Source organism: Apodemus sylvaticus, chromosome 18 (assembly GCF_947179515.1).
Source record: "Apodemus sylvaticus chromosome 18, mApoSyl1.1, whole genome shotgun sequence".
NCBI classification, from domain to species: domain Eukaryota; kingdom Metazoa; phylum Chordata; class Mammalia; order Rodentia; family Muridae; genus Apodemus; species Apodemus sylvaticus.
The window spans coordinates 66,441,668-66,513,756 of NC_067489.1; the positions used below are offsets into that span (position 1 = coordinate 66,441,668).

General features: G+C 42.4%; 1 protein-coding gene and 1 pseudogene across 5 annotated transcripts; both read left to right on the forward strand.

Moving 5' to 3' along the window:
* Positions 1-17,434: 17,434 nt before the first annotated feature.
* Positions 17,435-51,790, forward strand: Ints10 (integrator complex subunit 10). 5 transcript variants are annotated; one of them, XM_052162080.1, is made up of 19 exons: positions 17,435-17,639; positions 18,107-18,174; positions 20,009-20,112; positions 21,066-21,205; positions 27,317-27,398; positions 28,616-28,756; positions 30,415-30,586; positions 33,110-33,279; positions 34,046-34,179; positions 36,285-36,438; positions 37,642-37,724; positions 39,330-39,482; positions 40,010-40,118; positions 43,638-43,717; positions 45,012-45,174; positions 46,332-46,425; positions 48,337-48,414; positions 49,193-49,270; positions 51,420-51,790. In XM_052162080.1, exons 1-19 carry the CDS (start codon positions 17,442-17,444, stop codon positions 51,574-51,576), a joined length of 2,358 nt encoding a protein of 785 aa, XP_052018040.1. In that variant the 5' UTR covers positions 17,435-17,441; the 3' UTR covers positions 51,577-51,790. The 5 variants fall into 5 exon arrangements, with proteins under 5 accessions (XP_052018040.1, XP_052018042.1, XP_052018039.1 ...); XM_052162082.1 differs by lacking the exon at positions 48,337-48,414 and having other exon boundaries at positions 36,282-36,438; XM_052162079.1 differs by lacking the exon at positions 49,193-49,270.
* Positions 22,310-25,156, forward strand: LOC127668443 (60S ribosomal protein L10-like; annotated as a pseudogene).
* Positions 51,791-72,089: the final 20,299 nt, after the last annotated feature.

Here is a 72,089-nt window from a genome sequence, read left to right on the forward strand (position 1 = left end):
CCTATCAGAATCACACCAGACTTCTCACCAGAGACCATGAAAGCTAGAAGATCTCAAGCATACTCTAAGAGAACACAAACGTCAGCCAGGAATACTATACCCAGCAAAACTCTCAATCACCATAGGTGGAGAAACCAAGATATTCCATGATAAAACCAAATTTATGCAATATCTTTCCACAAACCCAGCCCTACAAAGGATAATAGGTGGAAAACTCCAATACAAGGAGGGAAACTACACCCTGGAAAAAGCAAGATAGTAACCTTCTTTCATCATACCCAAAAGAAGATAACCACTCAAACATAAAAATAACATCAAAAATGACAGGAAGTAATAATCACTATTCCTTAATATCTCTTAACATCATTGGATTCAATTCCCCAATAAAAAGACATAGACTAATAGACTGGATATGTAAACAGGACTCTACGTTTTGCTGCATACAGGAAACATACCTCAATGTCAAAGACAAACACTACCTCAGAGTAAAAGACTAGAAAACAATTTTACAAGCAAATGGTCTCAGGAAACGAGCCGAGTAGCCATTCTAATATCAGATAAAATTGACGTTCAACCTAAAGTCATCAAAAGAGACATGGAAGGACACTTCTTACTGGTCAAAGGAAAAAATCTACCAAGAAGAACTCTCAATTCTGAACATCTATGCTCCAAATGCAAGGGCACCCTCATTCATAAAGGAAACTTTACTAAAGCTCAAAGCACACATTGCACCTAACACAATAATTGTGGGTGACTTCAACACTCCACTCTCCTCAATGGACTGATCAGGAAAACAGAAACTAAACAGGGACACAGTGAAACTAATTGAAGCTTTGGGATATATACAACATTTCATCCTAAAGCAAAATAACATACCTTTTTTTTCAACACCTCATGGTGCCTTCTCCAAAATCAACCAAATAATTGGTCACAAGACAGACCTCAACAGATATAAGAAAATTGAACTAATCCCATGCCTCCTATCAGATCACTATAGAGTAAGAGTGGCCTTCAATAGCAACAAAAACAACAGAAAGTCCACATACACATGGAGGCTGAACAATAATCTATTCAATGATACCTTGATCAAGGAAGAAAGAAAGAAAGAAAGAAAGAAAGAAAGAAAGAAAGAAAGAAAGAAAGAAAGAAAGAAAGAAAGAAAGAAAGAAAGAAATCAAAGACTTTTTAGAATTTAATGAAAATGAAGACACAACATATCCAAATCTATGGGACACAATGAAAGCAGTGCTAAGAGGAAAACTCATAGCCCTGAGTACCTCCAAAAAGAAAATGGAGAGAGCATACACTAGCAGCTTAATGACACACCTGAAAGCCCTGGAACAAAAAAAAGCTAATTCACCCAAGAGGAGTAGAAAGCAGGAAATCATCAAACTCAGGGCTGAAATCAATCAAGTAGAAACAAAGAGAACCATACAAAGAATCAACAAAACCAGGAGCTGGTTCTTTGAGAAAATCAACAAGATAGATAAACCCTTAGCCAGACTAATCAGAGGGCCCAGGGACAGTATCCAAATTAACAAAATTAGAAATGAAAAGGGAGATATAACAACAGAAACTGAGGAAATTAAAAAAAAATCATCATATCTTACTACAAAAACCTATACTCAACACAAATGGAAAATCTGGAGGAATTGGACAATTTCCTAGACAGATACAAAATACCAAAATTAAATCAGGATAAAAAAAAAAAAAAAAAAGGACCAGATGGTTTTAGTGCAGAATTCTATCAGACCTTCAAAGAAGACCTAACACCAATACTCTTTAAACTATTCCACAAAATAGAAGCAGAAGGAACACTACCCAGCTTGTTCTATGAAGCCACAATTATGCTGATAGCAAAATCAGCCAAAGATCCAACAAAGAAAGAGAACTTCAGACCAATTTCCCTAATGAATATCGATGCAAAAATACTCAATAAAATTCTTGCCAACCAAATCCAAGAACACTTCAAAATGATCATTCATCATGATCAAGTAGACTTCATCCCAGGGATGCAGGGATGGTTCAATATATGGAAATCCATCAATGCGATCCAGTACATAAACAAACTGAAAGAAAAGACCACATGATCATTTCATTATGTAGCCGCCCGCGGCCACATATGAACTGGAGACCTGGAAGAGAATTCTGGGGAATAAACGGGAAGGCGACGAAAGTGAAATGAGTCAGGACAACATTTGCCGATCAAGACTGATTTTTACTAATATTTAGTCAATATATATAGCCTCTAGAGAACAACCCTGCCCCCCCCCCATCAAGGAGAAGGCCGAGAACTCACTCGTTGGCTCCTCCTCTCAGCTGGTCTCCTAATGGGATAAAGGACTTCATGTCTCACAGGTCTCTGCTGGTCTCCAGGTGAGACTGCCCTGAGGCAGCCTTGGTTGTCAAGGTGAAAAGAGCTGTATTGTTCTCAGCAGAATAAAGGCCAGAGATAACACCAACAGAAGGCTGGGGGCTGACAGCCAAGAATGTCGCAGCTGATGAGATGGGCTGAGAAGTCCAGCTCAATGCTGTGGGGGGAAGGGACACATTAGACGCAAAGCAAAAAAAAAAAAAAAAAAAAAAAAAACTTTTGACTAAATGGAGAGAAATTTGAAGCAATCCCACTAAAATCAGGGACTAGACAAGGCTGCTGCCTCTTTCCATATCTTTTCAATATAATACTTTAAGTTCTAGTTAGAGCAATTAGACAACATAAAGAGGTCAAAGGGATACAAATTGGAAAGGAAGAAGTCAAACTATCACTATTTGCAGATTATATGATAGTCTACCAAAGTGACCAAAAAAACTCCACCAGAGAACTCCTACAGCTGATAAACAACTTCAGCAAAGTGGCTGGTTATAAAATCACCTCAAGCAAATCAGTAGCCTTCCTATACTCAAAGGATAAGCAGGCTGAGAAAGAAATTAGAGAAATGACACCCTTCACAATAGCCACAAACAACATAAAGTATCTTGGTATGACTCTAACCAAACAAGTGAAAGATCTGTATGACAGGAACTTCTGGTCTCTGAAGAAGGAAATAGAAGAAGACCTCAGAAAATGGAAAAATCTTCCATGCTCATGGTTTGGCAGGATTAATATAGTAAAAATGGCCTTCTTGCCAAAAGCAATATACAGATTCATTTCAATCCCCATCAAAACCCCAACTCAGATCTTTATAGAGTTAGAAAGAGCAATTCTCAAACTCATCTGGAATAACAAAAAACCCAGGATAGCTAAAACTATTTTCAACAGTAAAAGAACTTCTGAGGGAATCAGTATCCTGGACCTCAAGCAGTACTACAGAACAATAGTGTTAAAAACTGTATGGTATTGGCACAGTGACAGGCAGGTAGATCAATGGAATAGAATTGAAGACCCAGAAATGAACCCATACACCTATGGTCACTTGATCTTCGACAAAGAAGCTAAAACCATCCAGTGGAAAAAAGATTCCCTTTTCAACAAATGGTGCTGGTTCAACTGGAGGTCAGCATGCAGAAGAATGCTAATCAATCCATTCTTATCTCCTTGTACTAAGCTCAACTCCAAGTGGATCAAGGACCTCCACATAAAACCTGACACACTGAAACTAATAGAAAAGAAACTGGGGAAGACCCTTGAGGACATGGGCACAGGGGAAAAGTTCCTGAACAGAACACCAATAGCTTATGCTAAGATCAAGAATTGACAAATGGGACCTCACAAAACTACAAAGTTTCTGTAAGGCAAAGGACACTGTCAAAAGGACAAAACGTCAACCAACAGATTGGGAAAGGATCTTCACCAACCCTAAATCCAACAGAGGGCTAATATCTAATATATACAAAGAACTCAAGAAGGTAGAACCCAGAGAACCAAATAACCCTATTAAAAAGTGGGATACAGAGCTAAACAAAGAATTTTCACATGAAGAACTTCAGATGGCTGAGAAGCACCTTAAGAAATGTTCAACTTCATTAGTCATTAGGCAAATGCAGATCAAAACAACCCTGAGATTTCACCTCACACCAGTCAGAATGGCTAAGGTCAAAAACTCAGGAGACAGCAGGTGTTGGCGAGGATGTGGAGAAACAGGAACACTCCTCTACTGATGGTGGGATTGCAAGATGGTGCAACCACTTTGGAATTCAGTCTGGCAGTTCCTCAGAAATCTGAGCATGACACTTCTGGAGGACCCTGCTGTACCACTCCTGGGCATATACCCAGAGGATTCCCCCGGCATGCAATAAGGACACAGGCTCCACTATGTTCATAGCGGCCCTATTTGTAATAGCCAGAAGCTGGAAAGAACCCAGGTGTCCCTCAATGGAGGAATGGATACAAAAAATTTGTTATATTTACTCAATGGAGTACTATTCAGTCATTAGAAACAATGAATTCATGACATTCTTAGACAAATGGATGGAGCTGGAGAACATCACACTAAGTGAAGTAACCCAGTCTCAAAAGATCAGTTATGGTATGCACTCACTGATAAGCGGATATTAGCCTAGAAACTTTGAATACCCAAGACATAATCCACTTAAATGTTGTCCAAGAAGAATGGAGGAGTGGCCCCTGGTTCTGGAAAGACTCAGTGCAGCAGTATAGGGGAATACCAGAACAGGGAAGTGGGAAGGTGTAGATGGGGGAACAGGGGGGGAAGAGGGCTTATGGGACTTTCGGGAGTGGGGAACTCAATTGAAATGCAAATAAAGAATATATCGAATAAAAAAAGAAAAAAATTTTCACCTGAAGAATTTCGAATGGTTGAGAAGCACCTTAAGAAATGTTCAACATCGCTGAGCAGTGGTGGTACACGTCTTTAATCCCAGCACTCTGGGAGGCAGAGGCAGGCAGATTTCTGAGTTTGAGGTCAGCCTGGTCTACAGAATGAGTTCCAGGACAGCCAGGGCTATATAGAAAAACCCTGTCTCAAAAAAACCAAATCCAAAAAACAAGAAAGAAAGAAAGAAAGAAAGAAAGAAAGAAAGAAAGAAAGAAAGAAAGAAAGAAAGAAAGAAAGAAAGAAAGAAAAAAAGAAAAGAAAAGAAAAGAAAAGAAAAGAAAAGAAAAGAAAAGAAAAGAAAAGAAAAGAAAAGAAAAGAAAAGAAAAGAAACATCATTAGTCATTAGGGAAATGCAAATTAAAACAACCCTGAGATTTCACCTCACACCAGTCAGAATGGCTAAGATTTTTTTTTATTCTATATAATTTATTTACATTTCAAATGATTTCCACTTTTCTAGCCCCCCACTCCCCAAAAGTCCTGTAAGCCCCCTTCTCTTCCCCTGTCCTCCCACCCACCCCTTCCCACTTCCCCGTTCTGGTTTTGCCAAATACTGTTTCACTGAGTCTTTCCAGAACAAGGGGCCACTCCTCTGTTCTTCTTGTACCTCATTTGATGTGTGGATTATGCTTTGGGTATTCCAGTTTTCTAGGTTAATAACCACTTATTAGTGAGTGCATACCATGATTCACCTTTTGAGTCTGGGTTACCTCACTTAGTATGATGTTCTCTAGCTCCATCCATTTGCCTAAGAATTTCATGAATTCATTGTTTCTAATGGCTGAATAGTACTCCATTGTGTAGATATACCACATTTTTTGCATCCACTCTTCTGTTGAGGGATACCTGGGTTCTTTCCAGCATCTGGCAATTATAAATAGGGCTGCTATGAACATAGTAGAGCATGTATCTTTATTACATGGTGGGGAATCCTCTGGGTATATGCCTAGGAGTGATATAGCAGGATCTTCTAGAAGTGAGGTGCCAAGTTTTCGGAGGAACCGCCAGACTAATTTCCAGAGTGGTTGTACCAATTTGCAACCCCACCAGCAGTGGAGGAGTGTTCCTCTTTCTCCACACCCTCTCCAACACCTGCTGTCTCCTGAATTTTTAATCTTAGCCATTCTGACTGGTGTAAGATGAAATCTTAGGGTTGTTTTGATTTGCATTTCCCTAATGATTAATGAAGTTGAGCATTTTTTAAGATGCTTCTCCGCCATCCGAATTTCTTCAGGTGAGAATTCCTTGTTTAACTCTGTACCCCATTTTTTTAATAGGGTTGTTTGGTTTTCTGGAGTCTAATTTCTTGAGTTCTTTATATATATTGGATATTAGCCCTCTATCTGATGTAGGATTGGTGAAGATCTTTTCCCAATTTGTTGGTTGCCGATTTGTCCTCTTGATGGTGTCCTTTGCCTTACAGAAACTTTGTAATTTTATGAGGTCCCATTTGTCAATTCTTGCTCTTAGAGCATACACTATTGGTGTTCTGTTCAGAAACTTTCTCCCTGTACCGATGTCCTCAAGGGTCTTCCCCAGTTTCTTTACTATTAGCTTCAGAGTGTCTGGCTTTATGTGGAGGTCCTTGATCCATTTGGATTTGAGCTTAGTACAAGGAGACAAGGATGGATCAATTCGCATTCTTCTGCATGCTGACCTCCAGTTGAACCAGCACCATTTGTTGAAAAGGCTATCTTTTTTCCATTGGATGTTTTCAGATCTTTGTCGAGGATCAAGTGGCCATAGGTGTGTGGGTTCATTTCTGGATCTTCAATCCTGTTTCATTGATCATCCTGCCTGTCACTGTACCAATACCATGCAGTTTTTAACACTATTGCTCTGTAGTATTGCTTGAGGTCAGGGATACTGATTCCCCCAGATTTTCTTTTGTTGCTGAGAATAGTTTTAGCTATCCTGGGTTTTTTGTTGTTCCAGATGAATTTGATAATTGCTCTTTCTAACTCTGTGAAGAATTGAGTTGGGATTTTGATGGGTATTGCATTGAATCTGTATATTGCTTTTGGCAAAATGGCCATTTTAACTATATTGATTCTACCGATCCATGAGCATGGGAGGTTTTCCCAGTTTTTGAGGTCTTCTTCCATTTCCTTCTTCAGAGTCTTGAAGTTCTTGTCATAAAGATCTTTCACATATTTGGTAAGAGTCACCCCAAGATACTTTATACTGTTTGTGGCTATTGTGAAGGGGGTCATTTCCCTAATTTCTTTCTCAGCCTGCTTATCCTTTGAGTATAGGAAGGCCACTGATTTGCTTGAGTTGATTTTATAACCTGCCACTTTGCTGAAGTTGCTTATCAGCTGTAGGAGCTCTCTAGTGGAGTTTTTTGGGTCACTTAGGTAGACTATCATGTCGTCTGCAAATAATGATAGTGAGTAGAAACAAAGAGAACCATACAAAAAATCAACAAAACCAGGAGCTGGTTCTTTGAGAAAATCAACAAGATAGATAAACCCTTAGCCAGGCTGACCAAAGGGCACAGAGAAAGTATCCAAATTAACAAACTTAGAAATGAAAAGGGAGATATAACAACGGAAACTGAGGAAATCCAAAAAATCATCAGATCCTACTACAAGAGCCTGTACTCAACACAACTGGAGAATCTGGAGGAAATGGACAATTTCCTTGACAGATACCAAATACCAAAATTAAATCAGGACCAACTAGACCATCTAAACAGTCCCATAATGCCTAAAGAAATAGAAGGAGTCATAGAAAGTCTTCCAACCAAAAAAAGCACAGGACCAGATGGTTTCAGTGCAGAATTCTACCAGACCTTCAAAGAAGAGTTAACACCAATACTCTTCAAACTATTCCACAAAATAGAAACAGAAGGAACACTACCCAATTCCTTCTACGAAGCCACAATTACGCTGATACCAAAGCCACACAAAGATCCAACAAAGAAAGAGAACTTCAGACCAATTTCCCTTACGAACATCGATGCAAAAATACTCAATAAAATTCTTGCCAACCGAATCCAAGAACACATCAAAACGATCATCCACCATGATCAAGTAGGCTTCATCCCAGGGATGCAGGGATGGTTCAATATACGGAAATCCATCAATACAATCCACTACATAAACAAGCTCAAAGAACAAAACCACATGGTCATTTCATTGGATGCTGAAAAAGCATTTGACAAAATTCAGCATCCTTTCATGCTTGAAGTCTTGGAGAGAACAGGAATTCAAGGCCCATACCTAAACATAGTAAAAGCAATATACAGCAAACCGGTAGCCAGCATCAAACTAAATGGAGAGAAACTTGAAGCAATCCCACTGAAATCAAGGACCAGACAAGGCTGCCCCCTTTCTCCTTATCTTTTCAATATTGTACTTGAGGTACTAGCTTGGGCAATTGGACAATATAAGGAGGTCAAAGGGATACAAATTGGAAAGGCAGAATGGCTAAGATTAAAAACTCAGAATGCAGCAGGTGTTCGCGAGGATGTGGAGAAAGAGGAACACTCCTCCTCTGCTGGTGGGATTGCAAGCTGGTACAACCACTCTGGAAATCAGTCTGGTGGTTCCTCAGAAAACTGGGCATGACACTTCCGGAGGACCCCGTTATACCACTCCTGGGCATATACCCAGAGGATTCCCTAGCATGCAATAAGGATAATGCTCAACTATGTTTATATCAGCCTTATTTATAATATCCAGCAGCTGCAAAGGATCCAGATGTCCCTCACTGGAGGAATGGATACAGAAAATGTGGTATATTTACACAATGGAATACTACTCAGCAATTGAAAACAATGAATTCATGAAATTCTTAGGCAAATGGTTGGAACTGGAAAATATCATCCTGAGTGAGGTAACCCAATTACAAAAGAACACACATGGAATGCAGTCACTGATAAGTGGATAGTAGCCCAGAATTTCTGAATACGCAAGACACAATTAACTTATCAAATGATTCCCAAGAAGGAAGGAAGGAGAGGGCTTTGGTACTGGAAAGGCTTGATGCAGCAATGTAGGGGATTACCAGGACAGAGAAGTGGGAGGGGGTTGATCAGGGAATGGGCAGATGGAAGAGGGCTTGGTGATCATTTGGAATGTAAACAAAGAATGTAGAAAAAAAAATACCAGAAATAAAATTAAATGTAAGGCTAGGGAAAGTTTAATGTATATATGAATATGACATTAAGATACTATATTTTTGTTTTCTAATTATCTTTTTAAAATAAATAGAAAATATTTAAGTGTAAATTAAGTCTCAAATTTGAGAGTAGGACATGCCTGTTCTCCTAGTACAGGTGCATCAAGGGTTCAAGGTCATCCCCTGCTCTGTCATGATTTCAAAGCCAGCTTGAAGTTTGAGCACTGTGTCTCAGAAAACAAGGGAGTGGTCCTTGGAAAACGGTTCTACAGATGAAGTGGTTGTTTATAAGTATGAAGGTCAAATCTGGATATCAAGCACATGGGTAAAATGCCTGGCAAGATGGCATGGGTCTGTCACTGTAGGGCAGGGCGGTAAAAGCGGGCAGATCGCTGGGACTTCCTAGCCAGCCAAACTTAGTGAAAGACTCTCAAAACCTAAGACAACAAGTAAAGGTACCAGACATCAACCTCTGGCCTTCACACATGCCCAAATACATTACACACATGCACACAGACACACAGACACACACACTGACTGGTAGTCTAAAATGGTAAAAATATTTATTTCTAAATGACTGTGTTATGATTTATCGTTTTCTTTCGTGTGCTTTTCTGCACTTTTCTAATTTACCAGAATAATTATTAGTTATTTTTGAAAAGTTAAGCATCGCTTGACTCTGATGAAGAAAAGCAATGGCTTTTGCAATGGCCTGGGGAATAAAATTTGAATGGTGAACTGTTAGATTTATGGGATATGTGGATGATTTATAATACTGACTCACAAACTATTACAAGGTGCTCTACAGTTAAAATTGAGTAATAGTGGCCTTTTCCTAGTTGAAAGTTTCATTTATTTTGTTTAATGACTTATAACCAAATGTAAAACTTCCAAGTTATCAGCCAATACACATGCCAATGAATTATTAACATGCCAAACAGAGCCTGGCAGCAATAAAAGTTATGGGAGAAATTTAAGCCATAATTTGGGCAAGAACATCAAGAAAAATCTCTGCTTTCAGTCTCATCAGAATTCTGACTAATGTAACATTTTCTAAAATAAAACTTTTCTCCTTATATCCATATGTTACAAATAAAAAGGCATAGGTTTTTCGTATCTTTAATAAATAATAAATATTAGTCAAATAGCAACTGTACTCAATAGTGTAAACCATTAAGAAAATAATTTGAAATGTAAATAAAGAATATATCGAAGAAAAAAGAAAAAAGAAAAAACAACTTTTAATCAAGATGTTTGACTTCAAAGAGTTTGGAGCTGTAAGGACTGCTATAGTTTGGGTAGGGAGTGTCTCCAAACTTGTTCTCGAATGGAAGTGTTGGAAAAGTGATGGGACCTTAAAGGCAGAAAGCCTGGGGTCTTAATCCTCCCTCCCAGGGGTGAGGCACACATCCCGAGACTGTGATAGCTCCCTTAAAAATGTTGAAGTGAGTTTGTGTGAACACTCATAGCTGTACACAGTTCATCTTACTCAAGGTTCTGAGAAGGTGTGCTTTGAGTTTCACTAGTTTCTAGGAAATTTTAAATTTCCTCCCTGTTTTTTTTCCAAGGATGTTCTGATCACTCCATGGTGTGTGGTTCCATGAGTCTATACAGCTTCTGAGTTCTGCTATTGATCAAGCCTCATCCCATTTTTACCTGGTAGGGCACAAGAAGTTATTTTGATTTTCATGTTTTTACTGAGACTTGGTGAACACTGTAAAGTGTGAACTAGTTAGAGGAAGTTCACAAGTTGCTGAGAGAAATGCATATTCCCCAGATGTCAGGCAGAATATTCTATAGCTGTCTGTTAAGCCCTTTGCTCTGTGTGTCAGGTAACTCTAACGTCCTTTGTTGAATTCTTAAGTTGTCTTCATAAATTGTTACTTTTATTCCTAAGATGTGTCTTCACTATCTCCAACAGCTAACTTTGCCTTGAGGTCCACTCTATTAGATGTGTACAGCTACCCCTTGTCTTTCAATTCTATACACTTTCAGTATTGAGTTCATTCATTCACCCATGAAGAAGAACGGAATTATGTCATTCACAGGAAAATGGATATAACTGAAGGTCATGAACTGAAAAAAAAAAAAAGCCAGACAATGAAAAACAAATATCTTATGATTGGTCATGTATCTAGATTTAAAAGTAGGTGTGTTGGGAGAGAGTGTGTGAATGTGAGCATGTGTGAGTGTGCTGTGAGTATATGTATGTGTGTGTTTGTATGAGTGGGTGTTTCTATGTGAGTGTGAGTGTATGTGTGATTGATTTCACTACATATGACAACAATGTAGACAATTTAAGGGGCGGAAGGAACCTGCAGTAGGTAGAGTGACTACAGAGGATTGTGAGGAGGTAACCTGTGAAAACTACACTGACACACGTTTGGAATGCCCTAGCCAAGCCTGGCCTGGTAGTTTGCAAACTATTTAAACAAATTAATATTTAAATGACTTCAACTTTCCCAGCTTGTGCTCTTCTGATTCCTTATAATGCAGTTTCTTCTGCACACTCTCATGGTTTTCACTGTGTAGTATCAGAGTGGTACCGCTATATATTTATACCATACGCACTGTGGGGCAGAACCAGGCCTGGACCAGACACCAGCATCATGCTGTCTGCACTTCATCAGGTATTTTGTTACACCAACACAAAATGGTCCAAGACAAAAGGCTTTATGAAAACAACAAAATGTATCCATGATTCAGAGAATATAACAGACTTAATTATAAATAGAATAAGACAGATTTAATTAAAAGTATAGCTAAAGGGCCCTTTCAGCTGGGACCATAGAAGTTGTCCCAGATAAGAAAAAGGTCACTTCTGTGCCAGAAACTCTTATGAAAAAGTGACAGATTTTTGCAGAGCTTAAGATATACCTCAAAAGAGATCTGTAGGTGTATTTTTTATATATTTTTTATTGGGTTCTATACCTCTACCTCCCTTCCATCTCTTATTCCATCCTAATCCCTTCCAACGCCTCAACATTAGGTAGGAGAGAAAGAAGGTTTGAAGGGGAAGGAGGCAAAGATCTCTGTGGGCTACTTCCTGCTGATTAGGGACATTGAGTTCCTTGGGGCAAGTCCAGTCTTCACTATCAGGCTGCCTCCAACTTCTTTTCATCTGTTTGCTCGTGACCACTTGACAAAGCTCAACAACGGAGTGAGCAGCAGCCTTCTTAGAGCACCCTCCACCCTCTCCAGGCCCTGTCGTTTACCCCCTATCACCTACAGCCTCATCTGCATGGGAGGAGCTGATTTTTTCTTTGAGATCTGGGCTGCTGGTAAAAAAAAAAGGGGGGGGGGGTCCTCTGGCCCCTCAAATAACCTTCTTATGAGGTAGAATGAAGAGACAGAACACACTTCATGGAAGGCTGGCATGCTCTTGATAAGTAAGGGAGATCGGGTCAGCAAAGCTGACTAAAAGATAAACTAAGGCATTGGCTACAGTTGGCTGTAATCTGAAACATTAACTAACGATGGCTGCTGGTAATAAACAAACAGACAGATACAAGTTAACATAATCAGATAAAGCCTTTAAAAAAGAGAAGTCTGGTACAAGAACATAAACTTTGGGTATTTTCCCTCATTATCAAGACTTTTCTTGAGCACTTAGTACGGCAACAACTGCATGGAAAAGCCATGGTATGGTCTCATGTGGAACAGGGTAGCCTCAAATGTGCCGTGTAGCTCAATATGGTCCTGAATTCCTTATCCTCTTGCTTCAGTCTCTGGCATGCTGAGATCACAGGTGTGTCCTACTCAAACCTGGTTTCATATGGTGCTGGGCCTGGACCCAGGCCTTTGTGTTCTCTAAGTAATACTCTTTATCAACTGAGCTGCATTCCTAGACCAAGGCTTTTTTGACTCTAAATAATACTATACCTTTTCACTTTTAGCATGATACCTGATTACTAGCTGTAAGGAAATCTCAAAGCTGTAATACTCCAGGAATCCAAACTTTTTTCTGGTGTGATTCTAAAGCTAGGTTTTATTTATGTACAAAACTGCACCCTCTCATGTCCTTGAATGGCCCAGAAAATACCTTGATGTCCTTGAATTATCATTAGAAATTCATTTCCTGCTGACTCTTGATGGTCCTAAATTCCACATGGCATTGCTGTCAGTTTTCATAAATGTTAAATTAATTTTGACACCAAATATCTAGAACAAACTTTAGCAGAATTGCAGGGCTGAATACCTTAGGGTGTCAAGGAAGTGTCAGTTCAGTGTGGCGCTGACCAGCAGGATTCATCTGTTAAGTATTGGGAAATTCTGCAGTTGCTTCAAAGTCTTGTAGGTTCCAGGAAAGTGGCCAGTAAAGTGCAGTTAACTTTGACAAATTTCATTCTAGTGCTGTAGAGAAATTATGAAGAGCCCCACTCCAGTCCTATGGCAAGCTGCCACAGTGTCCCTAAGGCAGCTTACAGGAGTCAGAGTGGGCAACATAGACTCAATGGATGCTCTCTCTCTGATCTCTGTTGGGTGCTCGACAGAAGGGCAAATAGAGGTTGGAAGTCATTGTCAGGCCTTTCACCACCAGGACTTCTTTGTTAATGCCTTTCTACCATCATCTGGGGTTTTAAGATACTTGAAAAGCACAATGCCTACAGTGCATGTAGATCAAGGCTCTGACGTTTATATTATGAGATTCCAAAAGTGGGTAACATTTGTTTTATTGTACAGGATAGAATGAGTGTTCCCATTAGCTTAGCAGAGGGAGCGGACGTCATGGCTTCATAGGCAGAAAGGATCCAAAGAAGGAAGAAATGAGGAATGGAAAGCAGATGACTCCTTTCAGACATTCATCTCATAGAACAGAGGAACTTCCCTACATCACTGTCTTAGTCAGGGTTTCTATTCCTGCACAAACATCATGAACAAGAAGCAAGTTGAGGAGGAAAGGGTTTATTGAGCTTACACTTCCATGTTGCAGTTCATCACTAAAGGAAGTCAGGACTGGAACTCAAGCAGGTCAGGAAGCAGGAGCTGATGCAGAGGCCATGGAGGGATGTTTCTTACTGGCTTGCTTCCCCTGGCTTGCTCAGCCTGCTCTCTTATAGAACCCAAGAGCACCAGCCCAGGGATGGTACCACCCACAAGGGGCCCTCACCTTGATCACTAATTGAGAAAATGCCCCACAGCTGGATCTCATGGAGGCACTTCCCCAACTGAAGCTCCTTTTCCTGTGATAACTCCAGCCTGTGTCAAGTTGACACATGAAACTAGCCAGTACAATCACTTTTATGGAAATTGACACTCTTACTGGCTGCTAGTTCTCTTCTCTGGGTTGTTTTTTTTTTTTTTTTTATTAAGAGAGAGTTTAAATTTTTTTCATTAAAATATATTACATCATTTTCCCCTTTCCAGTTTCTTCTTCCAGCCCTCTTGCCCTCTGCTGTCTTGAAGTCATGACCTTTCTTTGTTATTCTCTCTCGCTCTCTACTCTAAGTATATAAACATGACCTACTTAGACTATATAGTATTGCTTGTATGATTTCAGGGCCAACCACTTGATATTGAGTAAACAATTAGGGGGTTAATCCATAGGGTAGACTATTTCTCTTTTTATTGTTCCCTTGTTGCCTGTCGTTCTCTGTGTAGGGAGGGGAACCATTCTACGTTAGCATGTCCATTGGTGTTGTACTTGTTTGGGTCATGTTTAGGCATCTATATCATTGACATGTCATAGTGGAAGCTTCCCTGTTATTTCTAGGAGACAATCTCACAGCAGATTTCCTGGTTCCTTAGCTCTTACAATCTTTCTGCCACCCCCCACCCTCCCCCCGACCCCCATTCCTCCCTGCTTCCTGGGCTCTAGGTGCAGGAGTTGTGTTGTAGATATATTAGTTATGGCTGGGCAACCCCTCCATTCTCTGCATTTTGATCAGCTGTAGTAATCTGTAATGACCTCCTTCTGTTGCCAAAGTTGCAAAAGGATGTTTCCTTGATGAAGAGGGAGAGCTACACATATCTGTGGGTATAAGGACAAGCATTTAGAATGTAGCTAAGAAATTATGGTAACTTAGTAAAGTGGCTGTAGTGGGTTCTTCTCCCTGAGTAGTTGGCTCTATTTCCATTACCAGGCATAAGTTCCCTCCCATTGAGAAAGCCATAAGTCCAATCACACAACCCTTGGCATCTACTCAGATATGAGTGCCCCTCTTGTACCCTTTGTGCCATGCTGGCCACTGTTGTGGTTCATGGGTGTCACAGTTGGGTAGGACTCTCAGTTGCTTCCTTCCCTTGAAGGTTTGTATTGCACCTTCCTGTTCTATGAAAGCTATTCCATAGGAAGGAAGATTTCAGATCAGATCCAGCTCAGGTCCTCCAGGTCCTGTGTCTGATATGCATGGTGTGTTCAGCAGTAGAGACTTACTTTGAACCTCCAGGAGGCAAGCAAGAGCAGGTCCAATGAGAGATCAGGTCTCAAAAAGTAAGGTGGAGAATAAATGAGAAAGACACTTGAAATTGACCTTTGGCTTGTATACACACACATGCACAAGGTATGTATAATGCATGTGTGCACACATACACACACACTATATTAAAAAGCTTTCTTTGTTAGGAATGGTGGCATGCTCCTATAATCCCAGTATTGAGGAGGTAGAGGCAAGCAGACCAGTTCAAAGCCTGATAAATTTATTAGCCATAGGCATCTCCTGGAGAAGTGGGGGGGGGGGGATAGATATTTCTGAAGGTAAAATTAGCAGAAGAATAGTCAGAAAATTCATCAAAAAGACCAAAGAAAGACAAAGGCAGGCAAGGTTTGAGGACTATGAGAGGAAGAGAAGAGCAACATGGAGGCAAACACAAGTCTCTTAAGTGAGTTCCAGGAATGCTCAACCAGACATGTTCTAGTTTAAAGGTTGAGGAGAAGACTATGAGTAATATTCCTGGACTTATGCGAAGGCTCATGAAAGCAACAAGGAAGCCAAAGAAGCATGAAGGTTCATAGTGTGGTACCTCCGGTCTGTGCTCTGAGATACTAGCGTGACATCCTGGCTAATGTCTGATTACAGATTTAATCAGCGTCAAAAAGCTTACTAAAAAATAACCACGCGGTACACGCCTTTAATCCCAGCACTTGGGAGGCAGAAGCAGGCGGAATTCTGAGTTCAAGGCCAGCCTAGTATACAAAGTGAGTTCCAGGACAGCCAGGGCTACACAGAGAAATCCTGTCTCGGAAAAACAAAACAAAACAAAACAAAACAAACAAACAAACCACTAACTTTTTCATATATCCTGGCAAAAGGTCAGAGGTTCCTTACCTAACTGAATCTCAAAAGCATCCACATCTTCCTTAGTTAGTCCCTACATTTAAAATATAACTATGATTCAACAGAACACTACCCACCTAAAGATTAGGGTACTGTATGAGGGGTGTTTTTAATTCTTGTTGTTTTGCAAATTGAACCTAGCCTGCTAGGCAGGCAGTGTTCTTAACTAAAGAAAAATTTTAATCAGGACAGGCACATGTCCTTAATTCTAGCACTTTGGAGATGAAAGTCAGGGATCAGAAGTTCAAGATCATCCTCATATACTTGCCAAGTTTAGGGTCAGCTTGGGCTATAAAGGAATGTCTCAAAGGAAAAGAAAAGAAAAGGAAAGGAAAGGAAAAGAAAGGAAAAGAACAGGAAAGGAAAGAAGCTCTGAATTCTTTGATGTCCTGGTTTTAAGTGGCAAATGATAGCTACAGTTGATAGGAACTATATACATATAACTATAATAACTATATATATGCTTATACACTTAGATTATACACGTTATATATAAGTATGCTTATATACCTAGATTATACAAGTTATATATAAGATACACACACACACACACACACACACACAGAGGCTCGCACGCACATACACACTTAGATTGAAAACTAAAGCTGACAATTCACTTTCCGGACGGACACTCTTCCAATTCAACAAATGAATATTGCCTTGTCAACAGAACAAGGAGACTAGTTTGTTGTTGTTGTCGTTGTTCAAGTGCAAAACAAAGCCAGAATTTCGGTACCGATTTATACTGCAGCTATTTTCTATTGGTCAAATGATCAAAGATTTTTTTTTTTTTTATTTTAACTCTTGCAGGGCAGGTGGTTCGGACATCCAGCTGAGCTTCTTCTAATTGCTAATTTTTATGTATAGGAGAAAAATAATAGATCCAGGCGAAACTTTGCCTGGTGATGGGGGCAAAGCTCAAAAGCAACAGATGATCCAGGGTCTTTCCGCATGCGATGGAGGGGCCCAGCCCTCCGGGACACTTTCTAACTATACATCCCAGCCCTGGGAACCAGGTTTGTTTACACTCAAGGAACAATGTTCCGTGTCTGCGTGTGTCCAGCACGTTTAGAACCCGGCTTGGAGTCCAAGAAGAACCCAAGATCCTGGTGCACAGGGTAGCTGGCTCTGGCGCATACTCCCAGGCGGTCAGCGGCGCCCTACCATCGAGGATGGCAATCCGAGAGATGAAAATCCAGTATTCCGTAGTTTCCCGAGAACTCTGCAGAGCCTCTGCGGCCTGTGGTTGGCTGGCCTCTGGGCATGCGCAGTGGCCACCTAGGGTTGGTGGCGCCCTGGAGTCCTCTCCCGGAAAGGCTAAAAGCCGGGACCATGTCGGCCCAGGGCGACTGTGAGTTTCTGGTGCAGCGAGCCCGGGAGTTAGTGCCCCAGGATCTGTGGGCAGCCAAGGCGTGGCTGATCACGGCCCGCAGCCTCTACCCGGCCGACTTCAACATCCAGGTGAGTCAGGCCGGGCGCGTCCGCAGAGAGCACCTGGCACAGCCCAGTGGCCCTGGGCGCTTTGCACGGCCACTGCCCCTCTCCCCAGGTCGCTCCTACCCTTCTCCACAGGACAGTTGACCAACCTCTCCAGCGCCTGCAAAGGTGGAGACCACACAGTAGGTCCAGGCATGGTTGATCCTGCACAGTGCATCTTTGGCACTAGGGCCCAGGTTCATTGATCAATGGCAGTAGCCATCTATCTGTTCAGTTCCTGCTTCTTTCGGGACGTTACTACTCCACTTGATCCTAGAAGCCCTGCGGATGGAGTGAACCGAGAGTCCCTGTACCGAATTCTGGGCCACCAGGCTCTCATTTCCCTTGTGGGCGTTCTGGGTGAAGGCCCCCCTCTGGGCAGTGCCTCGGGTGGGCTGGAGCTGGACCAGCTACCGCCGTGGGAGCTGTTGACCCTGTCTGCCTTGTTTCAGTATGAGATGTACACCATCGAACGGAATGCAGAGAGGACTGCCACCGCAGGGAGGTTGCTGTATGACATGTGAGTTAACTGGGATTGTTCTGGGAACTGTTGTCGATATCTGAAGGGGCCCTCTTCAGATATTAACCGTTGATAGTGGTAGTTGGGGGCACTGCAAGATCATCCACTTACCTGGTACCCGGAATTCAGGCCTTAATTGCTAACAGGCCTTCTGCAGAGACAGTTATTTTATTCTTGTATTTTAATTCCAAAATTTCTAGCCAGTGATTTATCATAGGTTCATTTCAAAATTCAGACAGTAATTGATAGAATGAAATGTGAAATCCCTTCTAAACCAGAGTTAAGTTTTGTGTGTCTCCATACACATATATGGAAACATACATACACTGGGGAGCTTACAGAAGTAAGGCCATTCTGCCCTAACTCTGAAGTGTACTTTCATAACCCACTGTTGTAGACCCTCTATGTCTAGTTTGTAGGCACAGACGATGTTCTTCATGACCATGTACCACTTTCTGGGTGCATGTTTAATTTCCAAATTTTTTTAAAATTATGTTTGGAATGTCGGTAGTTCTGCACATGTACTTTATTGTTTTGTAGCTCAGGGATATGTACATTTCATCATCTATCAAATTACTCTTTAAAAAGGATAACCTAAGCCGGGCGGTGGTGGCGCAGGCCTTTAATCCCAGCACTTGGGAGGCAGAGGCTGGCAGGTTTCTGAGTTCGAGGCCAGCCTGGTCTACAGAGTGAGTTCCAGGACAGCCAGGGCTACACAGAGAAACCCTGTCTCGAAAGACCAAAAAAATAAAAAATAAAAAAGGATAGCCTAAATAATATCTGTTTCCACAAATTATATATATATATATATATGCACATATATTATATGCATATATATAATATGTATATTATATATATATGACTTGTCAGTTTTCCACATTCTTGCCAACCTGTATATGTTCATCTCCACCGCCACCTTTTTTTTTCCTTTTCTGTCTCATGAGACAGAGGAATCTCACTTTTTTTGGCAGGATGGTTTTGAACTCAAACTCACATGTTCCTATTGCCTTAGCCTCCACTGTATTTGGGACACAGTAGGCCTGTGTCATGGGGAAAATGTTATCTTACTATTTTGTTTCTTAAGTTGGTGCCCTCACACTACCAACACTGTAGAGTATCGCTGCGACTGTTCTCTTTGGTTATTTGTGGCCTGTGGTTTCCTTTTGTGGGGTTTTTGTTGTTGTTGTTGTTTAATAGAGTATTACTTATTCTGTTGCTGTGACTGGTAGAAAGCAACTCAGAAAGGCAGGGTGTGTCCTGACTCAGGGTTTAAGGATGGAATCCATCCTGGTGGGGAAGACGCAGCCACAGGAGCTGGAGCTGACTGGTCAAGGTGTGAGTGTAAGCGGTGAATGAATGATGGCTCTTGGCTTGCTTTTGTTTTCTTTCTTTCTAAGACCAGGTCTCTCGTGTCCCAGTTTGCTGTGGGTTCAGATTCATTAAAGTAGCTGAGGATGACCTTAAACTTCTTTCTGATCTCTTTCCTTTATGTCACAAACATTGTGACTACAGGCATTCACAACCACATCTGTTCTGTACAGATGTAGAATACAGGGATGTAGAGTACAGGGATGGACCCCAGGGCTCTGTGCATGATAAGCAATCAGTCTAACGATTGAGTTGCATCTGCAGCCCCTCATTCATAAAAACGTCTAGAGACTTTTATGAGTATTCTCAATTTTTTTCAAGCTAATCGATTATTTTTGTGTATTTATATGCTTGGTTCAGAAAGGTATAATCATTCACCTATAGAAAAAATGGGTTTCTCTAAATGCTATTATTCTTCCTTGTTTGAATTTCACATCTTACTTTAATGCCTTCATTTTAAAAACAGGTTTGTGAATTTCCCAGACCAGCCAGTGGTGTGGAGAGAAATCAGTATCATAACGTCAGCATTGAGGAATGACTCACAAGATAAGCAAACCCAATTTTTAAGGAGTGAGTACAGTTTCAGTCTAATAATTTATAAATGGCCACTTCTGGAATCTTATGTCTATTGCAGACATCTCAGGCACACCTGTCATAGTGAGACATACATTATCTTTTATTCTAGGCAATGAAAATCCACAGTGATATATCAGTTGGTCCTTTTAGCATTTACTTAGAAGACTTTACGTGTCCCTGTGTGATGGTCATCTGTCAGTAAGATCAGAAGATTGAGTGTATTTTGAACGTATTTTACAATAACCAGAAAACATCTATAGATAATGTCTTAGTTGGGTTTTACTGCTATGAACAGACACCATGACCAAGGCAACTCTCATAAGGATAACATTTAATTGGGGCTGGCTTACAGGTTCAGAGCTTCAGTCCATTATCATCAAGGCAGAAACATGACAACATCCAGGCAGGCATAGTGCAGGAGGAGCTAAGAGTTCTACATCTTCATCTGAAGGCTGCTAGCAGAATACTGACTTCCAGACAGCTAGGATGAGGGTATTAAAGCCCACAACCACAGTGGCACACCTATCTCAACAAGGCTACACCTCCTAATAGTGCCCCTCTCTGGGCCAAACATATCCAAACCATCACAGATAAGCCAGCTAGATCTTCCCAAGAGAGGAGAAAAGCATCAAACTTCTGTGTTGATTGCTATAGCCAGTCAAAGACTCCCAATTCCATATAATTAGTAAACGGATGGTGTTGACTATTTCAACTTAAAGCAAGTTCTTAGTGTAGTTAGTGTGGTTAGCGGTGATGAATCCTGCCCCCTGCATCATCAGCCTTCAAATGTTTCATGATTATTCAGCAAACAGCTTGTGCCAAACACTCTGGGTTTCAGAAGTCTGTTAGTTTGCAGATGAATTCTGAGTATTTTATGAATCGAAAAAAATGCCTATTTTCTTTGTGGAAAACAAGAACAAACTTTACAGGTGAAATGTTGTTGACAGGTTTATTTGAAACCCTTCCGGGTCGGGTCCAGTGTGAAATGTTACTGAAGGTGACGGAGCAGTGCTTCAACACGCTGGAAAGATCAGAGATGTTGCTGCTGCTGCTGAGGCGTTTCCCTGAGACGGTGGTGCAGCACGGGGTAGGCTTACTCTTTCCTGTTCTTCAAGAAAAGACCACAGTTGCTTAGCAGTCATGTCCCCAGCTCAGACTAGAGCTCATTTCTAGAAGGCACAGTTGCCACAGGCCCGCCCAGCCTTACTTGCTAAAATGGGACACAGCATTGGACGCAGGCCATAGGCTGATGATCTCTGGTGTTGTAGAAAACGTAACTCTTATTGTTCTGTGCTACAAACTTAACTTTCCTACTGTTCTGTGATTCCCTGAAGAAACTTAAATCTTTATCTCTCTTATAATTTACTTTATAATTCTCTGCTTAAATAAGTACTGGAAATCTTAACTTTTTATAAACTTACTTTATAATTCTCTATGTGTGAATAAGTGCTGGAAAACTTAAGTCTTACTTTATACAGTTACTTTATAATCCCATGGTCACTAACATATGCTGTGTAGCAGTAGGGAATTCAGTAGAGGATTCATTTCTAAGGCTCCTTCCTTGCCCAGAAGCCGCCCCTCTTGCTGACCAGGTGAGAGGGAGGCTTAGAGCAGTTAACCATTAGTGAACCAGGAAAAGAAAGTCATGCTCGCAGAAGGGAAAACTTTCACACAGGCATATTGCACAGAAACACACTTATTTACACACGCACACAGACATGTTCACATATTTTGCCAGACCTGGCCGCCTGTCTCATCCACTCCACAAATATTCATGGAGTCTTACATACATCCACCTATACTTACTTACAGACAGACAAACAGACAGACATGGTGGATGAAGCGAATGCCCCCACAAGCAGGCTTCATTGAGGAAGCACCAGCGTGGAGAGAACTCACTCATTCTGGATGAAATATAAGCTCCCACCTTTATTGCTAGAGAAAGAAAAACTTCTGCCTTTTTATTGAGTATGAAAAAGGCCCGTGCTTGTCAGTTTAAAAAAAAAAAAGCTTCTGTTAAGAAAAAAATTCTCCCACTCCCCACCCCCACCCCCCCCACCACCCCCCACCTCCCTCCCATCCCCGCACCCCCTTCCCCCCTCCCACCCCACCACCCCCCCAACCAGCTTACACCCCGCCAATAAGGCGTTACTGGTATTGTAAGAACAAGCCATACGCAGTCTCATTTCTACTGTGGTGTGCCTGGTACTAAGATCTGGATCTTTGACTTGGGATAGTAGAAAGCAAAAGTTGATGAATTCCCACTTTATTACCGCATGGTGTCAGATAAATACGAACTGCTCTCTTGGGAAGCACTGGAGGCTGCCAGTATTTGTGCCACAGATACATGGTAGAGTTATGGCCAGGGCGGCTTTCCTATCCAACTGAGGCCCCGCCCTTTTCATGTCTTCCCTATCAGCATATGCTGTCCTGCGCTGGGGCTGACAGGCTCCTGACAGGTGTGCCTATGGGAAGCCCCAGGGCACTGCGGCCTGGGTTCACACTGCCAGGTCATCGTGTCCATCCGCACCAAGCTGCAGAATGAGGAACATGAGGCTCTGTGCAAAGCCAAGTTCAAGTTCTCCAGCCACCAGAAGACCAGCATCTCAAAGAAGTGGGGCTTCACCAAGTTCAACGCAGATGAATTTGAAGACACGGTTCTGAGAAGCAGCTCATTCCCGATGTCTGCGGTATCAGATATATCCCCCCAATCATGGTCCTCTGGACAAGTGGAGAGCCCCGCATCCCTGGAGGATTCCACAGTGTTCTACCCTGGTTCTCCCCTACCAGATCGTGTTCAATAATAAATCTCCATTCACAGCTGCTGCTGACCATTGTTGGGGAGTTGGACTAAAGACTGTAAGTCATCCACAAATTCCCTTATTATATAGAGACTGCCCATATGTTCTGTGACTCTAGAGAACCCTGACTAATACAGACGTTGATACCAGGGACTGGGATATTGCTGTGATAAGTCTGACCTTGCTTTTGTTTGTAAGAATGTGGATTTTGGGACTTTGGATTTGGAAAGTCATGGGACTGTGTTTTAAGTGGGGCTTAATGAGCCATCCTAGTAGGAATATGGAAGACTTTGTTTGCTGTGAGTGATTTCAACTGTGCAGACCTGGCCCAAGAGGTTTCAGTGGAGAAGAACTTCAGTATGTGGCCTAGTGACTGTTTTTATAGTATTTTGGTTAATGTGGCTACTTTTTGTCCTTGTGTGAAGAGTCTGCCTGAGGCTAAGGTGAAGACAGATTAATTCTACTGACAAAGGAAGTCTCAGAAACGCCCATCGTAGACTTTGTTCTCTGGTTAAGTTTCATGGAGAGCATTTTAAACCAGCACAGCTAGCTGAGAAAGGGAAAATATAAAAATATGGTTGGAGTATTAAAGGGGTTCCAGGAAGTGAAATGGAGCTGAATCCTGTGTTTAAGGATATTAAATTGAATTAAGGGAGTAGTGACCTTGGGGCAAGATCCCACCCAGCTAAATTAGGTCCTGGCTTGGTAGTATAAGCCTTTAATCCCAGGAGGCAAAGACTAGCAGATCTCTGAGTTCAAGGCCAGCCTACTGCATGTTCTAGGAGAAGAAAAAATTAAATCCAGGCTTGATGAACCACACCTTTAATCCCATGGTTTAGGAAACAGACATGCAGTTTTCTAAGTTTAAGGTCAATCTACAGAGCAAGTTTCAGGACAGCCAAGTTTAGGCAGAGAGGGAGTTGGAAAACAGAAAGCTGGTAATAGAATTGGGGGTGTGGGGGAGGGGCATGTTCTAGTCTCAGCAAGCAACAGAACATGTCAGCTTTGGCTGCGTCTCTGGCTTTAGAGTGAAAAATAGAAGGGACTCCTGTGACAATTGATGCTGGTTAGCTGGAGCTAAGAAATTAGTGATTATTAAGAGACCAGCATCACTGAGGTGAAATCTTCTGGGAAGTGTTTTCTGAGGGCACACAGAAGCTGTGTTCCAGAAATAGCCAAGGTTGTACCTCATGCTGCAGCTGTACTTGGAAATGTGTAAGAACCACCCAGGTAGTATTGGTTTTGAAGGCATAAAGGCATCATGAAGAACAGCTGAGGCTTGGCACTGTGAGAGGCCATGGAAGGCCATTGGTAAAAGTGCAGCCTCAGTTGTAATTGAGAGCCCAGGACTAAAGGGGTCATGTGAAGGAGTTGAGGCTTGATACCATGAAGAGAGCCTCTGAGAGGCTGTTGGTGAAGCCTAGTTGCAGAGGAAGACCCCAGCATATTGGAGATGCCAGTACCAAGAACAGCAGCAGCAGTGGAGTGGATCAGCCTTAGAGTGCTACAGAGAGCAGAGCTGGAGAAGTGACGCCAGCCCTTTGGAGGAACAAAGAAAATCATGTGCGGATCCCAGACAATGAAACAAGAAGCTATGAAACTGAAGTTGACTTGGGGACCCCAAGATGTTAAAGATGCCAGAGCCACAGGATGCCTGCCAAGGAAAGCTGCTAACAGGGAGTGGAACAAGTCCAGGAGAAAAAAGTTTGTTGTAGTCAACAAAGATGAAAAAGGAGTTGAAGATCTAAAGACTGCTTTGTATTCAGACATGGAGATGCAGAGTTTGGAGTTTGCCCAGATGGTTTCCTGTCTTGCTTTGAGGATTATAGTTAAGTGATTGGATGAATCTCAGAAGAGATCTTGAACTTTGGACTTTTAACACTGTTGAGACTGCTATAGACTACGGGGACTTTTGGAGTTGGGCTAAATGTATTTTACATTATTCTATGTTTAGGTATGGCCCCATAGACACATGTTTGAACAAGCCTACTGGGGGCCAGGGAGTGGAATGTGTTGTTTTGCATATGCTCATCCCAGAGAGTGGCACTATTAGAAGGTGTGTCCTTATTAGAGGAAGTGTGTCACTGTGCGGGTGGGCTTAGAGATTAGAAATCTTCCTCCTAGCTGCCTGAGGATGCCCAGTCTGTACCTGGCTTCCTTCAGATGAAGATGTAGAACTCTCAGCTCCTCCTGCACCATGCCTATAGGGACGCTGCCTGCTTCCGCCTTGATGGCAATGGACTCTGAACCTGTAAGCCAGCCCCATTTAAATGTTGTCATTTATAAGACTTGTTTTGGTCATAGTGTCTGTTCACAGCAGTAAAATCCTAACTAAGACAGGAATTATGAAATCATCAATTTGTCTACTTAGCATTGCCACAAGAGTACATCTTTGTTGATCTGCAGAAAATCTGCCCAGTAGGGTGCACTAGTGCCCAGGAATTATTAGACTAATTTTATGATGACTAGGAAAGGCATATCAGCAATAAGAATAAACCCAGAGATGGGATTTCTGAAGGCCTTGCAATTCAGAATTTACCCGTCGCAGACCATGCAGAAATGGTGGGCCATCTGCAGAAAAGTCATCTGCTAGCTTTTGCCTCTCCTAGATGGCTCCTGGCACAGTCTTATCAGCCTAAGGAACAGTCCCCCAAATGCCAACAGTAGTGTGTATGCACTGGCAATCTGAATAGTAGAAAGTCACCTATTTCCATTGGGTTTGACAATGTGTTTGTGTTTAAGTGAGAGTCAGAGTGCTGGCCAGATGGGTTAGTGGGTAGAAATGCTTGCTGCCGCGCTTGACAGCCTGAGTTCCACCCCTAGGTCCCTCATGGTGGATGAAGGAAACCGATTATAGCAAGGTGTCTTGTGATCTCTACCTGCCTTGATGGCACATTCACCACCCCAGACCCATAAATAAGTGAAGTTGAAGTAAATAGGGGTCATAGTTTATAGTTTTAACAGATACGTTTTCACATGTTCCTGCACTGCGAACCCCATTGGCTCATCTAGTGTGGCACTTCACTAAGTCTAGGATGAGTAGTGAGTGCCATTGGTAAACAGTGTTGTGTACCCCAAGAGAAACTGAGTTCTAAATGCGTAGTAACTTCCTGTATCCAATGGGTTGTCACGGTTCAAAACATTCATTCCTTTTATTCAAAATCTGTTCTTACCTTTGCCCATGTCATTTTCTGGTGCCTGGCCTAGTTAACTTTTTCCTTGATTAGCTTTCTACATCTGCCATTACAGAACACCAGAAGTGGGGGATTTCCTCACCAGTCTGAAAGTGGCAATCCTAAAGGAAGGTGTTGGTATTCCCCCTAAAAGCTCCAGGACTATTCCTTCCAGCGGTGTCAGTTATTAGCTGGTTCACTCCAGTTCTTGGCTCTGTTGGTATCTGGTCCTTGCCTCTGTGTCTCTGTCTCTCCTTGACATTCTTTAGGATACCAGTCACTACATTTTGGCTATTCCAAAATGACCTCATTTTAGCTAACTTTATGTGCATAGAATTTTTTTTCTGGAGGTAAGCTATGCAGTCATGCAGCCTGTAATGCGATTTTGGTCAATGATGGTTTATGTACATGACTGTGGTCCTGTGAAATTGTACCGTCCAGTGACAGTGTGGTTTGTGATACATTCTCTGTGATGGAATTGCCTAATAATGCATTTCCTAAGCCATGCCCCTATTGTAAGCCACACATGGCTATATACAGACACACACACACACACACACACACACACACACACACACACACACAGAATATATGTATTCTTAGGTCCTCAGTGGATATGAGTTTGGAGGACACAACTCGGACCATACAGTCTTGATCATTGCAATGGCTTTATCATGTGATCTTTTGCACTGTTCTGCTCTCCCATCAGAGATCTGTACAGTATTGCAAAGAGAATGACTTGGCTGTGTTTTGATAAGAGACTTTCTGCTGTGCTAGGGTGCCTGTGAGAGGAAGGTGGTCTTGAAACCCAAGACATTTTGTCCAGTGCTTCACAAACTGTGTGGTTGTTTTCTGCGGTCTCCGAGAGTAAGCTTTATTAGTCTTTCCTGTCTTGACAGAGTGTAAAGTTGTTTTCCAGTTTCTTAGAAAATCTCTCCAGCTCTCATTATCTATTCTCCCTCCAGTGTTGTGCTGGAGTTTCTGTGGACATTTTGTTACCCCTTTACCTTTGCTAGCTCAGAGCAGAATGAGACCAGAATGGACAGAGTCAGTGAACTTGATCTTCCCAGCAGTGTCACTGATGCACTCTGATGTTTCTAGTCCTTAAAGTACAACTGCTTGTTTCTTTAAAAAAAATCTACGTGCTAAATCAGCGAATACTGCTTCTTCCTGTAATTCTGACATCGTACACTGCACATTTAAGTGATTTTTATTCTGAAACAGGTTGGCCTCGGAGAAGCACTGCTGGAAGCCGAGACCATTGAAGAACAAGAATCTCCTGTTAACTGCTTTAGAAAGCTATTTGGTAAGAAATGTTGTATATTTTGTATATTTTGTATATTTCTTTGGAGTAAGTGGAATACCTGGAATTGTCATTTCAGGGGTTAAGTCCCATACACAGCAAATGAGCTCCTTGTCATAACATTTAATCCTGCTCTTATTTTCTCAAGCTGCAAAGCATTTTAAACAAGTCTTAGTTGAATGTTATTTAAAATGCCAAATCTCTGATAGCATGTATATGGCATATGTGTGCATCTGAAGCCTGGCCATTAGCATGAGTATAGCATATGTGTGCATCTGAAGCCTGGCCATTAGCATGAGTATAGCATATGTGTGCATCTGAAGCCTGGCCATTAGCATGAGTATTGCATATGTGTGCATATGAAGCCTGGCCATTAGCATGAGTATAGCATATGTGTGCATCTGAAGCCTGGCCATTAGCATGAGTATTGCATATGTGTGCATATGAAGCATGGCCATTAGCATGTGTATAGCATATGTGTGCATATGAAGCTTGGCCATTAGCATGTGTATAGCATATGTGTGCATCTGAAGCCTGGCCATTAGCATGAGTATAGCATATGTGTGCATCTGAAGCCTGGCCATTAGCATGAGTATTGCATATGTGTGCATATGAAGCATGGCCATTAGCATGTGTATAGCATATGTGTGCATATGAAGCTTGGCCATTAGCATGTGTATAGCATATGTGTGCATCTGAAGCCTGGCCATTAGCATGTATATGGCATATGTGTGCATCTAAAGCCTGGCCATTAGCATGTGTATTGCATATGTGTGCATATGAAGCCTGGCCATTAGCATGAGTATTGCATATGTGTGCATATGAAGCCTGGCCATTAGCATGTATATTGCATATGTGTGCATATGAAGCCTGGCCATTAGCATGTGTATTGCATATGTGTGCATATCAAGCCTGGCCATTAGCATGTGTATTGCGTATGTGTGCATATGAAGCCTGGTCCTGGACACTGGAGTCTCCTGGAAGGCCAGTGGCAGATCTCTCTTACACTACAGTGTCATTCCCAGGGCGGGGCATGTTCCTTCCTGCCTGCCCCCCTCCACTCATGTCTGTTTGGACAGCTGATTTAAACAGTTGTGCCATAAGCGATTTCTTTCCCCTATATATTTTAGATGCTAAGTTCAGTAAACAGGAAAATGAATTAGTTTCTGTGTGAACTCTAGTGTAACTAGCCTGATCAGTCTGTTTCCTCCCTTCAACAGTTTGCGATGTCCTTCCTCTAATAATCAACAACCATGATGTTCGCCTGCCTGCCAATCTGCTATATAAATACTTGAACAAAGCAGCTGAATTTTACATCAACTATGTCACTCGGTCCACACAGTTAGAAAATCAGCATCAAGGTAGGTGCAAGCATCCCACAACCCTGCTGAGACTGGCTTTGCTGAAGGAAGTCCCACCAGTTGTCACTCTCTGGATGTGTGCTACTTTGGTAGTTTTTCTAAAACATGCCTCTAGGAAAAGAAGTATATAATAATTAAGAACTGAGATTTTTTCTGTAATCAGTTCTACCCCCTTGACTGAAATCGTCTGGTGGCTAAGCATCACAGGGTGCCAGGTTCAGACACCAGTTCCTGCTTTGACCAGCCACGACAGTCATCCCACACGTGTGCCGTTAGCAGCTTTACTGTATGATCAGCATAGGTGTACCAAGCTAGATGGTATAGTCCACTGTGCCGTGGGCTCACGTCCATGCCCAATAGCCCATGGCCCCTAAGACAGAGCAGGACAGTCATTGTACTGAGTACTGTAGACAACAGGGACGCCTGCTGTTTGTGTGTCTCAGCGGTCCTAAACGTAGAGAATTCCTAAAAGGACATTGTATGTGACGGACGGTCGGTCGCTGCACCTGATTGTGGCACTTGCCATAGGTGGCGCTTGCAGGACTGGACGTTGACTAGGCGGAAGCTTCGGGGAAGTGAAGGCCTCAATTCCCTGCCTGTAGCTGTGGACTTATGGACGCTGTAGACTCAGCCTACACACAATGTATTAAAAGTTTTGTCTTTCTTTACTAATAAATTACTGTTATAACTTTAAAGTTTTTTATTTAAAAAAAAAAACTTTTTGACTCTAATTCTTAAACACATTGCTTAGCTAGAAAAATAGTCTCCTTGGGACTTCACAGCTGTTTTGCTAGGAATTTTTTTTCATGTTTTATACTTTATGGTTGGGGGCCAGACATTGTGGGGAGCAATGGGAAGGGAAAATTATGTAATTATAATTTAATTAAAATGTTACAAATTAAGAAAAATAAAGCTTTCTAACACAACAAAAGAAGGGAAGACAAAAAAGAGAGAACCATCCAAAACTCTGCCCCTCAGTGAGCAGCCATTGAAACAACAACAACAACAAAGGCCGGAGTGTTCAGTGATCTGCTCCCGACCTGTCTGCTGCCCCCAGGCCCCATCTTAGCCCTGAGCAGCACGGGCTAGCTCCTGGGAGCCGGACCTGTGGGCTCCTTGAGGAACTGTGACCTTTTCAGGCCTGTGCCCCTGATGCTTTGCTTGGGCATTCTTAATTGTTTTATCTCAGATTTCCCTCTCAGCATTCCTTGTGCTCTGCTCTGTGAGGACCTTTGGGTGTCTGTCCTGTCCAGCCTTGGTGGGGAGCGGTGAAGAGCCTGGAGTTCTTCTGCAGCACCGCCGGCTCCTCTCTGGCCTCTTCCCTAGCTCTTTGCTCCTGGGTGATTGCAGCGTCTCAGTCCCAGCATGGGGGACCCCCTTAGGGCACTGGGCTGCTGACTGTCAGGGTCAGAAGTCATCCTTCTGAGTGAAGACTGAGATCTTCATCTTCGCTATCCAGTGCCACAGAAGTAGTAATAATTGTAGCTTACTGGGTTTTGGGTTTTGTGTGTGTGTGTTTTTTCCTGTCTCTATGAGCTTTTCCCCCTATTGTGATGTACAGTACTTTTGTGAATGAAGAGTCAGATTTTTTTCCTCTGTCAAGTACCATATAAATAAGTAGTGATACTAACTGTAGGCTACTTTTTCTCATGCCTCAGGTGCACAAGATACATCTGATTTAATGTCGCCTAGCAAACGTAGCTCTCAGAAGTACATCATAGAAGGACTGACTGAGAAATCATCCCACATTGTAGACCCCTGGGAGAGGCTGTTTAAGATTCTGAATGTTGTCGGAATGAGATGCGAATGGCAGGTGGATAAAGGAAGACGGTAATGAAGAGTTTGTTTCTAGATTGCTTATCAAAGCTTTTGTTGGTTAGAAAACAAGACCAGTTTGTTAAAAAAATCAGTATCACAGGCAGATACACTTCTTTGGGGGAAATTATGCCAGAGAAGAGGGTAGACTTTTATCCTCACTGAAGGGTAAACGCCTATAATTGGATGGGGAAGGGCGATTGCTTCCTGTACAAGTGTGAGGACCAAGACTAAAGCTGGGCAGGCGACAGCTGCCTGTATCCCAGCACTAAGGAGGCTGAGATGGAACTCCTGGAGCAGACTGACCAGCCACACAAGCTTGAACTGGCTTGGACCAGCCTCACTGAGAGCCCTTTCTCAATAAACTGTGGGAAAGTGACCAAGAAAGACTTTTGACATCAGCTTCAGGTCTTCACATGCACATGCAGTTACTGTAATACCACCCGTACACTGCTACACACACACACACACACACACACACACACGCACGCACGCACGCACGCACGTGTGCACACACATACACACACGCACGCGCGCGCGCACGCACACACACACACACACACACACACACACGCACGCACGCACACGTACGCACACAATACAACAGTGCTGCTGGAAAACAGTCTTCAAGGCCTGGATCTACAGAGTGAGTTTCAGGATAGCCAGTGCTTGACAGAGAAACCCTGACTTAATAATAATAAAAATAAAATAATAATAATATAGTAATAACAGCCACAGAGAAACCCTGACTTACAATAATAGTAGCAGTAGTAGTAGTAGTAGAAGTAGTAACAAAATAATTTTAAAAAGGGATGATGTTCAGAGCTTGGTCTGTGTGAAGTCAGGCAGAGGAGTTAACCTGGCATGCTTCTGTCATGAGGTTCTTTGTTCACAGCTCCAGGTCAGAAAGGTGAATTCACCACTCATGCCAACAATAAGGAATAACTTTAATATGAGTAAATGTGTCTCAGAAGAACTTGAAGTGATATAAAGATGAGAAATAAATCGTTAGCATGGAGAAAAACTAACACCGAGCTGTTGGGAGGAGTGTAAATTAGTAGAGCTATTATGCAAAGCAGTGTGCGGGACATAATCTGAGGGTAAACCCACCTTACGACCCAGCTGCTGTTTCTAAAGGGAATTAGCATATCAGAGAGACATCTGCATATTTATGTTTGTTACAGTAGCTTTCCAAGTGGCTATGATATGGAATCAATCTAAATGCCCATGAATAGATAAACTGTGAATGTGTGATACAGATATATTACAGTATTACTTAGCTGTAAAGCATCATAGTACATTATTTTTAGCAAAATGGATGGGCCTAGATGACATGAATAAAGTCAGACAGACAGATTCACTGTGTTCCCTTTTATGTGGATGTTAACAAATTACATTTGGACTTCTGGTGTCCCACAGAGCAGAAGATGATGGTAACACACAATAATGTCCCTTCTGTGTGGTGCTGAGAATTGAACCCAGGTTCTTGATAATGCTGGGCCAAGTTCTCTACTGCTGAACCACAGCTCTGTAACCGCTTGTTATGCTGCTTAATTTACATAGTTTGAGTAGAGGAGCTTAACGTTTCCCAAGTAATCATATGAAAGCAGAAACCTAAATACCCAAGGGCCATCGCGTGCCTTTAATCCTAGCACTCAGGGAGAAGAGCAGGTAGATCTCTGTGAGATCAAGGCCAATCACGGCTACATAGCTACATAGTGTGTTCCAGACCAGCCAGGACAATATAGTAAACTCTGTCTCAAAAAGAAATTTAAGCCAGGCGGTGGTTGTGCACACCTTTAATCCCAGCACTTGGGAGGCAGAGGCAGGTGGATTTCTGAGTTCAAGGCCAGCCTGGTCTACAAAGTGAGTTCCAGGACAGCCAGGGCTACACAGAGAAACCCTGTCTCGAAAAAACCATAAAAAAAGAAAGGAAGGAAGGAAGGAAGGAAGGAAGGAAGGAAGGAAGGAAGGAAGGAAGAAAGAAAGAAAGAAAGAAAGAAAGAAAGAAAGAAAGAAAGAAAGAAAGAAAGAAAGAAAGAAAGAAAGAAATTTAATTTCCCTGGTTTGATCTCTATATGGTACACATGTATTAAAATGTTACAAGACAATGGTCTTTTATGTGGAAAAAATATATGTATATATATAATTGTTTTAATGTTTAAGGAGCTAGACATGTTCATTACCCTCATTTGATCATATCAGAATATCACAATATACCATATGAATTTGTATAGTTTTTTTAAGGGCTGGAGGCATGGCCTAGCAGTTAAGAGCAGATGACCTGGGTTCGATTCCCAGCACCCATGTGTAAGCTCCAGGGGACTCAGCACTCTCACGGACATTCATGCAGGCCAACTCACTGATGCACATAGAACAAAAGTAAATCATAAAAGTCATTTTTACAGCTTCGTTTTAAAGTGTCCTTAAAGCTTCTCATGGCTGCTTGCCTCCGGCCAGTGCGGGCCTTCTCCGGTGGGAGCTTGTACCCCGAGCCTTTGCACAGGCAGTAAGGCGAACCTTGTCCCTCCCTGTCAGGAGCTGCGGCGACATGCTGCACCGCATGAAGGAGCTCTGCAGATACATGAACAGCTTCGACAGCGAAGCTCACACCAACTATAAAAACCAAGTGCTCTACTCCACGCTGCTGGTGTTCTTCAAGAGTGCGTTCCAGTACGTCAGCAGCATACAGCCCTCTCTCTTCCAAGGTCAGTGCACACGGTGTGGGGTTAAACCCAGGATATCGGCTTAGTGCAGGTAGGAAGGAGACAAGTTTTACAATGTCCTACCTCCACCAGTGCTGTGAGACTACAGCTGTAGGGTAGTACCAGTACTCTTTACTGTTGATGGCTTTATTCAGTCTAGATTGGCTTAAGTTTGTATATAAATATCTTTCACTAGGAATTTCTACATTAAGACCTAGAGTGGTCATATAAAACTAAACAGGGATACTGATTCCTCTGTTTGAAAGGAGCATGAGAATGCAGCATCAAGGTTCAAGGACAGCCTTTCTCAAAGAGCCCTAAACGCAAAATTCAGAACAAACCCCTGAAAACAGATTTTTATGAATACAGCACAGTAGGCAAAGATTTAAATAAACTGTACATTATATTTATTGTATGTTGACTTACGGCTTTTCATATGTTCTGGGTTTGCTTGGAGCATGTAGTTAGGATGTGCATGTAACATTCATGATCATTTTGTACTACGTGGTCATTGCTTAACCACAGATACATACAAACACAGGCAGAGAAGGAGCCGTCATTTGTTCAGCACTGAAGGAACACCTTATAAACGACTCAGCGACGACCCCCGCCTTGTCCTGTCTGTGTGTGTTCGTGTGCGCTCCCGCACTTACTCAGGCACACGGGCTTAGGTTTAAAAGCTTTATATGACACTTGACCTCCTGCTCCTCCTCGCGCTCACTGCTCTCTTTGTCACTTATTCTAATGCTCATGTGTGTCCTTTGCACAGGTCCTAACGCCCCAAGCCAGGTTCCACTAGTTCTTCTGGAAGACGTAGCCAATGTGTATGGTGATGTAGAAATTGATCGCAGTAAACACATACACAAGAAGAGGAAGCTAGCTGAGGGAAGAGAAAAAACCATGGTAACCCTTTCCTCTTAATTGCTAACAGATTGTGTGTATCATTTGCCAGAGAGGAATCTTTGTAAAATGTGATTTTTGGAGCTAAAATAATACAACTTATTAAATGATAGTATAATTAAGTATAAGTTAGTTGCCTTCAGTGGAGGCAGGTTTGCACCCCTTCTGTCTCCCTGGTTCATTTGACAATGTCTGGAGATGTTTTTGGTTGGCACAGCTGTGGCTCTGTGAGGAAAGATTGGTAACTGCCATCTGGTGGGTAGAAGCTGGGGCTAGGGCCAATCATCTCACACCACGCACAACAGCCAGCAGCCTGAAAATGGCAAGGTCGAGGAGTCCTGTTTTGAGTTACTTAACCATGTTTTGACTGATTGGTGTTGATTAAATTTATAAAGCCACCTGGGAACTGTCGGCTGCTGGACTAGGATGCTGTGATGGAGGTTGACCTCAGGATGGAAACGCAGCCTGCTCAGCCCCACAGATGCAGGAAGACTTGCATCAGGCTTCAGAAGGGGCCCACTGAGGCTCACTGAGCAGCTCATGTCATGGGCCTGGGAGCCGACCAAACGGTGCTTGTGCTTTTAGGCACACACACACACACACACACACACGTGTGTGTTCCCTCCGCCCATGACTCCTGCATCAGCGCCTCCTCCTCCTGACAGTGGAGTGTCAGTGTCCACATGCCTTTCAAGCTGGACTTCTCAAACTTCTGCATGCTGCTCAGAATGCTGTACTGTCTTCCCCCAAAACTGGGGTTCTTTCATAAGTGTCTGGCCTAATTTGGAAGCAGAACTGTCTTTCATGGGTTGCAACACTGTAGAATTCACCATTTATCATAGTAAATGGTGTCTTAGTTCATCACCACTTGCAATGGAACAGAACTCTAATGGAATAGGATGTACAGAGGCCAGAGTTTGTTGGTGAAACGTGTGTGTGTGTGTGTGTGTGTGTGTGTATGTGTGTGTGAATGGGCATGGGCATGTGTGTCAGTGTGTCATTCCTGAAGTGGAAGGGGCAGCAGAACACTGAAGTCTGAAGCAGAGGGAAAGTCCTTTAGACAGCAGGCACCTGGAACTGAAGAAATTGCTCAGTGGTTAACAGCACTCGCTGCTCTTCTAGAGGACCAGGGTTTAGTTCCCAGCACCCATGTCAGGTAACTCAACCATCTAACTCTAGCTCTAGGGAATTCAACACTCCTGGCTTCTGCAGGCACAAGCACACGTACACCTATAAACAATTAAAGATAATAAAAATAATATGTATGAATGAGGGGTTTTTATCATTTTTGAAGAACAGAAGCGCCCGAGGCAGAGGGAATCTTATGTGAGACCGGCTGGGGAGGAACTGCTCCACCAAAGCCTCCCTACATACTATACTGATCTGAGTGTGGTAAAAAGCTGGGACCACTTAAGTGGCTGTTGACCTGGTAAAGTGATTTGGTAGAATACCTGATTGAAGAAAGTTTTACAGCGCGAAGTTCTGTAACCTGTTTTACTGGGCTGTTTGGGCAGCACGGCCAGCCGTGCCCCGTGAGTTATGGCAGTGAGGGAGTTATATACAGTTCTCTCGCTTCTGTATGACATGAAATGGAGAGTAATAGACATCTCGCCTGTAAATCACTGAGGACATTCCTGACTCACACCTCACAGCAGAGCAGAGGGTGGCATGGGTCTGGGCCTGGACTTAAGTGCAGAGCAAGAGGGGCACTCATGAGGAGGAAGTTCATCTACTGTGTAACAGACTGTCCTGAGGAACCAAATTAATGTCACATACTAAGGAAAGGAAACTACAGCAAGTGCCACTTAGACACTCTCAGTTTAAGGATCTGCTTTGATTTGACTTTTATTAAGTTGATTTGTTTTGGATTTATAAAATTTTTCTCTTCAGAAACCAACAAACAATTTTAAAAGCACAACTTGACTGCATGAGAATGTAAAGATGAAAAATCATACTTTGATCATCAGAGATCAGTGCTAATTTAGACAGGCTGTGCACGTTGATATAAAAGCTGTAGAAGACAGTGTTCAGAACGCAGACTAATGTTTCAGTCAATGATTTCCCTTAATCACCTTCAATGACGCACACTCTTCCCGTCCCACAAGCAGAGTTCAGATGACGAAGAGTGCTCAGCGAAAGGCAGAAATCGGCACATTGTCGTTGGCAAAGCTGACCTCAGCAACTCCATCGAAGTACTAGAGAGCTTCAAACTGGCCAGGGAAAGCTGGGAGTTACTGTACTCTCTGGAGTTCCTTGACAAAGGTGAGCGCAGTGTGTGCTTGTTGTTGTCAGCATCCTGTAATCTCTTAATGTCAGCTCATAGCTCAGCGAGCCGGGTCCAGGTATTCACTCCTTTCCACTAGATACCCACTCACCTCTAAGCCCCACTAGACCAAGTATTACCCTCAGGGTCGGGCGGAGTGGGAAGGACAGTGTTTGGTTTCTCCCTGTCTGCAGGTCTCCCACCTCCCTCCTGCAGTTTCCCTTCTCCCCAAGCTGCTGTGCTCAGCAGTGCGGGTCTTGTCTGCCATCAGCCCTGTTGCCTTGGAAAAGTGGAGAAAACCCAGAATCTTTCTTGAGACAGAATCTCACTATGTCTGGCTGGTCTGGAACTTGCTATGTAGACCAGGCTGGCCTTGAACTGACAGAGATCTTCCTGAGTCTGGGTTTGCTACCCAATAATTTTTCTTTCCTGTGAAAATGGGGGTTCGTTAATTTCCTGCTAGGCAGTGGCCATGCCTCCCGTCGCCTCCTGTCACACGGCCAGGCATCCCCACGTCAGAGAGGTTGCATTATGTTTTCTAAGAGAAGATAGCCTCAGTTTCTTTTGTTTTATTTATTATTGTGGATATGCGTGTGATTATTTTGAAAGAAATTTTCTTTAGTTATAAATCATCTTTTCTTAAAAAAAGATAAATAGGCTAATGCAACTACATAAAACCTTGTCTTAGAAAACAAAATGAGATACATGGGGTGGTGCGTGGGATGTATACTTCTTGGCATTTAATACATGCTCACAGATGCTGGTGTATAGAAATCCTGTGGGCTGGTGATAGGGCCCAGGGGGTAAAGGCACTCGCCAGCTGGGCTGGTGTCTGGGACCCACCCGTTAGGTGAAAGGGAGACCCCAGTCTTGCCATTGTGCCCTCCTCCCCACCTCGCCATGGTGCACATGCACGCCTCAGTAGTATAGTGTGAGAAAGGCGTCCTTGCATGTCAGCGAGAGGTGTCCCTGGTGTCACTGCCTACTAGAAAATCTAGAACAGTTGTAAGAGGAACGGTCCATCTTTTTTTTTTTTATTGTTATTTTTTTTATTCGATATAATTTATTTACATTTCAAATGATTTCCCCTTTTCTAGCCCCCCCCCCCCCCCCGTCCATCTTTTTTTAGTGTGTGTGTGTTTTACCTTTGCTGCCTCTGGGTTTACCAGTTTGGGTGAATTTGCTTTTGAATTCTCCCACAGAATTTACAAGAATTTGTTTGGCTTGGAAGACGGACACCTGGCTATGGCTAAGAATCTTTCTCACAGATATGATCATCTACCAGGTAGAGTGGCGAGCATTTCCCTCTGCTGTGTCTGTGCAGGGTGGGGTGCTGTGAGCTGGTCTTAGGATAAGGGGTGTGCTCGCTAGTCCACTGCCTCCCGTCTTGTAGTATTCTGTAGTTGTGAGGTTATAATCCACTTCATCTCCAGTGTCTCACGGTGACACCTTGGTGACTTTGGTTGTGCCCAATCATGTTCCTATTGTCCCTATAGAAGCAAGAACTCCCCATGTACATATTAATCTCTGTCCTTGGACACACTGAAGATGGCATAAGTAATTCTTAGTGTTTGTAACTAATATTTTTCCATTTTAAACAGCTTACAGAATTTTTGGTTTCCTGATGGTATTTAAATAGAATTTGCTTATGTCGCTTTTCTAACACCCACCTGCCCCTTCGTGACCTTCCACCTCTGTCATCATAAAGCTCTGCCACCCTCCCTCGGCTCTTCTTAGCCTTACTTGTAGTCCTTTCTAGTCTCATGGCCTCTGCCTGCAGTACTCACATATGAGAGAGAGCATGTAGTACCTGTGTATCTGCATAGGGGTTACCAGGAAGCAGCATGTAGTGTCTGTGTAGCTGCATAGGGGTTACCAGGAAGCAGCATGTAGTGTCTGTGTAGCTGCGTAGGGGTTACCAGGAAGCAGTATTTCACGTCACTAGAAGGTGACCTGTTGAAGCCCTTCGCCCCTCATCCCTGCCGCCATCCAGCCTGCTGCACTTCTGTAGCTACCAGAACGGGGAGAGTAGACCGTCTCCCCAGATGCTGACGCGGACAGCTTGCTGCTTCTGTTCTTCTAAGAAGGAGTGAGCTGCTTCTACAGAAATGACGCATCTAAAATGTGCTTTACCCCAGATTCTGTGCTAATTTGTGTATGCGCTCATGCTCTCCTGTGGCGAGCAGAAGACAGCCTCGGGTGTTTTCTTCCCCAGGGACTGTCCGTCTTGAGTTTTGAGACACCATCCTTTACTTGCCCAGGGCTCCGAGAGGCCCCGGAGTCCACCCGTCGTGAATGCATGCAGTCTCCGGCTGTAGGGACCCAGCTCAGGTCTCCGTGCTTGCGGTGTAACCACTTTCCCAGCTGAGCTGCCCTCTAGCCTGCTCTGTTACTTTATTTGCTTTTCAGGGTTCAGAAAGTCTTTGTACAGTTGCCTCTCAGAATTGTAGGTTTAACACCTACAGATTAAACCAAATGTGGACAACAAATTATGGCTCTACTAAACCTGTGCAGACTTTCCCCTCTATCATTATTTTATAGTGGAGCATTTATTTTAATTATCTTAGTAAACTAGTGGTAATTGCACTCGCCATATGTGTATATGAGGATGTATATAGGTTATCTGCAAGCGCTTTAGTGTCCTATAGTAGGGACTTGAGCATATCTTGGTGTCCATGGGGTTCCTAAGGATGGCTGCTTCTAAACTTTATCCAGCATTAATTAGATTCTTGCTAAGTTCCCTGTCCTCCAGAGATGATCATGTAAGTGATCATCTTGTTACTTCTTACATAATAAACTCAGAAGTATGTTTGCATGTATGTGCGTGCGTGTGTGTGTGTGTGTGTGTGTGTTGTAATGTCGATGCTTTCTGCCTTTGTGTCTTTCCAAGGGTCAATATAAGAAGGCAATCTCCAGTCTGCATCACTTGGCAGCTCTCCAAGGATCCCTTTCTCAGCCGCAGATCACAGGACAGGGGACGTTGGAACACCAGAGGGCGCTCATCCAGCTGGCTACATGTCACTTTGCTCTGGGGGAGTACAGAGTGAGTACCGGGAGGCTCGCATGGCACCCTGGGACATCTCTCTCCAGTAGTGGTTTTTCAGGTCGATGCTTCCTTGAGTTTGACTTTACCACTCAGACCTGTTACTTAATTTGCTGCTGAAAATCACAATGATCTTGTTTTACTTGGTGTTTCTATAGTGTAACTTCCCTGAAATTGGGCTTCAGTATTACTTGTTTATTGTTGTTTCTTGACACAAGGTGTCATGTATCCCAAACTGTCTTTATAGTTGCCATGTAGTTTAGAGATAGGCAATATGTATGCTTATTAGTATATACAAAGTCAGGGTATGTTTTAATAGTGAGGAATAGATTATTGTTTCCTCCATTTCATAGACTTAATCTGACTGTGGCTTTCTCTGCATTCACTGTTGACCACTGAGCAGTGGTCACGGGAGGACAAACCTTTTCTCACACACCGCCTGCTTCTCTGCTGTAGATGTTTGCAGCTGTGTTTATTGGTTTCGCTTTAGCACTTCGGGTTAGTACCTGTGGTCTTGTCTCCTGCAGATGACATGCGAAAAAGTTCTAGATCTGATGTGCTACATGGTGCTCCCCATACAAGAAGGTGGGAAGTCGCAGGAAGAGCCGTCCAAAGTAAAGGCCAAGTGTAGAAAAGGTACAGTATACTGTGAGGTCTAACTCTTTGTCCATGGAGTTCCGCAGAGTTTCAGGGCCTGTGTGAAGACATACCACGTTTCCTAGTGGTATCACACCACAGTGCACTGTGGGAAACTAAGGCCTTTGTGGCTGTAACTCTTTTCCAGACCTGACTTCCACTTCATGAGTTTGTCATCTCTGAGGGCAGCTTTCCAGCGTTGCCTAGCACTACGCTTAAGAGACTCATCAGTGTGTCCCTTGGCTTGTCACCATATTCCTCTGGGGACATTCTGACCTTACCTTATTCCATACTACTAATATGCTATTCCATAATCTAATATGTAGCTAACTATAAATTTTCACCTAAGAAATTAGAATTACATATGCAACTTAAATATAAAGAAAGTAGAAGAGGGAAATAATAAGAAGTTATTCCTATGAAAATGTGCATAGCATTCTAACAATATTGATCAGTCCAGATCGTGTTCACAAGTTATCAGTATCAGGATAAAAAGGCAGTGCCACAAAACGTCCTGGTTATATCAGATGGACAGTAAGAGAACAAGCTGTGAACAACTTTATGCCAAGAAATTAAAAATCCTAGATGCACTAGGAAAGTTCCTGATGAGCACAACTTAGAAAACATGACACCAAATGAAATAGAAAAAAAAATCTGTTATTATGATAAAAGGAAATTAAGTTTGATATTTAACACAACAACAGCAAAATCTTTGCACAAAAAAATGTCAATAAGTAAAATTTCTAAAACATTTCAATGTGAAAAGCAATTAAATTTGTCTATGCTGATAAGCTTTTTGGAAATGTAAATGTTTTCTTATGATGTAAAATGACATTTTAAAAAATCAAGTATGTAGATCAAGAGACACACAGGTCCTCCACACTGAATATGAGACACTTCTGGGAGAAAGGAAACCAGCCTTTGAAATGATGCTCATCAGAAGTCTTGATCCTGTTCAAGTGCTCTTTCTCCCCCAAGTGTATTCGTAGATTCAATGTGATCCCAAGCAAAAGCCCAACAGGCATATTTTAAAAGTAAAAACTTTAAGCATAAACTTTGAAATTTTGTATATGTGGAAGTACAATTCAGAATAGTGAAAAACATTGTGAAAAAGAAACCATTGTCAACTGATCATAAGATTTATTATTTAACTTTAATTAGTAAGATAGTAGGAACAAAATATAGGCGAAGGGATAGAGGACCAAGAAGTAGACTAATGGGCTGGAGAGATGGCTCAGCAATTAGGAGCACTGACCTCTTCCAGAGGTCCTGAGTTCAAATCCCAGCAACCACATAGTAATGGAACAACCATCTGTAATGGGACCCAGTGCTCGCCTATGATGACATCATACTCATATACATTAAATAAGTAATGTGTATGAAAAGAAGAAGTAGACAAACAAGACAGGTCAAAAGATTCTCAGTGAAGACACCAAAGTAACTGAGTGGGGAGAGGGAGGCCTCTCAGCACACCAGGCTGGAGCAAGTGACTTGGAGCACATTTGGAGCCATCTGTCCCTCTGACCATCACTAAGCAGGTGTCTGGAACAGAGACATGTGGATGGTGGCCTTGGCTCAGCCTGACATCAGGATCACAGCTGTAGAGCTGTAGTGTAGTAAAGTAGTGCTGTAGCATTGGAAGAGGTGTTGAACAGCGGAACTAACCAGAAAGCTGAAGATAGGTTACATTACAGTTCAGTGGGTGTGAAAGACAGAGTGTGAGACCCCCACCTTCAGGCTACACAGTGATAGTTTCCCTTCTAAATTTTACATGTGAATTAAAACTTGCAAACTTTTAAAAGAAATCTTGAAAAAAGAATCTTCATGCCTTCTAGCATGAAGGACCTCGGTTACAAAGAGTGCAGACTGTTAGGAGGCATTGGTAAATATAGTCAGATGAAACTCAAAATGCCACCAGGAGACTGGGCAGAATAAGAAAGTGAGTCACAGACTGACACAAGATTATGTAGCAACTACAAGCAATAAAAATGTGGCATCTAGAAGTTTCAGTGATATCCTGCAGGTGAACAAGACACAGCCAGCCAGTGCGCCGAGGGGAGGAAGTGCAGGGAGGACGACAGTAGTCAGTAAGAGCTGCAGGTGGGCACCGCCCGTCTGAAAAGCCGCCAGCCTGCCCGTGACCCGAGACTGGCACGGCGCAGCACGGTTCTGCGGGAACCGGACAAGGCTGCCTAGCACTGGTCCCACATGGGGTGATAGAACACATGGTCCTTGCGCTTCGAAAGTAAGTAAATATGGAGCAGTGCGCTTCGCCAGGATGAGCGCCTCATTACCCTGCTCAGAATCGTGTCCCTAGCCATTACCTTTCATCAGTGGTTTCCAGATTTGGTCATGAGTTCCAAAGAGAAATGCTTCTTTTTGGTGGAATGGAATATTCTTGCCCTTCGAGTATAAAGGATAAATACTGAAAAATGATGAACATTTCATTTTAGATATATCTTGTGTCATAGAGGATCCCTGTGTATAAAAAGACATTTCTTTCTTGCTACTTCTTGCCTCTGAGTAGAGGAAGAGTTAAGATGTAAAGAACACAGTCCATAATGGAAAAGATTGAGATCTTGATTTAAAAGTCATTGCTTAAAGGTTTTCTTATACGTGTCCATGAAGTCATCTGTAAATGTGTACGAGAAAACATTGTGTTTAATAGAAAACTTAGAAATCCTATGAACCAGCTGTGGCATCTATGACTGAAGGACTTCCTTTTATATATGTGTAAGCAATAGAATACCTTGTAACCCTGGAAACTCCTTGTTGACTAACCTGAAACAGAAGGTAAACCACAAAAGTCAGTTTGCAAAAGATACATACGTTATGGTCCCATTTGACATAGTAGACTGAAAACATACCAGACATATGTGTGTTTTTTGTAAATACAAACACACGCAGAAGCATCCAGATTACATAGGAGTTGCAGGAACCTGCAGACTGCATTGAAGAGATGATCACCACACTAGGAATTGTGTCTACCCCTGGAACAGGAAAAGACAAGACAGTATAAGAAGCCCCTACGGTTTGGGGATAATTTGTATTAAAATCTTTACAAATTAAAGGCAGTTGTTTAATTTAAAAATTAAAGGCATTTTATAAACCTGAGCGGCCAGGGCCGGGCCTCTTGCAGATTACCTAGGTTCCACTCCCAGCCGGAGATGGCGGCTCAGGAGACCCAGCACCATCTCTGACCTCCACGGGTACTAAACACATGCAGGCTAGATATTTATACACTCACAGAAGCTGAGTGACAAGCACACTGGGTTTGTGAGATTCCCTTTATATAACATTGTACGTATTTGAAATATAATAGTTATTTGATAGAGTAGGAAAGAAAATTGAGAAATGAACTCTAGAGATCAAAAAATCAGTGTCATTACAAAATGTATTATTGTCTGCTGTCTCAAGTTCTGTGATTGGTTTATCTTGTTGAGGAGCATGTGAAACATCTGTTTGTTAAACTGTTGTCTTTGATGGTTAACATTCACTCACAGTCTGGCCTTTTGGTAGGTTTGGATCTGAAGCTTCTGCCCTGTACCAGTAAGGCTATTATGCCATACTGCCTGCACTTGCTGCTAGCCTGCTTTAAGGTGAGCTTAAAATGGGATTAGCAGGAAGCACACTCCCTTTGAAATGCCGATGAACTGCCATGAATTAAGAGCTTTCTCAGACTGTGTTGTACTTTTGCAAGGCAAATGGGAAAACCTTTGGGATAAGAATTAACAAGTGGGTTTTGGTTTTGTTTCTATTTTTAATCCAACTGCACTAAGCAAAGGTGGGTAGAATATAAGCCCTGTCCTTGAGAAATGTATGGGTGATAAATAGGGCAGACAAGCAAATCTCCTTGCCTGCTATGGTAAAAATTTTGATGTTGTGTATGTTAGAATGTATTAACTATAGAAGCCAATATTAATATTGGGGTCACCAGTGTATGAGGAGTTAATTCTTTTAGACATGAGGGTCAGCACCATCAAAGGCCCAGTAGTACTGGAAAGGCTCCAAGACTCTTGAAGGTACCACAACCTTTGGCCACAGTGGAATAGAGCCTTGGGGTCAGGGTATACCATTTCAGTAGGCTTGTGTGCAGAATACAGCCGTACAGGCTACTGCTTTATGCAGTAGTCCCACACTAACTAAGCACTATGTCTGCCTGGAACCAGAGAAGTCCTCTGGAGTGTGATTTTATGCAGCTGCCCGTGTCCAGCCAAACCTTTGGTCTTGTCTGAAGCTTACACTTTATTGCTTTCTGTCTTTCCTTCTTCCAAGCACCATCATCTTCAGCCCTTCTGTGATGGCTTCTTGCCCATCTGTCCACTCATAGTTGTTCCCTTATAGATATCTCTAAGGTTGAGGGAAGGCTCAGTTGATAGCTTGCTTCCATGAACCCGGGTTCAGTTCCTGGCACTGCATAAACTGGGCCTAGTGGTGCATACCTATAATCCCAGCACTTGGGAAGTAGACGCAGGAAGATCAAAAGATTAGGCATATCCTCAGCTATCTAGCAAACGTAGGGCCATCCTGTGATCCCTGAGACCCTGTCTCAGACACATGGGACAAGAACAACAGTAACAGGAAGTTCCTGTTTATTCTCTTCCCTGTATAAGGATACTCAACCCTCTCTGTCCCTAATTCTCAAACTCAAACATTCCCAGTTTACCTGTTCATGTCCAACTTTGATCTAAAAACTTGTCACCTGCCGTGCGAGGTCCTCAGAGGGGGCCTGGGGTGTCTTTAGAATCCACCCTCCTCAGAAGAGTGTGGTGTCTGACAACAGTTTTTTGTCTTAATAATGATGGTTTATAGCATATACTGACATCTGAGCCCCTTTTTAGGAGGTGATGTATTTCCTGGATTTATCTCTTCTGTGTAAACTTTGTCTTGCAGCTGAGAGCTTTTACAGACAACAGAGATGACATGGCGCTGGGCCATGTGATTGTACTGCTCCAACAGGAGTGGCCACGGGGAGAGAACCTTTTCCTGAAAGCCATCAGTAAGATTTGCCAGCAAGGAAACTTCCAGTACGAGAACTTCTTCAGCTATGTTACAAGTATCCTTCCTCTGGACTCGGCACCATCGCGGCTGAAGGTTTAGCACAAGGGCATCGTACACTGTGATCCAGTCAGCTTTTACTGTTTGTGGGGAAACGAGGTGTAAGGATTAGAAATGTCACTCTGGCAGTTGCTTTGTAAAAGTCAATGAAGTTTCAAAGCTATAGTTGAGGGAGTCAGGACAGTCGCTGCCTGTCTTGTTCACTTCCAAGAAGGTGGCCAAGATGCCTACAGTTAAAATAGCCTATGAGTTCTTGGCCAGCCCAGAGCAGTTGGTTTAGCGTAGACCTTGGCCTTTATCTGTAGAAAATGTCCCCAGTAGTCTCTCCTGGGACAGAGGCTACCTCAGGATCAGGTGTTGGCACTAGGCCTTCACCACCACAACTGCCAAAGGTTATGCTAATGAGGCAGAGCTGTTCTGTGAGTTGGGCAGCACTTGACATATTTGTAAGGGGAAGACAGCCTTTGAATGGGGGGGGGGGTACCCCATGGTTTGGATGCTTTCAGTTCTTTGCCTTTCATAGTACAGTCTCTCAAGTTACAGGATATGTGTACTACATATGTCCCAGTGCCTGATCAGTGGTTTTTAGTATTTTTTTAAAAAGACTAATGAAAGTTGCATAACCTTCCTCCAGAAGAATGCATCATCTAACATTGTGTATGGAATTCTCTGGATTCTCAGACATCTGAAAGACCTTGTCTGCTGGGTCTGATTAAATAATCTTCTTTGTCTGACTCTTATTCTGACAGCCAGACCATCCCTCCCAACTCATACTATATGCTATCTCTTGTCATTTTTAACTAAGAAACTGTTTATATGGCCATGCAGAATCTGTTTAATTACCTCTCCAGGAAAACCATGTGCTGATGCTTTCCAGTTTGATGGTTCTGAAGCTTGAACACATGGAGTCCTGGCAAGACATGAGTCTTGTACATGTCACCGAGTGCCGTTACCATCCCAGCTTGGCAGCTCTTGTGCAGGGAGTTTCTTTTCATAGGGCAGTTTGGTTAATGTAGACGCCAGCGTCCGGCTCAGGACCTGACTGGTCTTAGATGGAGGGTGGTGAGCAGGCTCTTGATGTGCTGAAAGCCGTGTCCTCACCTGTGAGGGCAGGGCGACGTCTTACCTGTTGGTTGACCTGAATATGGACCACAGACATTGATATGCTGGAGGAATTTGCTTATTTAAGAACCCAAGAAGGAGGGAAGATTCATCTGGAATTACTCCCAAACCAAGGAATGCTGATCAAGTAAGCAGACGATCTTCTGTTCTTCTAGGCTCACCGTTCATGTGCTGCATGCCTTATTTGTAAATTTCTGTACCTCTCAGAAATTTAATGGAAAGGATTCCAAGCTGGTCTCAGTTTTTCAAGGGTCTGCTTGTTCTGGGTGTCTTAAAGACATGCATTTCTTAGCTGCATTTCTGGGTGGGAAATGTTGCTTAAATTGGGATATTTTTGTTTCTTTGGAAATTTTTTACTAGACAGAAATTTCTATATGTCTTTTCCTTTCCAAAATTTGGTATTCATTTCTGATTAGACATAAGGTGATTTAATTGAAAGCAGCTGTGCTTGGCATTATACTGGGTTGGGAGGATCTCCAGGATTTATTTAGAAACTGTCTTAAGCTTTTCTAAGCTTCCTCATTGTGCAGTACAAAGCAAATTAGCTGGTTCTAGTGCCTCTAAAACGCACCTGCTCCCCGAAAGTGAAGTGGAAGTGCATCCTCAGTGTGTCCCTGAACCCTTAAGACACTTCAGAGACCCAGGTTATCTTAGATGAAAACATCAAGTTAGTGACCACTCATGATGTTAAATGGCTCATGAATCTGCTTCTGTCCTTGGTCCGCACTGCAGTTTGGCCTCCCTACTGTAGGTCCCCTGAGCATACTTGCTTCTTCACTTCCCGCATACTCAGTGTGTTTGTCAGTCAGCGTCAGAAGTACACCAAGAGACTGAACCCAGAACAGGAAGAGCGCGTTGCTGAGACTGGAATCCTGCTTTGTCCTTCAGTTTTGGCAGAAGCAAGTTTTTTTTTAATTATTGAAAGCAAAAGTCCTTTCTTTGCTCTGTCATCGTAGAGTCTCAGGGGTGTTGGAGTCTAGAAATGCCTATGTTGGATTTCTGTAACTTAGGAAGTTGACCCATAGTGAGAATCCCTTCCTTATTGTGTCTTAACAAGAGCAGAGCCCAGTAGAGTCTGTCCTAAAGAACAGAAAGAAGACTGGCAGTTCCTCCCCATCCTATAAATGATATTGCATGCCTTAAACAGTCCCAGTGAGGAACCAAGGAACTGTTTAGACTCCTTTGAGGACCTTTGTAGATTAGATTGCTTGATCAGGTTGTCCTAGACACTGCCCTCTCCCATTGTCCTTTTTCTACTTTGATTATGAACCAAAGTCATGGGGGGCATAAGTGCATGGCTCCAAGTGTTGTTAGCCACATGTAAGGATAGGTTTCTTGTACATATGGAAGCCCAGGTAACCCCTATTCTGTAGGGACGTCTAGGTTGTGCTGACATCTCTTTAGCAAGGCTTTTTAGTTCGTCAATAACCCACCATTCAAAATGCCATACTATAGATGGTCCTAGAGCCAAACTGTCCCTACCAAGGGTCAATCTGCAGAGGATTGCCACATGCTAAGAGTGTGAAGGAATGACTCTATAGACCTCACCAGAACTCCAGCCTCACTGTGCTGGGCCTTTCTGCTTTCCCCCATATTCTCTTGGTTTGAACAGTATTAGCCTGAAAATAGTCCCTAGGACTTGGAATTTAAATTGAGGACATATCAGTTGCCCAGATAATGTCACTGGAAGAGGTACTTGTACAAGGAGACATCTGTCTTGCCTTCCAAGGCTCTCCCACTTTGATCAACCAACATTTCCTTGAACTTTCTATAGAAAATAAGCCTCCTAAAAATCCACAGTTGACTTGGCTTAGACAAAGGACTAGGGATCATTAACCAGTGATCTGACCTTGTAGGAATGTTCTCTGTGAGGTCTCTATGAATTTGAAATCTGTATTTCAGATAATCTCTACCTAAGTGACACCAAGAGAATCAAACTGCACAAGACAGAGCTTTGACTGACTGAGGTGTGATTAGACTCTTGAATAAAACTATCTATATTCCTTTTCCCTTTGGGTTCCAAACAAATTCTCTGAAGCCATTGCAGACCTTTTGGGTGGTCCCTCCAGATGAGTGGCAGAGATGTTGTGAGCAGTGTACCTCTCCTCCCCTTGGGGTAAGGTTGTGAGTCCGTCCTAGTTGTAGCATCTCGGATGCAAGCAGGTACAGTACAAACATCAGGCACTTGGTGCCAGGTCAAAAGGAGGCATCAGTTCATTTGTTATACAAATATGTTGTTCTGATTTGTGTTAGAGAAATGTTTCTAAGCTGATATCCACAGTACCATAGTTGTATTAGTCTGGATCAGAATGGAAAAAGGATATTCCCTGGGGTGACTACCAGCTAATATGCTAAATCTTTATTACAGAATTCTGCAAAACCATGGGTCCCAGCCTTGTTTTCTCCCCAAATCTGAAACTCACCCTTTCTTTATTGAAAACATTGCCAACCCTTCTGAGCCCTTTTTTGAAGGGCTTTTCAGGCTCAGGCTTCAGTCCTGCCAGAGGTGGCTAGCTGGCATCTCCAGGTGTCTTTCTGGGGCATGTGGGCATGAGAAGAGTGAGTGAAGGAGGCTGGATTTTGAATCAGACCTTCTCACATGTTACCCTCCCACTACCATCTCAGCTCCCTCCTCCTCACTGATCCAAATCACAAGTGGGCAGAGCTCTGGGACCAGCAGCCAAGACGCCTCTAGACTGGCACCAGCAGCAGGTGCGGTGGGGCCCTCAGCTTCTCCCAGTCCCTGAAGACACGCCACAGCCAGGGGCTTGTGGAGGTTAAAGTTTCTGTACAGTCCGCTTCCAGTCTCGTGTATCTTCTCTGGAGTGTTGTTTTTGCAGTGCAGGGTGAGCTGGTGTGGGTGTTTGAATGCTGCTGTTTGCTGTTTTTTAAAGGCCTTCTAGCCCTCCCATGGGGTTGCTGCAGCAGGAATTCTTACCTGTGCTTCAGCCCAGCATACAGACTGCTGACAGGTACCAAGTGGAAAACACCTGCTCATAGTGTGCTGTTTGTCACATGTCCTCCCGCCCATGGTTTTCAGCTCTTTGTCCCTCGGTGCCCTTTTTCATGCTTTATTTATTTGTTTTTAGTTTGTTCTGCATCCCTTGGCAAACCATCTGGTTGTAAATATTGTAACATGTTTAATTTTTTTTTCCATGAGTTGCCAGTGTGTTTGTGTTGAATTTAAAAATCATTATGGATCTGGGGAGGGAAACACGTTTGATAAAACTGTATTAGACTGAGTATTAGAGGAAGCACTAAGCTGCCATTCTGTTTTGATAAAATGCAAGGGTTTGGGTCATAAATATTTAAGGACCTTGACATACATGTGCCACATGTAAACTTTTATTGTAGATTTCCATATTAATGATCAGGACTATTTTTGCTCTAAACAGACATTCACACAGTCTTTCCCTGCCTTAAAGTTTCAGACCTTTCCTTTCTGAACTGGCAATATTTAGTAAGTAAGCTAAAATGATGCTGTTTATTTGGCTAGATTCTCCTGTTCTTAAGCCATAAGACCTAGCTATATTTATGTGCCACTTGACACCAGGGACACACCCGCCATGCAGTGTGCTCCTGCATGGTTATAGTGTGCGCTTACTCAAACCTCCACACTACACACCCGGGCTGTAGGGACCAATGCAGTCAATCACTGCATGTGGAGCACAACTGTACTTGACACCATCATGACTTGCATAGACACTCTGATGCATAGATATTGAGATGTGTTGCCGTTAATGTGCAGAAACAATCTCACAGGACCATGACAGGCAGATTCTTATTTTGTCTCTTGTAGTATTAGGGGAGAATATGTCCTCTGTCATACAGCCTGCAGATAATTATAATGTGTTCTTGGCTCAGTTTTTGGTTGCAGCCCAGGGACCCACGTTAGCACTATCTCAAGGCACCATAAAGCAGTGTGCATTAGTCTGTGCCCAACAGGACCCAGAACTTTAACCCTTAGAGATACCTAGCTGAGTTAACCAGCCAGACTTGAAATGTCCAGGCACAACTGTGTTTTGTTGTGGCCCTGCAGTCTTCCCTAAAAGCCCTTTAAAGTGTCAGGGCTGTTGCACGGTGGTTTGTTTTCACTAGTCTAAGCACAACCAGTTTTACTACTGCACTGCTGGGTTGTGACTCCTGCTCACTTTCTATATAACAATGTGGTTTAGAAGCACAAGCATTTAGAGTGATAGCCACAGCCTCGGTTTTCTCAAAACTTGAAAACTCTGTGACTTGGAGGAGAGTCAGGGGATTGAGGGAGAAACAGAGGTAACTTTTGTCTGTCTGAAATTGTCACATTCCCAAACTAGCAGCCAAAACTCCTCTGTTTGTGGTCGAGTCCACTGAATTTTGCTGAACTTTTCTTTTCCTCTGTTCCTTTTGTTGTCCCTATTTCTGGGGTCCTGTTTGTCCTTCCCCGTCCTAACGCACGGCTCTTGGGGCACAGTCAGACACCTCTTGGCTTTTGCTCCCACGTAACGCACCCACGGATGAGCAGGCTCACGGATAGCTCTACTCAGCATAGACCCTCACAGGCAGTGACTGTACCTTTCCAACCTGTGACTCAGTTCTGTCTCAGGACAAAAGTCTGGACGGACATGGCACTTGACGATCTGCCCTGCCCTGGCTCCCTGGGGACAGGCCTACACCCGGGGACCCCAGCGGCTGTGCAGAGGCCTGAGCTTCTCTGCGCTAGCAGCCATGGAGGGCCTGCCACAGAGCTCCCTGGTGACTGGGCACGCGTCCCTTTCCCTGCTGTTCTCTCTGTCTGTGGCCTGCTCTCCGGCACAGTGGGGCCCTGAAGATACAACCTAAGGCTCCCCAGGGCAGGCATTGTGTGAGCTTCAGGCGCCCAGAGGTGAAGCAGATGGCACTTCACTTACCATTTGGCTGTGTAAAATGACCCAGTCTAGGACAGGAAAGGTATCTGCCTAGTATTGAGACTTGAGAAGAATGGTCAGGAGTGGTTGTCTGGTTGCAGCTTTTCTTTTTAAATTTGGTTTAAATGTGTGTCTGTACTTAGCTATGAGGCAGGCTGATTCCTACCCAGGTAACACTAGGTCATGGTGCTGCTTTTAACCGTGGTCTCTTCTGTTTCCCTTTCAATGACCTCAGGCACCACACAGTCACTCGAGGCATCACCAAAGGTGTGAAGGAGGACTTCCGCCTGGCCATGGAGCGCCAGGTCTCCCGCTGTGGTGAGAACCTGATGGCGGTACTGCATCGCTTCTGCATTAATGAGAAGATCTTGCTCCTGCAGACTCTGACCTGATAGACCTCCCGGCCACCAGCGGCTCAGGCATGGCACATGCTGTCAGCCCGGGGCTGACAGAAGAAGGAAGACGCCCAGTTCTAACTCCCCCTTAGTTGCTTGAAAGCCGATCCCAAGACTATAGGAAGTTATTTCTATTTTTAAGACTTCAGGTTTTTTAATTTGTACAAAACAAGAGTCAATCCATTTTGTAAATAAAAATCCTAAAAATTTGGAGGTTTTTTTTTTTTTTTTTAAAAAAACTTATTTTTAGTTTCAAGTAGGGTACATTTGTCTTCTATTTTTCTAATCATAGGGCAAGGGGGCAAAAATCCAACACAATTGAATGCAGGAATGAATTATTTGATATATTTATATAATGGAATGTCTTCCATGACCTCAGGTGTGTTTGTATTGATATGCTTTGGTAAGTATTACACATCCAGATAACATTTAACTTTATGTATTATGCACAATTGAATTGAGCCTGTCCTGTCCCTGCTAAGAGTCCATTGCAGGCATGGTACTCATAGTCTCTGAAAAGCCAGGAGGAGAAATAGTAGAAACAGCGAAGTGCGGGGGACCCTCCTCCCTGCTGGGCCCTCTGGAAGTCACTGTGACTCAGAGGACACTTGGGCCCTTGCAGCCATACAGCACTGCTTGGCAATCATCTGCACACCTGCCCTGCCCTGTATATGGCTATGTGATCAAGGATACACATGTGCAAACAGGCAGGCAGACCGACACACACACACACACACATACGGCAACTAGAATTGTGTTTTCTAGGTGCTCCCACAGACTAGGTTGTTTTGCAGATGTTTTCTAAAAAGAATAGGTGTCCTTATTTCTTCCAGAGGTCACTCTTGTGTATGTTTTGGGTCTTAACCTACTACTGACTGAGGCATAGATCTTAGGTATAAAGGATTTTCTTGCTAAATCAGCTGTCATAATTTGAATAGTGTCACCCAAATGTCATTGTGTTGAAAATGGGCCTAACTTCACATTAGTTTAGTGTGTCATACATTTAACGATGGTTATTTATAGACTGTCAGTAGGGGTTTCTACTTTTTAATTTCATTTATTTATTTCCTGTTGAGAAGTCTTTATGGGCCCCAGCAAGTACCTTTAAAATGCAATGCTGGAGAATAGACAGTAATCTGGAAGAAAAATAAAGTGATTTCGTGATTTGTGTGTTATTGTCCGTATTCCATTAATAAAACAGGAAGAAAAAGGTCACATGGTAGTTTATATTTAACAGTTAGGTTCCTAACGGATGCCAAGTTCACACGTGAGTGACAAGCCAGGTCACCTTGAGCACGGTGGAGGTCTTTCATCAAGGGCAGCTTTGTGGTCTGTCACCCATGAAAAGAAATGGTGGATGAAGATGGGAGACTCCAGTGTTTTAGCTAGAACTCCCAGTCAGCCAGCCGCCCAGAGGCAGGCTTGTCAAGGGAGGCAGCTCCACACATCCAAGAACCTGGGTCAGTGTTCTGGGCTACAGTCAGCAGCTACATGTTCTGACCCAGAGTTTGGCTGCTGTGCTCTGGAATGCTGCTTAGCCCAGTGTGAGAAGAGTTTTTTGTTACAATTTCAATATAGTAATGAATCTTAAGGTTTTGTGTATCTTCTTATTAAGTGTGGAACTTGAGACAACACTAAAGAATACTTCAGTGGTTTTAAGCAAAAATAAAGGAAATAAGGTTTTTCTGTGTGACCTTTCCCACAACCTGACCCTGCCTCCCTTCAAATCAAGACCTGGGATACACTTCTGTGACTCAGGACTCTGCTGGGGTGGCTTTTTTGAGAACAGAAACCTGGGGTGAGGGTGCTAGGGCTGAGGTTCACCACAAATCGGGTGAAAACTAAGTTTGATACACCAAGCCTTAGAAATAGCTGTTAGGGCCATCTTTCTTCCTGTGACTGTGCAGCCAGGTAAGCAGGGAACACCGGACACAGCCAGCCAGAGCACCACCTGCACCCAGCAGCTGGGCAGTGCCACAGCCCTTTGTGCACCTACCCTGCCAGGGGACATCTGCCTTGCAGGGAGTTTCATGGTTAGAGGTGAGGCCACCATCATCACCCCTGCAATTAAGCAGGCCTCACCTGCACCCAGGAACTGGGCAGCCCCCACAGCACTCTGTGCCAGGGGAAAGCCGGTCACCCAGGGGTGCTGAGATAGGCTAACAGGCACACAGGAGGGACAAGCACCAGCCAGTGACAGCAGGATCAACTAACACCAGAGTTAATGAGATGGCAAAAGGCAAACATAGGAACATTACTAACAGAAATCAAGGCAATATGATACTATCCGAACACAACTCTCCCACAACAGCAAGTCCTGGATACCCCAACACACCAGAAATGCAAGATTTGGATTTAAAATCACAGCTCATGATGCTAGTAGAAAGCTTCAAGAGGGACATAAATAATTTACAGGAGAACACAAGTAAACAGGGAGAAGCCCTTACAGAACTACAGGAAAATAAAACAGGTGAAGAAATTGAGCAAAACTATCCAGGATCTAAAAATGGAGGTAGAAACAAGAAAGAAATCACAAAGGGAAACAACTCTGGACATAGAAAACCTAGGAAAGAAGTCAGGAGTCATGGATCCAAGCATCAACAATAGAATACAAGAGATAGAAGAGAGAATCTCAGATGCAGAAGATACCATAGAAAGCATTGACACAACAAAGAAAATGCAAAATGTAAAAAACTCCTGACCCAAAACATCCAGGAAATCCAGGACACAATGAGAAGACCAAACCTAAGGATTATAGGCATAGAAGAGAGTGAAGAGTTCCAACTTAAAGGGCCAGTAAATGTCTTCAACAAAATTATAAAAGAAAACTTCCCTAACCTAAAGAAAAAGATGCCCATGAACATACAAGAAGCCTACAGAACTCCAAATAGATTTGGCCAGAAAAGAAACTCCTCCCAGCACATAATAATTAAGATGCCAAATGTACTAAACAATATTAAAAGCAGTAAGGGGAAAAGGTCAAGTAACATAAAGATAGACCTATCAGAATTACACCAGACTTCTCACCAGAGACTGTGAAAGTCAGAAGATCCTGGGCAGATGTCATACAGACCCTAAGGGAACACAAATGCCAACCCAGAGTGCTTATATCCAGCAAATCTCAATTACCATAGATGGAGAAACCAAGGTATTCCATGACAAAAACAAATTTATACAGTATCTTTCCACAAATCCAGCCCTTCGAAGGATAATGAATGGAAAACACCAACAAAAGGAGGGAAACTACATACTAGAAAAAGCAAGAAATTAATCATCTTTCAACAAACCCAAAAGAAGATAACCACACAAACAAAAATTACATCAAAAATAGGAGGAAGCAACAATCACTATTCCTTAATATCTCCTAACATCAATGGACTCAATTCCCCAATAAAAAGACATAGACTAGCAAACTGGATACCTAAACAGGACCCAACATTTTGCTGCATATGGGAATGTTGCTGCCTGCAGCTACTGCGAACTGGTTCCTGGAAGAGAAGCTGAGGGATGGATGGGAAAGCAGTGAAAAGAACAAGGGTCAGGGTGACAGTTGCTGGTCAAGGCTGAAACTTTAATAAATGTTAGTCAATATATAGCTTGGGAAAACCCCTCCCCCCCAGACTCCAGGCTTAGTTCTGGGGAAGACATCTGGTGATTCTTGGCTCAACTGCTCAGGCAGCTGGGTGGGTCACCTGCTTAACTCAGGAATTCATAGACCTGGAGGAGCAAAGAACTTCACCTTCACTCTGAGCACTCCACCCTAGGTACAGCAGGATCCTGACTAGCACAGGAATCCCTGCTCAACAAAGGCTGGGAGAGGAAGTTCACCTTGATCAATGTCAAGTTCCTACCAAGTGGCATGACACCCTGTTATGGCTCTGTACACAGGAAACTCATCTCAGTGTGAAAGACAAACACGACCTGTTGTAATTTTTTTTGGGGGGGGGGGGCAGCAAGACAGGGTTTCTCTGTGTATCCTTAGCTGTCCTGGAACTCACTCTGTAGACCAGGCTGGCCTCCAACTCAGAAATCCGCATACCTCTGCCTCCCAAGTGCTGGGATTAAAGGCATGCACCACCACTGCCTGGACAAACACTACCTCAGAGTAAAAAGCTGGAAAAAAGTTTTCCAAGCAAATGGTCCCAGGAAACAAGCTGGAGTAGGCATTCTAATATCCAATAAAATAGACTTTGAACCAGAAGTCATCAAAAAAGACACAGTAGGATACTTTATACTCATCAAAGGAAAAATCTACCAAGAAGAGCTCTCAATTCTGAACATATATGGTCCAAATACAAGGGAACCCTCATTCGTAAAGTAAACTTTACTACAGCTTTAAGCACACATTGCATCTCACACAGTAATTGTGGGTGACTTCAACACCCCATTCTCCTCAAGGGATAGATCAAGGAAACACAAACTAAACATAAACACAGTAAAACTAACAGAAGTTTTGGACAACATGAATTTAATAGATATCTACAGAACATTTCATTCTAAATCAAAAGAATATACTTTTTTCTCACCATCTCATGGTACCTTCTCCAAGACTGACCAAATAATTGGTCACAAAACAGACCTCAACAGATAAAAGAAGATCAAACCAAATTCATGCCTCCTATCAGATCACTATGGAATAAGAGTGGTCTTCAATAGCAAAAAGAACAACAGAAAGCCCACATACACATGGAAGCTGAACAATGCTCTACTCAATGATACCTTGGTCAAGGAAGAAATAAGGAAAGAAATCAAAGACTTTTTAGAATTTAATGAAAATGAAGGCACAACATACCCAAATTTATGGAACACAATGAAAGCAGTGCTAAGAGGAAAACTCATAGCTCTGAGTGCCTACAAAAAGCTAAACGGCACACCTGAAAGCTTTAGAACAGAAAGAAGCGAATACTCCCAAGAGGAGTAGAAGGCAGGAAATCATCAAACTCAAGGCTGAAATTAACCAAGTAGAAACAAAAAGAACTATACAAAGAATCAACAAAACCTGGAGCTGGTTCTTTGAGAAAATCAACAAGATAGATAAACCTTTAGCCAGACTAAACAGAGGGCACAGAGACAGTATCCAAATTAACAAAATAAGAAATGAAAAGGGAGATATAACAACAGAAACTGAGGAAATTCAAAAAATTATCAGATCCTACTAAAAAAGCCTATACTGAACATAACTGGAAAATCTGGATGAAATGGACAATTTCCTAGACAGATACCAAATACCAAAGCTAAATCAGGATCAGATAGACCATCTAAACTGTCCCATAAGCCCTAAAGAATTAGAAGTGGTCATTGACAGTCTCCCAACCAAAGAAGCATAGGACCAGATGGTTTTAGTGCAGAATTCTATCGACATTCAAAGAAGGCCTAACACCAATACTCTTCAAATTATTCCACAAAATATAAAGAGAAGGAACACTACCCAACTTGTTCTATGAAGCCACAATTTTGCTGATATCAAAACCACACAATGATCCAACAAAGAAAGAGAATTTCAGACCAATTTTCCTTATGAATATCGATGCAAAAATACTCAATAAAATTCTTGCCAATCGAATCCAAGAACACATCAAAACGATCACTCACGATGATCAAGTAGGCTTCATCCCAGGGATGCAGGGATGGTTCAATATACAGAAATCTATCAATGCAATACACTACATAAACAAACTCAAAAAACCATATGATCATTTCTATAGATGCTGAAAAAGCATTTGACAAAATTCAGCATCCTTTCATGATAAAAGCCTTGGAAAGAACAGGAATTTAAGGCCCATAATTAAACACAGTAAAAGCAATATACAGCAAACCAGTAGCCAACATCAAACTAAATGAAGAGAAACTTGAAGCAATCTCACTAAAATCAGGGACTAAATAAGGCTGTCATCTCTTTCCATATTTATTCAATATAGTACTTGAAGTTCTAGCTAGACAACAAAGGGAAGTCAAAAGGATACAAATTGGAAAGGAAGAAGTCAAATGTTCACTATTTGCATATGATATGATAGTATACTTAAGCGACCCAAAAAACCCCACCAAAGAACTCCTACAGTTGATAAACAACTTCAGCAAATGGCCAGATAGAAAATTAACTCAAGCAAATCAGTAGCCTTCCTATACCCAAAGGATAAATGGGCTGAGAAAGAAGTTAGGGAAATGACACCCTTCACAATAGCCACAAACAATATAAAGTATCTTGGTGTCACTCTAACCAAACAAGTGCAAGACCTGTATGACAAGAACTTCAAGTCTCTGAAGAAAAAAATCGAAGAAGACCTCAGAAGATGGAAAATATCTTCTATGCTCTTGGATTGGCAGGATTAATATAGTAAAAATGGCCACCTTGCCAAAAGCAATATACAGATTCAATGCAATCTCCATCAAAAATCCAACTCAATTCTTCATAGAGTTAGAAAGAGCAATTCTCAAATTCATCTGGAATAACACAAAACCCAGGACAGCCAAAACTATTCTCAACAGTAAAAGAACTTCTGGGGAATCAGTATCCCTGACCGCAAGCAGTACTACAGAACAATAGTATTAAAAAAAAAAAAAAACAAAAAAAACCCTGCATGGTACTGGTACAATGACAGACAGGTAGATCAATGGAATTTAATTGAAGACCCAGAAATGAACCCACACACCTACGGTCACTTGATCTTCGACATAGGAGCTAAAACCATCCAGTGGAAAAAAAGATACCCTTTTTTTTTTTAATTCGATATATTTTTTATTTACATTTCAAATGATTTCCCCTTTTCTAGCTCCCCACTCCCCGAAAGTCCCATAAGCCCCCTTCTCTCCCCCTGTTCTCCCACCCACCCCTTCCGACTTCCCCATTCTGGTTTTGCCAAATACTGCTTCGCTGAGTCTTTCCAGAACAAGGGGCCACTCCTTCATTCTTCATGTACCTCGTTTGATGTGTGGATTATGTTTTGGGTATTCCAGTTTTCTAGGTTAATATCCACTTATTAGTGAGTGCATACCATGATTCACCTTTTGAGTCTGGGTTACCTAACTTAGAATGATGTTCTCCAGCTCCATCCATTTGCCTAAGAATTTCATGAATTCATTGTTTCTAATGGCTGAATAGTACTCCATTGTGTAGATATACCACATTTTTTTGCATCCACTCTTCTGTTGAGGGATACCTGGGTTCTTTCCAGCATCTGGCAATTATAAATAGGGCTGCTATGAACATAGTAGAGCATGTATCCTTATCACATGGTGGGGAATCCTCTGGGTAAATGCCCAGGAGTGGTATAGCAGGATCTTCTGGAAGTGAGGTGCCCAGTTTTCTGAGGAACCGCCAGACTGCTTTCCAGAGTGGTTGTACCAATTTGCAACCCCACCAGCAGTGGAGGAGTGTTCCTCTTTCTCCACACCCTCTCCAACACCTGCTGTCTCCTGAATTTTTAATCTTAGCCATTCTGACTGGTGTAAGATGAAATCTTAGGGTTGTTTTGATTTGCATTTCCCTAATGACTAATGAAGTTGAACATTTTTTAAGATGCTTCCCCATCATCCGAAGTTCTTCAGGTGAGAATTCTTTGTTTAACTCTGTACCCCATTTTTAAATAGGGTTGTTTGGTTTTCTGGAGTCTAACTTCTTGAGTTCTTTATATATATATTGGATATTAGCCCTCTATCTGATGTAGGATTGGTGAAGATCTTTTCCCAATTTGTTGGTTGCCGATTTGTCCTCTTGATGGTGTCCTTTGCCTTACAGAAACTTTGTAATTTTATGAAGTCCCATTTGTCAATTCTTGATCTTAGAGCATACGCTATTGGTGTTCTGTTCAGAAACTTTCTCCCTGTACCGATGTCCTCAAGGGTCTTCACCAGTTTCTTTTCTATTAGCTTCAGAGTGTCTGGCTTTATGTGGAGGTCCTTGATCCATTTGGATTTGAGCTTTGTACAAGGAGACAAGGATGGATCAATTCGTATTCTTCTGCATGCTGACCTCCAGTTGAACCAGCACCATTTGTTGAAAAGGCTATCTTTTTTCCATTGGATGTTTTCAGCCTCTTTGTCGAGGATCAAGTGGCCATAGGTGTGTGGGTTCATTTCTGGATCTTCAGTCCTGTTCCATTGATCCTCCTGCCTGTCACTGTACCAATACCATGCAGTTTTTAACACTATTGCTCTGTAGTATTGCTTGAGGTCAGGGATACTGATTCCCCCAGACTTTCTTTTGTTGCTGAGAATAGTTTTAGCTATCCTGGGTTTTTTGTTATTCCAGATGAATTTGATAATTGCTCTTTCTAACTCTGTGAAGAATTGAGTTGATTTTATAACCTGCCACTTTGCTGAAGTTGTTTATCAGCTTTAGGAGTTCTCTAGTGGAGTTTTTTGGGTCACGTAGGTAAACTATCATGTCATCTGCAAATAATGATAGTATGACTTCTTCCTTTCTAATTTGTATCCCTTTGACCTCCTTATGTTGTCGAATTGCCCGAGCTAGTACCTCAAGTACAATATTGAAAAGATAAGGAGAAAGGGGGCAGCATACTCAAAGGATAAGCAGGCTGAGAAAGAAATTAGGGAAATGACCCCCTTCACAATAGCCACAAACAGTATAAAGTATCTTGGGGTGACTCTTACCAAACATGTGAAAGATCTGTATGACAAGAACTTCAAGACTCTGAAGAAGGAAATGGAAGAAGACCTCAAAAAATGGGAAAACCTCCCATGCTCATGGATCGGTAGAATCAATATAGTTAAAATGGCCATTTTGCCAAAAGCAATACACAGATTCAATGCAATACCCATCAAAATCCCAACTCAATTCTTCACAGAGTTAGAAAGATACCCTTTTCAACAAATGGTGCTGGTTCAACTGGAGGTCAGCAGGCGGAAGAATGCAAATCGATACATTCTTTTTTTTTTTTTTTTTTTTTTTTTTTTTTGCTATCCTGAACTTTTTGTTTTTTTTTTCTCTTTCTTTTTTTTTAATTTTTTTATTCGATATAATTTATTTACATTTCAAATGATTTCCCCTTTTCTAGCCCCCCCACCCCCCGAAAGTCCCGTAAGCCCCCTTCTCTTCCCCTGTCCTCCCACCCACCCCTTCCCACTTCCCTGTTCTGGTTTTGCCGAATACTGTTTCACTGAGTCTTTCCAGAACCAGGGGCCACTCCTCCTTTCTTCTTGTACCTCATTTGATATGTGGATTATGTTTTGGGTATTCCAGTTTTCTAGGTTAATAACCACTTATTAGTGAGTGCATACCATGATTCACCTTTTGAGTCTGGGTTACCTCACTTAGTATGATGTTCTCTAGCTCCATCCATTTGCCTAAGAATTTCATGAATTCATTGTTTCTAATGGCTGAATAGTACTCCATTGTGTAGATATACCACATTTTTTGCATCCACTCTTCTGTTGAGGGATACCTGGGTTCTTTCCAGCATCTGGCAATTATAAATAGGGCTGCTATGAAAACTTCGGATGGCGGAGAAGCATCTTAAAAAATGCTCAACTTCATTAGTCATTAGGGAAATGCAAATCAAAACAACCCTAAGATTTCATCTTACACCAGTCAGAATGGCTAAGATTAAGAATTCAGGAGACAGCAGGTGTTGGAGAAGGTGTGGAGAAAGAGGAACACTCCTCCACTGCTGGTGGGGTTGCAAATTGGTACAACCACTCTGGAAAGCAGTCTGGCGGTTCCTCAGAAAACTGGGCACCTCACTTCCAGAAGATCCTGCTATACCACTCCTGGGCATATACCCAGAGGATTCCCCACCATGTAATAAGGATACATGCTCTACTATGTTCAAATCGATACATTCTTATTCCCTTGTACTAAACTCAAGTCCAAGTGGATCAAGGACCTCACATAAAACCAGACACACTGAAACTACTGGAAAAGAAACTGGGGAAGAGCCTTGAGGATATGGGCACAGGGGAAAAATTCCTGAACAGAACACCAATAGCTTATGCTCTAAGATCAAGAATTGACAAATGGGACCTCATAAAATTACAAAGTTTCTGTAAGGCAAAGGACACTGTTAATCGGACAAAATGGCAACCAACAAATTGGGAAAAGATCTTTACCAACCCTAAATCTGATAGAGGGCTAATATCCAATATATATACAAAGAACTCAAGAAGTTAGACTCCAGAGAACCAAATAACCCTATTAAAAAATGGAGTACAGAGCTAAACAAACAATTTTCACCTGAGGAATATTGAATGATTGAGAAGCACCAAAAGAAATGTTCAACATCCTTAGTCGTCAGGGAAATGCAGATCAAAACAACCCTGAGATTTCACCTCACACCAGTCAGAATGGCTAAGATCAAACCTCAGGAGACAGTAGGTGCTATGGAGGATGTGGAGAAAGAGGAACATTCCTTCACTGCTGGTGGGATTGCAAGCTGGTAAAACCACTCTAGAAATCAGTCTGGCGGTTCCTCAGAAAACTGGGCATGATACTACCGGAGGACCCTGTAATACTACTCCTGGGCGTATACCCAGAGGATTCCCTAGCATGTAATAAGGACACATGCTCCACTATGTTCATTCCAGCCCTATTTATAATAGCCAGAAGCTGGAAAGAATCCAGATGTCCCTCAATGGAAGAATGGATACAGAAAATGTGGTATATTTATACTATGGAATACTACTCTGCTCTTAAAAACAATGAATTCATGAAATTCTTAGGCAAATGGGTGGAACTGGAAAATACCATCCTAAGTGAGGTAACCCAATCACAAAAGAACACACATGGTATGCACTCAGTGATAAGTGGATATTAGCCCAGAAACTTGGAATACACAATACACAATTCACATATCAAATGAACTCTAAGGAGATGGAGAGGTCCCTGGTCCTGGAAAGGCTTGATGCAACAGTGTATGGGAATACCAAGACAGGGAATTAGGAGGGGGTTGATTGGGAAACAGGGGGAGGGGAGAGGGCTTATGAGACTTTCTAGGAGGGGGGAACCGGGAAAGGGGAAATCATTTGAAATGTAAATAAAGAATATATTTAATAATAAAAAAAAGGAAACAGCTGTTAGTTTCTGAATGTCGTGTACCCCTACTGGTCAGTTATTGATTTAATCATAATAAAATAATTCTACCATTTGTTAGCTCTATTCCAGGCCTAATGCCATGTATTTCACACATATTTTCTCATAACACCCCCATGAAGCAGGTCTAATGAACAGATGAGGATATGAGACTTAGGTTCTGTCTCGGTGCTAAAGTGACAGGACTTTTGACCTGAGCTTGAGGTTTGTGCTCCTGGTGTTCGAATGAGGCCAGGCCATTTTGTTGGGTTCCCTGAGAGTACTCCATGCCAGTGTTGTGCTGTCTTTGGAAATAGCTATCTAAGACTAGACACTAAGGGTGTTGTTTCGTACCTGAAGGAACTTGACCTGGGAGACCCACATTAGATCCCCATAGACTAGAAGCCTAGGTCAATGATGTTAAACAGACATTTAGAGCTGAACATGAAGAGAGAAGGGGGTGGGGCAGTGCTAGCGAGACCTTCCAGAGACAGGACATATTAGCTAGACCCAGAAAGATGTAGTCAGTTTTATTAGATTAATGAACAAATCCTGGTGTTTGTTCACAGAAAAAAAGGCATTCAAATAGAAGTCCAACAACAACACAGAAGGACGGGGGATATAGTTTCATGGTAGAACCTTGTTTAGCATGTTCAAAAGCCCCAACTTTGATTCCTAGTACTGAGGAAGTAGCGAGTATAATCAATGTAAATTATATACGTGTACATAGATGGAATAAGAGCCTTTTAGCTACTCAGTGTGCTAATAAACTGTTGTGAACAAGACAGACTCTATTCCTATGCTCACTAAGTTGATAGCTCATGGTCACTGCTTCTCTGTGGATTCAGAGTTCTAATCTCGGCCCTTCCCAAACCCCTTGTCCTTTCCTAAACTCCCCTAGTAGCCCAGATCTCATCCCCCTGTCAAAGGAAGACAACCAGAAGCTAACTCACACACCTTCAAGAAAGTTGCTTCACTTCTGCCTCTCCTGAGATGATTGACCATCTGTTCCTAATGGTGAAATTTCAAGTGCCAGGAGGGGGAGTTTCTGAACAGATGGCAACTCCATGTGACTGTAGTCAAACCAGATAGACTGATTCCAGCAGAGTGGGCCTCAGCCCACATTATCTGACATTTATATCTCACTGGGGTGTGTGTGTGTGTGTGTGTGTGTGTGTGTGTGTGTGTGTGATATGCTTCTTTCTTTCTTTCTTTTTTTTTTTTAATACCAGCACAAGTCACTCAGGTGATTTCTTTTTAATCCCTGCATTGCTCAGGCCCTGGGTATTTGCATTCTAGGGTGCTATAACAAAGGGTAACAAACTGGGTGTCAAAGAGAGAACCATATTATAGTTGTAAAGGTTCAGATCCCATCTCAGGGTCACCACAGGCTCGGAATTCTATTCCTCAGAACTGAGTCCTATGCCTTTGACAAGTTTCCGGTGTCCAGCACTCACCCACTTTCCTAGTTCCAGTCTTTCCCTGTGTCTCCTGCTGACTTCCATCCCAGGACACTTCTCACACTCCACTGTGGCCTCACCTAAGCTAATTGAAGTCTCAGCATGCATTTTGAGGAGAAACAATCCAATAATACCCTAGGAAACATATGTTGGTCTTTGTTACTATTTGTTTATATAATAGCTTCAGGAATATTTTAGTTTTAGTTCTCATTGCTCTTGCAAAATACCTGATAAATGCAACTTAAGGAGGCAAATTTATTTTGACTTAAAGTTTGAGGGATACAGTCTATGTGGCAGACAGGGAAAGCATGCAGCAGGAATATGAAACAGGAAACAGGAAGTGGCCTGGATAGAAGGCCCCCACTATGTCTCAGACTCTATCTCCGAAGGTTCTGCAACCTTCCTGACCACCAGCCCGCTGGTGGGACCAGTGCTCAAGCAACTTGAACCTGTGGGGAAAATGTCACATTCAAACCACACAGAATAAGCTAAGCTCCCCTCTGCCTCACAAAGACATTTAAATTTGTTAGCATTGTCTCTTTAATTCTTCACATAAGACAGACGACAGAAAGCAGGAATAAGAACTTGAATTTAGAGAATTTGTGCATTGAATATTTCTCTTGAAGAGACAACTTTAGGTGGCCTAGCTTTCACTTTAGACCAACATATATAAACTCACCAGAGTGGGAGGATATAAATTTAAACTGACTTGTTCATCATTTTCCCTCAGGGGTATCTCCTAGAAGTGAAGACAAAGATAATGGAGTATTTCTAGTTCATGATTAAAAGTCAAACCATTATCTCTATCTAGGGAGAGACTTCTCTGTATTAATTAATTACTGCCTTGGTTTCTTATAGCAGTTTTGGAAACTAAAAGCTATTTCAATAGGGTAAAAAAGAGAATAAGATTTTCTTTGCCTTAAGGACACCATCAAGAGGACAGATCGGCAACCAACAAATTGGGAAAAGATCTTCACCAATCCTACATCAGATAGAGGGCTAATATCCAATATATATAAAGAACTCAAGAAGTTAGACTCCAGAAAACCGAACAACCCTATTAAAAAATGGGGTACAGAGTTAAACAAAGAATTCTCACCTGAAGAACTTCGGATGGCGGAGAAGCATCTTAAAAAATGCTCAACTTCATTAGTCATTAGGGAAATGCAAATCAAAACAACCCTAAGATTTCATCTTACACCAGTCAGAATGGCTAAGATTAAAAATTCAGGAGACAGCAGGTGTTGGAGAGGGTGCGGAGAAAGAGGAACACTCCTCCACTGCTGGTGGGGTTGCAAATTGGTACAACCACTCTGGAAAGCAGTCTGGCGGTTCCTCCGAAAACTGGGCACCTCACTTCCAGAAGATCCTGCTATACCACTCCTGGGCATATACCCAGAGGATTCCCCACCATGTAATAAGGATACATGCTCTACTATGTTCATAGCAGCCCTATTTATAATTGCCAGATGCTGGAAAGAACCCAGGTATCCCTCAACAGAAGAGTGGATACAAAAAATGTGGTATATCTACACAATGGAGTACTATTCAGCCATTAGAAACAATGAATTCATGAAATTCTTAGACAAATGGATGGAGCTAGAGAACATCATACTAAGTGAGGTAACCCAGACTCAAAAGGTGAATCATGGTATGCACTCACTAATAAGTGGTTATTAACCTAGAAAACTGGAATACCCAAAACATAATCCACACATCAAATGAGATACAAGAAGAAAGCAGGAGTGGCCCCTGGTTCTGGAAAGACTCAGTGAAACAGTATTTGGCAAAACCAGAACGGGGAACTGGGAAGGGGTGGGAGGGAGGACAGGGGAAGAGAAGGGGGCTTAAGGGACTTTCGGGGAGTGGGGGGGGGCTAGAAAAGGGGAAATCATTTGAAATGTAAATAAATTATATCGAATAAAAAAAAAGTTAAAAAAAAAAAGATTTTCTTTGCCTTATAAATTGAAGCTTATACCTGTACCTTAGTTCATCTCTTTTTGTTAGCAACTAAGGAGTCAAATTTCTAATGGTCCAGTAGACTTGTTAAAAATATTGGCAGGCAGTTCCTTGGGTACATAATGATCAATGGCAGAAAAAATGACTTAAAGATATTTTTTAAAAAATTTACTTGGGGGTTGGGGGTTATTGGAAAGGGGCCAGTGATTCAGAAATAATCTCTATGTTTTTGACAAGAACTTCTGCAGCCTACACCTACCATGGACAAGGAGGCTGTGGTTGTTTGTAGTGTTGGAGTTTGAAGGTAGGAAAGGACCCAGCAGAGGCACAAATGAGACATTCCAAGTTATATCCACTCTCTTCTCAAAGGACTTACTCAGTCCTTCTGAGACCATGTCCTGACTCTCAGGTAAGACTCTTCCTGTCTTATATGTCTAGGATCTGCCAGACTTGACCTCCCATAGATCCCAGACTGCTGTGTAAAGAGAACTGTGGACACACCTGTCTTAGTCAGGGTTTCTATTCCTGCATAAACATCATGACCAAGAAGCAAGTTGGGGAGGAAAGGGTTTATTGAGCTTACACTTCCATGTTGCAGTTCATCACTAAAGGAAATCAGGACTGGAACTCAAGCAGGTCAGGAAGCAGGAGCTGATGCAGAGGCCATGGAAGGATGTTTCTTACTGGCTTGCTCCCCCTGGCTTGCTCAGCCTGTTTTCTTATAGAACCCAAGAGCACCAGCCCAAAGGTGGAACCACCCACAAGGGGCCCTCCCCACCTGATCACTAATTGAGAAAATGCCCCACAGCTGGATCTCATGGAGGCACTTCCCCAACTGAAACTCCTTTTTCTGTGATAACTCCAGCCTGTGTCAAGTTGACACACAAAACTAGCCAGTACAACACCCAAGTGAAAGCCATAATGATACCCACTGATACCAGTGCCTTGTTCCTTCACTGAACTGGAGGGATGTTGTTAGCACTCAGTACCCGGAAACACTACAGTGCAGTGATGGTAGGAACTGATTTGGAACCCTCACATCACTTAAGGGGGGAGAGCACCCACCCAATGGTTAGGAGTCTCATTCCACACCCCAAGTCCTTACCAGAAAGCCAATGACAGCATGTCGTTTGCGGACATAGATAATGAAAATGTCCTGGGGACAATGGCACACTATTTCTTACAGGTTCCTTTACTGGTAAAGTAATAGAGACATTACATTTTAATAGAAAGCATTTATCATGCTATCTGATAGAAGTATCAAAAGGAGTAATTTAGAAATTGTAGATACAATCTACTTATAGTTGAAAAAAGGCAATTGATTCACATTATCAGAACTGATTGGATAAGTGGTCAGACTTCATTTGGTTACTGTTGATTTTTTATTTAATATATATATTGAGGCGGAAGAATAACTATTCTTAATATCGAATTATGCATGGTGATGCATGCCATTAATCTCAGCAAATTCAGGAGACTGGGGCTGTGCGTTTGAGACCAACCTGGTTTACACATAAACGGCAAGTCAACCAGAGCTACAGAGTGAAATCCTCAAAACAAACAAAAGAAGTTTTAAGTTGTATTTATTTGCGTGTGGGGGTGTACACATGCTGCTGCACGAATGGCGGTCAGAGGACAACTTACTGGAGTTGGTTCTGTCCTTCCACCATGTAGGGCCTAGGGATTGAACTCAAGTTGTTAGGCTTGGTGGCAGGCACTTCACCTGCTGTGTCCTCACTGACCCAAGGCCACTTTCTAACTGGCCTTTCTAAAACTTCAATCTCTTCTTTCCTTGAAGGAATAATGTTCATGAACTAGACGATCAAGTAAATGTAAAACTACGCTACTTCCCCAAAAGTCTATGCATATGATTGAAACCAAAGAGCAAAACTGCAGCGGCTGTGACACATCTAAGAGAAAAACGGGCTCAGAAAATGAAGCACCTCCCACCCCCACCCCACCCTCACCAATGAAGCCCAAGAGCTTACTAATGAAACTGAAGAAAACAGGGGCTCCTCTTGGAGGAGCCCACGTTTGCCAGTGCTCAGCTGAGTGTCACCTGAGCAGTACCTATCTCTAACTCTCATGCATACACCTATATTAAAATCGTTTAATTAAATCCCAACTCTGCTAGGTTTGACAAAGGGTGTCAAAGACTTAGATGTAAGAAAAATAAGAAGCAACCATAGGTTGGAAGGGTTGATGTCTTCCTTCTGCTTATAACTGAAGAAACTGTTTACCAGGTTCAGCTAAGGATTTCAACGCCCAAGCTATAACCTTGGGAGACATACAGCCCTTGATTATATAAAAATTTAACCTCCTAAGGTGTGCCAGCCTATGTGTATGAGCACATAAAGGAGTTTTTTTGCAGCTTACACACTCAGTTTCTTCTGCAGGAAAGAAAGATTGCATCATTGCAGATGTGGTGAAGGTTTCTTTGAGAGCAATGGGAATTCTAGCCACTATGATGGTTTATATTGCATTGCAAGTGCCTTGGGCTGTCAATTTATTTATACTGTTTTAATAGCCTCAAAGAATCACAAGTTTCCTAAAATACCATTTTTCCTTTCTCATAATAGATTTATATGCCTAATACCCCTTGTTCAAGAAGAAGAAAATAATAATCTTATAGGAAAAGAAAAACCTGGAAAACCTAAATTCTTAATGATGCCATTGATAAGTTATTTCTCCTGCAGTGACATGAGCCAATGTAAGACAGATTAGATTATATCAAAGACAGGGTTAGTGGGACACTGCTCTTCCAGGAGTTCACTGGCCATGGGGAGAGGGAACCAGAGGGGGGAGAGAAAGAGAAAAGGCAGGTGTGAGTGGAGAGATAGATAGATAGAGAGAGAGAGAGAGAAGAAGGAGGAGGAGGAGGAGGAAGAGGAGGAGAAGGAGAAGGAGAAGGAGAAGGAGAAGGAGAAAGAGAAAGAGAAAGAGAAGGAGAAGGAGAAGGAGAAGGAGAAGGAGAAGGAGAAGGAGAAGGAGAAGGAGAAAGAGAAGAGGGAGGAGGAGAGGGAAGGGGAGAAAGGGAGGGGGAAGGAGAGGGAAAGAGAGTGAAATCCTAGGCAAAATGTCTGGCCTGGAAAGTTCAGGAGCAGATAGGCCTCAGTCCCTATCTGCCAGATACATAAAATATGCACCTCGGTCCTTTGTCCAAGTCCAAAACCTAACAGTCATGTCTATCTTTGATTTTCTTAAACTTCGGAACTTCCAGCATGTGAGTTTTAAAAGTAAACTTAAAATACAATACCAAAACCTGTGTACAGCATATGTCCATGACACAGTAGATTCTCAAATTTAACCCAAGTCAAACCCAATTCAATGTTCAAGTCACAAAATGGCTCCTCTGAGACCCCTGTCCTATCAACTGTCTCTAAAGTCAGCCACAGTGCTCACTGCTAACAGACTGGTTCCAACTTCCTGGAGGTCTGATCTCTTGGTCCACACTTTGTCCTGTTGTGCCATTCATACTGTATATTTGAAAATGTTTCTTACACAAACGGCCTGGTGATAAATCTCTGGGGCTTCTGGGCCAATGTTTCAGCCTTTGCTCAGTTCAGAGTGCCAAGATGCCTCAGACAATCTGTAAATTCTCGTGTACATTCTTCTTTGCTTAACTGCAAGAAGATTTATTCTCATCTCAAGATTCATAGGTCTCTATACTCAGGGTATGCTCATTTCCAACCTGGTACAGTATAGTTCATTTCAAACAAAAAGAAGCAATTACCCTTTAGGCATTTATTTGGTCTATTCTGCTTTAAAACTCTATTTCTATTCATCATTTTTTGAGGGCTACTAAGCTTTACAAAAGAAATCACTCCCAGGGCACTATTCTGGAAAGACTATTGTTAAAAATAGCAAGACAGGTTTTGTTCAAGAACATCAAAAAGATTGAATTCAAGTGGAGAGTTGTAACCAGGGGGCAGGTGAGGAAGCTATGAATTAAGAGGTGTGCTGGGCTGGGTCTGATGGTCTGAGGTAGCGTAGAGGAAACTGCGTATTAACCATGGTGAGGGGAGTTCGACTAGAAACGGAAGGTGGGAGAGAGCCTCGGCTAGATTGTTCCTTGAGGACAGGACAGTGCTTGTTTAAGGCTGTATTCCTGCTGTGTGAGCAGCAACAGATCTTTGAGATAAACACGATTCTCATAATTCCAAGATGTTGCCTTTTACGGTCTCCGAAGCAAGCAGAGGCATGATGGTCAGTGACAATTCTGTCACTATGTTAAATGTTGCTGTGCAGTTTGGATTTTTCTAAGGTAGTTTAGGTAGGACATAATGTTTTGTATGAATTAAACTCTTAAGTTATAACTTCCATAATCCATGCAGTGTGTTATGCAATTACCATTTTTAAGTCTTGTAGCTTTCTTCGTACATGAGGATAAAGGTGTTATATTGTCATAAAATGTTTTGAACATTTCTTCAAAGTTCCAAATTATAAAACTACAACATTAGAACTTATGATGTAGTTTTTTTTAAAGATGTTTAATTGTTCCATTAACACTGTTTGTGTTTTAAGATAATATATAAAACTGACTGGTGTGTGGAAGTGTTTGTTCAGAAACTTTTAAGAAATGTGTACTGTCTTTAGAGTTTAATATAGCATATGCCTTTTAAATAGTGTTGGCCCCAGCAGTATTGTGTAGTCATTTTGAAAGGAATCATTCCCATGATTGTTGGATTGTTTTGAATGTTACTGAACATTTTAAATGCAGACTTGTTCATGTTTTATAAAACAAAACTGTCAGAAGCTTTGAACTAGAAATTAAAAAGCTAAAGTATTTCAGAAGGGAAACAAGCTACTTGCTATATTAGTTGGAGAAAAATATAATAGCTAAGAAAATTTAAAACCATATAGTTGACATCGCTGAATATCTAGCAGATGAAAGGAAATGCTCAGAGTGATACTTTTGAGCAATATAACAATTTGTTATATTAAAATTTTTCCCACAGGTAAAAACTCTATAATTCATAGATGTATGTAACAAATGGATGAAGCTTACAAATGTGGCTGGACTTGTCACTGTGCTTGTATTTATTTATGTGAAAGCTTGGCAATAAACCTATGTCCTAAAATAAAAAAAAAAAAAAAAAAAGAAAGAAAGAAACGGAAGGTGGTGGGTAGATCTTAAAAACCAGCCTAGTGAAATTCTTTTTAGAAGCTGAACTTAGCAGGCTAAGTCAGAGGTCAAATGGAGACATCAGGGCCCAAGGGACACTGACTAAAGTGTGGACAAGAAATTAATACAACTGGTTCCTGCCAGTGAGCGTCATTTCTGAGTCACAGATTGTTCTTGACACATGGGTTAGGTCACGTGGTAGGAAGTCTGGCAGAAGCAACTTCAGGGAGGAGAGATTGACTGTGGCTCATGAGTTCGGAGGACCCAGTGTGTCTTGAGGAAGAAATGAGAGGACAGGCTCCTGCCCCTCGGCCCGACTAGGAAGCAGAGAGTGAGGCAAACAGCGGGGATAACACACCGAGGTCTTTATCAGAAGTTAGGCGGCTATAACTGTGTGGTTGTTTCTGGGGTCTCGAGTCGGCGCCATTTGTCTATGGGTCGGTTTGGGTGCCAGTACCGATCTGGTTTTGCTGCTCTGGCTCCTTGGTAAAACCCAAGAGCAGGCTTGTAACACGCCTTCCTCTGTAAGGAAGCTCAGAGCTTCTGTGCTTCCCTAAGAATGTTTTCCTAGGTCTGAGAAGAATGTTGTTAGGATCTTAATGGAGATTACACTGATGGCTTTCAGTAGTTTGCTATCAGTAATATAGCCATTTCCACAACATTAAATATCTTTGTCCATGAGCCTGGAAAGTCGTTCTCCATCTCCTGGTGTCTTCAATTTCTTTTGTCACTGTTGTGCCGTTTTCATCGTAGAGGGGTATTCCTAGGAAGTTTATTATTCCTTGAAGCTACTAAGAAAGGGAATTTTCCCCTGATGGTTTTTTATCTCAGAGTTCATTATTGTAGTACAGAAAAGCTACTCAGTGGTTTTTAAGTATTGATTTTGTTTTCTACTGGTTTGAAGATGAGGGTATTTATCAGATTTAAGATCTTCTGGCAGAAG

Excerpts from the sequence above, each read along its gene's own strand:
- Ints10 (XM_052162080.1), top strand. The coding sequence starts at position 17,442 with ATGCGCAGTGGCCACCTAGGGTTGGTGGCGCCCTGGAGTCCTCTCCCG. Across the intron at positions 20,113-21,065 it reads GCAAACCCAATTTTTAAGGA|GTTTATTTGAAACCCTTCCG; the intron begins GTGAGTACAGTT and ends TGTTGTTGACAG. Across the intron at positions 49,271-51,419 it reads AGCATACAGACTGCTGACAG|GCACCACACAGTCACTCGAG; the intron begins GTACCAAGTGGA and ends CAATGACCTCAG.